Source organism: Suncus etruscus, chromosome 18, assembly GCF_024139225.1.
Source record: "Suncus etruscus isolate mSunEtr1 chromosome 18, mSunEtr1.pri.cur, whole genome shotgun sequence".
Lineage (NCBI taxonomy): Eukaryota > Metazoa > Chordata > Mammalia > Eulipotyphla > Soricidae > Suncus > Suncus etruscus.
Window position 1 is genome coordinate 41,036,381 of NC_064865.1, and position 72,089 is coordinate 41,108,469.

A 72,089-nucleotide genomic window follows, 5' to 3' on the forward strand; every position below is an offset into this window, starting at 1 on the left:
TAAAGAATAGCCATATTATTTTCCAAAATGGCTGAACTAGATGGCATTCCCATAAAGCAGTGAATAAATTTCTTTCTCCCCACATCCACGCCAGCACTGGTTGTTCTTGTTCTTTGTTATGAGTGCCAGTCTCTATGGGGTGAGATAAGATCTCATTTTTGTTTTGATTTCCATCTCCCTGATGATTTGTGATGTGGAACATTTTTTCATGTGCCTTTTGGCCATCTGTATTTCTTTGGGGGAAATGTCTGTTCATTACTTCTCCCCATTTTTTTGATAGGGTTAGATGTTTTTTTCTGGTTAAGTACTGTCAGTACCTTGTATATATTAGATATTAGCCCCTTATATGATGAGTGTTGTGTGAATAGTTTCTCCCATCCCGTGGGTGCCCCCCCCCCTTTTTTTTAACCCTAGTCACTGTTTCCTTTGAAGTGCTGAAGCTCTCAGTTTAATGTAATCCCATTTGTTTATCTCTGCTTCCACTTGTTTGGATAGTGTTTCCTCTTTGAAGACGCCTTTAGTAACAATGTCATAGAGTGCTTTGCCTATGTTTTCTTCTTTTTTTTTTTTACTTAATACTTTTGTTTATTATGAGAACAAAGATGCAAAGAAAGAGGACAAGGTAAAGTTACAGTGAGAAGACAATCACCCATAAACAGAATTCTCAGAAGAAATTCCCTTGCCGACACCTTAATTTTGAACTTTCAGCCAAAAAATATTAAAAAATAAATACCTTATAGCTTCTCTATATATACCTCATATATATATATACATATATATATATATATATATATATACATATATATATATATATATACCTTATAGCTTTGGGTCTGATATCAAGGTCTTTAATCCATTTTGATTTGATCTCTGTGCATGATATTAGATAGAAAAAATAAAAATAAATAAAATTTTGGCATTTTGTTCATCATGTATATTGCATTGACTTTTTGTTGTTAATCATTGCAGGGGGGGCTTGGCCACACTAAGCTGTGCTCAGGGTGTTTTACTCTTGGCTCCATAGTGAAGGATAACTCTTGACAGTGCTTAAGTGGGCCATATGGGATGCCAGAAATCACTTCTGGTGGCACTTAAGGGACCATATGGGACTAGGATTGAACCTAGGTCGACCATGTGAAGACAAGTGCCCTTCCAGTAGTACAGTGCTTCTTAAATAGTGGGGCGTGCTCCCCAGGGGGGGCACGAGGCTCTTAAAGGGGGGCGCGTTTGACCTCGGCAAACACTGTCATAACAAGCTAAGCCCCGTGTTTATGTCTCTGTATGTCTCTGGAACTGAGTTGCTGTGTCCTGCTTCAAACCCCGATTCGAAAAGCTATGCACTGCAAAACGTGCTCATTGTAGCCATTAATCCAGACATCACCTGATTAAAAAATCAGCTCAAATTATTTTATATATTTTTGTTTTGCAGGTTAAAGATTTTTTTTAAATAAAGATACTATTTACAGTTGCACGGGGATGCGAAATATGTTTTCTTCTTCCTAGAGGGGCATGACAGAAAATAACTGAGAAGCTCTGATGTACTATATATCTCTCTGAAGCTGAGCCTGAAATTTCTTTGCTTTGTCAATTTTGATCACTGCGCAGAGGTAGTGAGAAAAGGTAAATTTGGGCTATGCTTGGGTAGGTGAGGGCAAGGGATTGCCCATGCATGCGTTAGCAGCAGAATTCAATCATTATTTTTCATGTAAGAAACTCTCAAAACCAAGTTTACTTTGTCGTACTGAGATTAACAGTTCCTCCAGCAAACTAATGCTGGACATGAAGAAAAGTGGCAGAGCATCCTCATCTGGCTTTTATTAGGGGAAATAACTGTAGTTAAAGCTATTGCAGTATTAGGACCTGAGTGACAGCAAGTTTGCCTTGCACGTGGCTGCCCTAGGTTCAATCCCCAGCATCCCATATGGTCCCCGAACCTGCCAGGAGTGATTTCTGAGCGCAGAGCCAGTAGTAACCCAAGTGCCACTGAGTGTGGCCCCCAAACAAGCAAACAGACTACTGCATGTGCCTGATAGGATCAGGGTGAGTGCCCTTGCTTTGCAGGAGGCCAACCCTGGCTTGGCGGTGTCATCACATCTGGTGACTTGAGCAAAATTGCAGAGCCAGGGATGAGCATCGCTGGGCGTGTCCCAACCCTACACCTTTTCTCCCAAAAGCTGCAATGAAAAAAAAAATAATGATAGGGGCTGGAGAGATAGCATGGAGGTAAGGCATTTACCTTTCATGCAGAAGGTCATCGGTTCGAATCCCGGCATCCCATATGGTCCCTTGTGCCTGCCAGGGGCGGTTTCTGAGCATAGAGCCAGGAGTTACCCCTGAGCGCTGCTGGGTGTGACCCAAACCCCCCCCAATAATAATAATAATAATAATAATAATAATAATAATAATAATAATAATGATAAAAGCTAGAGCAGAGGGGTGTCATTAAACGACTGAGACACCTGTCAAGTCGTCTGCAAATGTCTTTACCAGAAGTTTTTCACCTAAAACTGTCAAGAGAATTCACAGGATGAACTTTTTCTTTATTTTTCTTCATTTTTTTCTTTTTTCCTTTTCTTTTTCTTTTTTCCTCTTTTTTTTCCCTGCCCTACTTTTTCTTTCTTTCTTTTTTTCTTTTGTTTTTTTTTGGACCACACCCGGTGACGCTCAGCTTCCTCCAGGCTCTGCGCTCAGAAATCGCTCCTGGCAGGCAGGGGGACCAAATGGGATGCTGCGATTCGAACCACCGTCCTTCTGCATGCAAGGCAAATGCCCTACCGCCATGCTATCACTCCAGCCCAACACATCACGGCCTTTTAAAAAGCCCTTTAGCTTCTCTGGCGCGGGCTCATTCCCGCCCAGCCCAGAAATTACCTCAAAAGCTTCTCACACACTAAATTAAATGACTTCCAACCTCTCTCTCTCTCTCTTCCTCTCTTACTGGAGCGCGCCCAGAGTTTAAGGGGCGGGGAAGGCGCGGAGGTGGTGCCCGAGGATTAACCAATCAGCAGCGAGCTCCGCTGGTGGCGCTAGTGACGTCACGCCCACTGCGGGTCAGCCTCAGCGCCGCCAACCAATGAAAAGCGCGCGCGGACGGAAGAGGGGGCGGGACCCAGGCAGGCGTCAGGGGCCTGTCGGCAACTTGACAGGACCGAGCATGCGCAGAGGCTCCAGAGAGGCGGGGGAGGCGCGCTCGTGCGCACGCGCAGTCGCAGTCGCAGCAGCAGCAGCAGCAGCCGCCGCCGAGACAGCAGCAGCAGCAGCAACACAGCAAACCGCCGGCGGCCCGCGGGCTGAGGGGGCGGTTCCTCGAGTGTCGGCGGCCTGAGGGCGGGCGGCAGGTGCCGCCACCAGCAGCCGCCTCAGGCTCCCACCCGGGTGTCCTCGCCCTGCTGCGGGGATGAGCCGGACTCCGTCGGCGGGGGCTGCCCATCCCCGCGAGGCTGCCCGGCGTGACCTCGGCCTTCGCGGGTGACCCGGGGGCCTGAGGAGAAGAAGCGCCTGCGGGGAAGCTGCTGAGGAAGGACGAGGGCTGAGGAGGAGAAGGACGCCCTGAGGGAGGGGAAGCTTCTGAGGAGAAGGCCCTGACGAGAAGCCCCTGTGGCCTGAGGAGAAACGAGGCCCTGAGGAGGAGGAGAAGCCCCTGTGGAGGAACAGGGCCAGAGGAGAAGCAGCCCCTGAGGAAGGAGAAGCCTGGGAGGAGCAGGCCTTGAGGGGAGAAGCTCCTGTGGCCTGAGGAGAACAAGGCCCTGAGGAGAAGCCCCTGAGAGGCAGCCCCTGGGGAAGGAGAAGCTTCGGAGGAGAAGCCCCCGTGGTCTGAGGAGGAAGAGACCCTGAGGAGAAGCCCCTGAATAGGAGAAGCCCCTGAGGAGAAGGAGGCCCTGAGGAGGAGGCCTTCAGGGAAAGCCCCTGAGGAAGGAGAAGCTTCTGAGGAGAAGGCCTTGAGGAGAGAAGCTCCTCTGGCCTGAGGAGAACAAGGCCCTGAGGAGAAGCCCCTGAGGAAGGAGAAGCCTCTGAGGAGAAGCCCCTGTGGTCTGAGGAGGAAAAGACCCTGAGAAGAAGCACCCCCTGAGGAAGAAGAAACCCCTGAAGAAGAAGAAGAAAGCCCTGAGGAAAAAGAAGCCCCTGAGGAAGAAGAAACCCCTAAGGAAATAGAAGCCTCTGAGGAAAAAGAAGCCCCTGAGGAGAAGGAGGCCCTGAGAAGGAAAAGCCCCTGAGGAAGGAGAAGCTTCTGAGGAGGAAAAGACCCTGAGAAGAAGCACCCCTGAGGAAGAAGAAACCCCTGAAGAAGAAGAAACCTCTGAGGAAAAAGAAGCCCCTGAGGAAGAAGAAGCCCCTGAGGAAGAAGAAGCCCCTGAGGATAAAGAAGCCTCTGAGGAAAAAGAAGGCCCCGAGGAGAAGAAAGCCCCCGCGGCCCCCTCAGCCCTGAGGCGAGCGCCCTTCGGCCCCCTCCGCCCCGCCGCCCGCCGTCGTCCTCGATGTCTCCCCGGCGGGGCGGGGGCCGCCTGAGACACTCGCCGAGCTGCCCCGCGCCGAGGCCCGTCGGCGGCCGCCACCACCAGCCCCGCAGCAGCCGCGGCCGCGCCCAGCGCCCTCGGCCGCCGCCGGCCGCCCCCGGCCGAGCCCTCGCGCCCCCGTCGCAGCCCGCGGGCGCCGCCCTCGGCGAGGACGGCGGGCGCCCCCCGGGGAAGATGATGAAGGCCGAGGGGGGCGACCACTCCATGATCAACCTGTCGGTGCAGCAGGTTCTCAGCCTTTGGGCCCATGGGACGGTGCTGAGGAGCCTGACGGGTAATTCGTTCATTCATTCATTCATTGACAGACGCACCCGGCTTTTGGGGTTTGGAGTCTGGGGGTGCCGAGCTGCACCCCCAAACACACATCTCCTCATCTTCCTCCTCAATTCCCTCTTTAAGGGTTGGGCTGCCCCGACCCCACCCCAGCCAGCAGCAGCAGCAGCGATTGTCCATTTTGGGGGTACGCCTGTCACCACTCATCCCTGGACCCTCCTGCCTGGGCAACCTCTCTCTCTCTCTCTCTCTCTCTCTCTCTCTCTCTCTCTCTCTCTCTCTCTCTCTCTCTCTCTCTCTCTCTCTCTCTCTCTCTCTCTCTCTCTCTCTCTCTCTCTCTCTCTCACACACACACACACACACACACACATACCCCAGGCTCCCCCAGGTTCCTGCTGATTTCAAGGGGTTCGCTCCTCCCCCCGTTTGCTGGAGTACACGCGCTGAACCGCGTTCCTGCTGTCACCCGAGCACCCCCTTTTTCTTGGCACCCGCCCCCCTTGGCGCGCATGGACTCGCGACTGGCTGTTGGGATCTTTGATTCTGTTGCTGCTCTTCCCCAGCCTCCCCCCACCTCCCTTTTTTGGGGGGACCGTCTCAAGCCCAATGCAGGATTTCAATCTACACCCTGCTCATAGTTAACCTGTTTGTTTGCGCCCTTTATTTTATTTTATTTTTGTAGGGGGTGAATGCTAGTTGGGGATGCCATGCAGAGACCAGTTAAGTGGATTTTAGTGGGTCTTGGAGCGTTAGGTCTTTCTTCTCCGCTCCTGGCCCCAAGCTTGCCTCTGCTGCTTGTGACATTCGATAATTTGGTGTCTGTCTTGTCTTCTCTTCCCTTCCTTGGCCAAGGCTGTCGGGAAGCACCTCCGCTTAACTACAGTAGGACAATTAGCAGCGATGTCTGGGTTCTAAGAGTGGACAGTGCAGTCATGTTTTTAGGGAGTCTGCAGTTTGACTTGGTGAAGAAACTATATGCTTTATGAAACCGGGCATGTGTGTGTATGCTCGGAGTTCTGCATTTTCAAAGTGCCTTCTTAAAAGCCTGTGTCTACAAGTAAAATCCATTGGCCATTTGTAGACTTCCCTTTGCTTTCTTCTAGGAGAGGCAAAAGAAAACTCTCAGGATCTAATTGGTGAAGAGGCATGAGGTGGCTCATTTGATCGCAAGCACCTCAGTGTTTCAGACGTGTGATGACAAACTAGTTCAGACCATACTATTTAAAGACCTCTTTTGACAGATTAAGTACACAAGTGAGAGTATACGTTAACATCTATGTATACAGGTGTAGTCTTAGTAAAACCTGGCAGGATATGTGGAATTTTGGTATCTATAAATAAAGTTTTCAGGGAGTAGTTATGTGCCACAAAAATGATTTTAAAATACTGACGTTTCCTTGATTATGGAAACCAAAATCGATGTTTAGTTTGATTCATGGTATCCATACTTTTTTTGTTTTGTTTTTGGGCCACGCCTGGTGACCCTCACGGCTTACTCCTGGCTATGTGCTCAGAAATCGCTCCTGGCTTTGGGGGACCATATGGGAGCCTCGGATTGAACCTAGGTCCGTCCTGGGTCAGCAGCTTGCAAGGCAAACGCCCTACTACTGTGTTATCACTCTGGCCCGTTATCTACACTTTTAATCTGTGGTTATTTACCTTGGAGCATATTGACTTGACATGATAGCTGCAAGTCAGGAACAAGTTTTTTGTACTGAAAATACTATAGTTACTTTAAAACCTTTTCATATTCAGTGGAAGTTAGAAGACAGACTGCTTTAGCTTCCAATGCTTTGCTTGTACCTAGAGTTCATATTTTCACATACAATAGTTGTATTTATTGAATTGAAATGAAAAGAGGACTGTATAGATGTAACTACCTACTTGTATAGTTTGTATGTGTTAACAACTGACTTTGCTTATTATCTAGAGAAAATTAACATAGGGAGCCATACACTTAATGTAAATTACTCCTTATCCAGATTTTTTTTTTTTTATTTTTGGGCCACACCCGGTAATGCTCAGGGGTTACTCCTGGCTATGTGCTCAGAAGTAGCTCCTGGCTTGGGGGACCATATGGGACACCGGGGGATCGAACCGCGGTCCGTCCAAGGCTAGCGCAGGCAAGGCAGGCACCTTACCTTTAGCGCCACCGCCCGGCCCCAAATTTAACAGTATTTTAAAATACTTAGTTTCAGAGTCCAGTGATAGAGGCTTTTAGTTCCATAAATCAAACATTCAGTTGAGAATGGTGGCTTCAACCCAGGTTAGCTCTGATTATATCTCATAATCTTAACTGGCAATTGCTCATTGGACTTTACTGTTTCATAAAGGATGAGCTGAACATCAATGTCTAAACAAGGAACCTTGGAACCTCTTCTAGGAAATGAGTTTCCTAGGATTCTAAATATACAGAATTATGTATTGCCAGGATAAATAGAGTGAAATAGATTAATAGTCTATTTGCTAAGCAAGTATATGACTTATAAAAAAATGAACAAAATAGTAATGTTCTGTTGTAGTTTGTTGTGACCTTCTTCAGGCTGGTGATTTTAGTAATTTGATGCAAGGGATGCACCCCACAGTGCCTTTAGAACTTGATCTGTTCAAAACAAACAGATAAAACTCCTAAAACAAGACAACACTATTGCATGCCCTCTTTGTAGCTGGCATTTTACTTTCATTGTTTCTCATCTTTACAATAGTCTTAAACAGATTTTTCAGTGATGTTCAGAGAGTTAAACCAAGTTCTTAAATCTTCTAAATTAGTGTTTTCCAAAGTGAGTCTCCCCTCTGCTTGGGAACTGGAAATATCCAGGGGCCATAATATCCTCAGTCATAGTGCAGGGGGAATACAAAGGGGAGCATTTTGCTTTTAAAGAAAGTAGATATAGATGAGGATACGTTTTTTTTTTTTTTTTCTCTGAAAGGCAGAAGATAAGCCAGATAAGTTGGGGCACCTCATGGTAAACAACTGATCTAGGCCCTAAACATAAGTGTTTACCTGTAAAACTATTCTTTTATCTTTTCTACATACTTATGCTACTTCCTCTTTATTCCTTTCAGTTAAAATCAGTTGCTTTATCTTTAAAGCTTTAGGCTTTATCCCTTTTACTTTTTCTTAATATAATTTTAAAGTACACTATCATTTTTTATTTCTCTGTTCTAGACTGAGATTTTTTAATAAGGGGTCATTTTCCAGGCTGCTGAGTGTGCAGAACCATTTAGTTCTGGAACCTAAGTACCTGTCACATAACAGCTGATGAATTTTTAAAAGTATTAACTTAGCAACATCCTAGTCGAGTTATATTACAGCTACATGTGTTTGACTGACTGTTGTTAACTAGGAAATTTGGTGCTAAATACATTTTATAGATAATTGTTCTATCTTTCATTTGTTTTGGGACTATATCCAGGCAATACAATACTCTGGTTGGTGCCAGGGGACCATATGCTAGAGTTGAATACAGTCAGTTACATGTAAGGCAAACATCTGTACTAGTTCTCCAGATAAACTGTTATAACTTTAAAACATATTTGATTTCTGAAGTAAAAGTCATCTCATTATATAGAAGTAGAGTTAAATAACTATGTCTAGCACGTTTCTTTGATAAAACGCCCTCTAGAGATAAAAATGTTTATCAGGTCGTAGGCCTTTTCTTAGGTCTAGAGTTTCTAACAACCCTTTAGGTTCAGTGCTTTTGTGACTGGTTGGGTTCAGGGAAAACTGGGGATGGGATTTTGTAGATTATAGAAGAGCTACTTGCAGGATGGTTCAGAAGTATTACTAAGATTTATACTTAATTCAATTGTAAGAGTATCAGCATATTGCATTTGAATACCTATATCTTGGTAAGGTGTTTTTGTCAATAATCTGAAACTGTATTTTCATTACAAAGTTCTCTCCCTCTTCCATCCCTCCCACAAGTTTATCTGTCATGTTTTCTTTTAGGGGAGGTTTATTTTTTGGGGGGCCACTCTGGGTGATGCTCAGGGGTTACTCCTGGCTCTTCATTTAGAAATTATTCCTGATAGAGCTACGGGACCACATGGGATGCCAGGGATTGAACCTGTTTAGGCCACGGACAAGCATCTTATGTGCTGTACTATCACTTCAGCTCCCTGACATGGTGTCTACACTTTGTTACAGAGCAAAATCACCTCTTAGGGCATAGATTTAGAGCTCCACTGATTATTTAAGGGTTAAGATCCTTGCTAACAGCATAGGAAATAACATTAAATTAGCATTTATTAGTTACAACCCTTAGTTGTAATTAGTTAGGAACACTTAAAATTTTTATTTTGTGACGTTTAAGCTCTATTGCTGTAATATGTAATATATTCATGGCTAGAGCAATAGTACATCAGTTTAGGGCACTTGCCTTGTAAACTTCAGACCCATGATCAGTCTCTGGAATCCTATTTGATTCCCCAAGCCCTACCAGGATTGATCCCTGAGAGCAGAACCAGGAATAAGTATTGAGCATTATTAGTGTGATCTAACCAAAACCCACATATCTATGTATAGAGAGAGGCTATTATGAGAGATTTAATATAGCTAAAGACATTAAATGTCAGTGAAAAGAATTTTTCCCAGTAGCATCTATAATTTATTTTTAAATTTTAACTAGGCTGATACTAGAATTTATCTTCTAAAAATAGTTTTACAAGTGAGTTTACCATGATGGGTGGCCCAGAGGTGAAGTGGTAAGATAATAGAGAAGTGGATTCTAATGGAGAGTGTGTTGTAATGTTATGTGCATGAAGCCCTTTTACTAACAGTATTATAAATCATGATGTCATGAATCAAATAATCAGTCATTAGCTGTAGAGTAGTTTTTATTAATAATAGCATTTTTAGGGATCAGTGAGATAATGCATGGATTAAGCCACTTAACCTCTCTTGCAACTGACACTGGTTCAATCTGGCCCTTAGCATACCAGGAAGTGAGATACCTGAGCACCACTGGATGTCTACCCCCCAACTAAAAGGATGTTTTAAAATTTTATTAAATTTTTAATTAAATTTTTGTATTTAATAAAACACTTAAAATATTTGTGTAAATATATGAGTTCTTGGACATTTATTGTTCCTCAGATAATTTGGTTCTGATAGATTCCTATATACAAATAGTCTTAAGGAGCCATTAGGATCCTTAAACATAAGAATCAAAACAAGTTTAGTCTTTGAATGTTACTAGTTAGCTTTTATACTTTAGTTATGTATTTCTCATGCCTCAGTTTTTTTATCCATAGAATCTAATGCAAACATGTTTCATAATTATGGTAAGAAGAAGCCTATCTAGACATTTTAATGACCTTAGAGAAAGTTTATAGGGACTGGAGTGATAGTACACTAGCTAAAACAGTTGCCTTGCAAACAGTCGATGTAAGTTTGATCTTTAGCATCCCCAAGCCTCTTAAGGAATGTTTGATTCCCAGAGTGCAGAGCCAGGTGTAAAATCTGAACACAGCAGATTTTGGCCAAAAATAGTCTCACTCATCTATGGGGTTTTAAGAAAAATAAAAGTCATTTTTGCAACAATCCTCAGAGACAATGAGAGGAGGGCTGGAGCTTCCAGCTCACTTCATGAAGCTCACCACAAAGAGTGGTGAGTGCAGTTATAGAAATAACTACACTGAGAACTACCATAACCATGTGAATGAATGAGGGAACTGGAAAGCCTGTCTGGAGTACAGGTGGGGGTGGTGTGGGATGGAGGGAGATTTGGGACATTGGTGGTGGGAATGTTGCACTGGTGAAGGGGGGTGTTCTTTACATGACTGAAACCTAATCACAACCATATTTGTAATCAAGATGTTTAAATAAGGATATTAATAGAAAAAAACCCAATGAAAGAAAATGTTTATAGGTTTTACTGTAGTTATAAGCCTTTAGCTAGGCTCATATGGAGTTTCTTTAGTTTTTAAGAATATTAAAGAAGATAATGGAGGAATATACAAAACCTCAAATATAATCACCAAGAATATTCTATCTAGCTAGAGGATTGTAAAGGGACAGGCAACAGATTAGGGAATTTATAGCTTTGAAGCTACCTTCAGAGAAGTATTAATGGAGAACCTTAAAAAGGCAATACAGACTTCTCAGACTTGTTATTTGAGTATGGTGTTCAATCATTATAGTTGCCCTCTAATCCTAGCTTGCTAAGGAATTTTATACATTTGTGATAATTAATGTTTTATTTCAACATCTGTCAGGTGTTTTTCATTTTATATCCATGGAGATTTTTATTAGTCTTAGTTATTAAATCTTAGTTATTTTATTCATTATTTCTTATTATTTATTTTATTACAATCTATTATTAAACTGATGACTATTAATATTATATATAAATTAATATTATAGTAGTTTCAGTGATATATTGTTTTCTAGCATGACCCAATATTCCCCTTTTTAGAATAAAACACTTACTCTTTTATAGACCTATTCAGATTTTCCCCTTAAATTTTTCTTAATTCTTTTCACTCTTAGACATTGGTCTAAAGAGTCTTCCTTATTATTTCTTTTTTTTTTTTTGCTTTTTGGGCCACACCCATTTGACGCTCAGGGGTTACTCCTGGCTATGTGCTCAGAAGTTGCTCCTGGCTTGGGGGACCATATGGGACACTGGGGGATCGAACCGCGGTCCGTCCAAGGCTAGCGCAGGCAAGGCAGGCACCTTACCTCTAGCGCCACCGCCTGGCCCCTCCTTATTATTTCTTATTCCCACAAGTCTTCTAGCAGTTAGTTATCTGCTATTATTTTTAAAATTTTAAAATTATTTTAAAATTATATATTATTAATATGTATTTATTTAATATTTTTAATTTTTTGTTTCATTTTGGGGCCATATCCAGTGACTCTCAGGGGGTTACTTCTGGGTATGCGCTCAGAAATCATTCCTGGCCAGGGAATCAAACCATGGTCCGTCCTAGATCAGCTGCGTGCAAGGCGAATGCCCTACTGCTGTGTCACCACGATGGCCCCTTTTAATTATTTTTCTTTTTAAAGAAAAATTTAATTCATCTTCACTATTGAAAGATATTTCTGAACATGGGTTTCTGATTCAGTGGGTTCCCCTTTATTTTATAAGGAATATTACTTTATTGTATTCTATTTAATTTCTAGTGGAAAATTTACAGGTCTTTGAGCTTTTTATTGTTTATAACATGTGCTTTTATCTTCTGACTACCACTCATATTGTCTCTTCAGTATTCACTCATTCATTATAAGTTATCTAAATATAGGAGGGAGGTTTTTTTTTACAGTTGTTTTTTCTTTTGGGAAATCTTCATTTTTACATTGTATTTTCTGATAGATTTGTGGTTTGAATATTTTTATTCACTATGTTTTTAAGAATTCTCTTTTTTTATTATCTTCCTGGGATTCCAATTATCATTGGAAATACCATTTCAATTTCAATTATTTCATACTTTTTAGATGGTTCTTTCTCTTATTTTTCACTTTTCTATTTCAGCTTGAATTGTTTTCACCATTTATCATTAAGGCCATTCTTCCTTTCACTGTGTCTAGTCTAGTGGTGTGCTCATTGAAAGCGGTTCATTTCTAGTAACACTTGTGTTTGTTCAAGGGTTCTTTTTTTGGTTATCACTTTTTAAAAAAAATTTAGATTTTTCAGTTTATGATGGAACTTCTATTTCTGCCAAAATTCCTCATCTGTTTGTATGTGCTATTCACTTTTTCCACTGGAACTTTTAAACTATTAGAACTAAAATTTTAAATCCCTGTTTGGCTATTATAAAATCTAGCTCATCCATCTCTAAGTGTTGTAATTGATCACTGATTTCTTGACAGTAAGTTTTTTTGTTTTTAATGTGTGTTGCGTAGTTTTTTTGGATATAGTGCTTTGTGTACATATAGCAGTAGAAACTGGATCACAGAATTTTTATGCCTGGAAATTACCTCCTCCTGTTAGACCAGTAGTGTGAAGACTTGATTTACTCAGGAGTAAACTGACTATGCTTTATTGTTGTAGTTGCCTTCTATGTATTATAGAATTCAGATTCCCTTCAGGTTGCTGTTGCTGCTTTATACTTAGGACAGGGACTGGGTGCTTTTGTTAATTTTAGGTCATTTTTACATGATTTCTGTTAAAGTCATTTTTACATGACATCTGTGCCACAGGAGAGTTGTTTTTCTCACAGTATATTATTATCTACCCAGTACGGTGCTTATTACTTGTTTTGGGACTCTTGGGGCATGGAGATTTATCAGCTGCCCTGGTCTAGTTTTAGGCAAGTTTTGTGTACCAGTATCTCATGGAAGTCTCAGCATGTTTGGCTTTCTGAATCATAATAGCTATATTCTCTGGTTTCTATGATTTGCTTTGGCAAGAATTTCTTCTCTCCCTGACCAGATTCTGTTTGGAGAATAGGTTCCTTAGTTCTGTTTCCTTAGTGAATGCCCGCTCCCAGTTCTTTTTATATTTTCCTACTCTTCATTTAGAGCTAAAGATTTCCTGAACCAGGCAAATTATTTGTGTATTGTTGAGCACTGATTGATCACTTTCTAAGTCCTCTAAACCGGTATATAGCACCAATAATTACACTCCAGTCTCCTTGGTAGTAAGTACCAGGTCCATCAAAGTGAGCTTGGAGTGTGTGTACTTCCCTTGGTTCACACCAGGACCCACATTTGACCTTTAATAGTTTGCTAAAATTGTAGTTCATTTTTTTCTTCACCAGTTGGTAGTGCCCATTTATTACATCTTATGTTTTACCCCAGATGACACAATTTATATCTCTTTCCTTCTTGGAATAAATTGCTCTCCTTTGAAATTGAGGTTTGAATTACTTGTACCTTCACCTCACTTAAAGGAGGTGAATTTGTATTTTATTTTTTATTAATTATAATTATAAAACCTGTCACAGGTATCAGGAAGAGATTGTGGTTTCTAGCTCAGAAAGGTGTAAGTCTTTAGCACTAATCCTTAAACTTAGTGAATCCACCTTAATTGACAATTTTTGTAGTTTTCTCATTTACTTAATTATAGTATAAAATTTAAGATGACAACAATTTTAGTAATCATAAATTTTATTTTGAATAAATATTCCTCAAATTATTCTTGTTTTTAAAATCAGTGGCTAAGTCCAGACCTTAATTTTTCGACTCTTGAAATATCTAGCTTCTCTCATCTTCTAATACAAAATTCCTCTATTTACAGTAGTAATCTTTAAAAAGTAACTTTAATCGAAGTAATATTTATTTAGAATCATTCTTCTTACCTCAAGAAGTATTCAGATTTCAGCAGACATCAGTAATCTATAATCTCATCTCTATTTCTTGGATTTTTGCAATTTCATTGTATATAATTCTGTAATTTGTTCATTATATCATAGAACAGTTGTTTTTTATTCTTGGATATGCATGAGAATTACTTCAGAAACTTTGCATAATTCTGATCTTCAATTAAATCAGAATGTCTTGAGTATTTGTCTCTTGGAGGCTCTTCCAAGTGACTTCATTATACTGATATAATTGAGAACAATTAATTCAGATTAGTGTTTACTAAAGTGGGCAAAAGCATTTCGAGGGACATTGGAATGATTCTGAAAGTCCTCAGGTTACAATTAGGGGTGTTTTTGGTTTGTTTTCCAGGGATCTTTTGAGTACTTATTTGAAAGGCAGGGGTAGTTCAAACAAATTTGGGAGTATCTGGTTTAGAGTAATCCATTCACCGAATTCAGTCTTTAGTGTGTTTATTATTTGGTTAAATCTTGTTCATTAAAAAAAAAAACAAAACAAAACTTGAGCTCAATTATATAATGCTCTTGAGATTGTCCTTATTTTTTTCAGGATTTTGTACCCCATATAATCTCCTATATATTGTTTTCTGAAGAACCTGACGTATTGGTTTTTGAAATATAGTTAAATGCCCAACATATCAGCTCTTGATAATATGAAAAAAACATTACTTTAGTTCTTAGTGGCTTTTGGGTTAATGCTGCCCTCTTTCTTCCTGAGGAAAAAATGTAGAAGTCTTGCAGACCAGTAGGTTTTTTCTGAAAGGACCAGTATTCATCATGTGCAGCATTGCAGTGATAACTACAGTAAATATTTTAGGCTCTGCAGGCCCTGGTTTCTGTTGTAACTGTTAGAAAATAACTGTAAACAAATAAATATGGCATATTCTAATAAAACTATGGAAGCTTATAAATATGGCATATTCTAATAAAACTATGGAAGCTTACATAGGATTTCTAGGTAACTTTTATATGTTCTTATATATTTTCTGTATATTTTCCCCAAGATTTCCAAAATTTTAAATCATTTTTTGTTCATAGACAGGATGTCTGTCTGTATGTCTATGGGCATATGCTATGAGCTCATGTGCCATACTTTTTACACATCTTAGATTTGTTGTAATGAAGCACGTTATTTAAGCATATAATGGAACACCCTACCAGCAGTGCTTGGGCACACCAGGGCTACCAGTAGGGGAATTAAAATTATGAACAGTTCCCAAACACAGGCGGAATAGCATCAAATTTCTAACTTCAAGAGTAGAATGTTAAGTAAAACCCTGAGCATCACCAGGTGTGGCCCCAGCACAAAACAAAACCAAAAAAAAAAAAAAAGAATTGATTTTTAAAAAAAGAGTAGAATGTTAACTACTATGTTTTCATTATGTGTTTTTTAACGATGCTACTAATATGGCTAGATATAATCTATAGGGGTTTAAAATACATTTATTGTCTAATAGGATGGATAGGGTTTTTTTGGGGTATGATGTTGGTATTTTTAAATATATAATTTTAACTTAGTGATTTCCATCTATTGTATACCATGGTTATTTGGTAGGGTGTGTGTGTGTGTGTGTGTGTGTGTGTGTGTGTGTGTGTGTGTGTGTGTGTGTGTGTGTGTGTGTTGCTTTCTGAGTAATTCTTATTTATGAGCAATCTGGTTGACCTAGAAGAGCAATTTGTTTGGATAAATTCTATATTGAAAACCTTTTAAAATACAATTAAAAATTAAAGAATATGTTAAAAAATAACTTTACCCATTTTCTGTTTTATGTATTTAACTTTACCCATCATCTGTTTTTAGAAGATAGTCATTGTAGGCTAGGATAAAGCTCAAGTGGTAGAGCACATGTCCAACATTTGTGAGGCTCTCTGAGTTTGCATGTCCTCCATCCCAGCACTACTAGGTTCAGACCTGGTATGCCCAAGTACTACTGGTAGGGTGTTCCAGGTTACCTCCAAATACTACCAGGCCCAGGTAGTTCCTTGACACTACTAGGCAAAATAACACACCACCCTACCCCAACACTACATCATCATTTAACTGGGTCCCAGTGTGGCTGATTGTGACCTCTGTTCAAAAAAAATTTTTTTTTGAAAGCTTAGTCCTTTATTTAAAAAAAAATACAGGATTATACAATACTTGTTTTCACTCAGTCATTTTCTAGATAGCTAGAGGAGTTTGCTTCTCATAATGAGTTTGTGTAAGAACTAAAGACAAAAACGCAGAATATAATTTTTGAGTGACTTGGCAACCTGGACTGATGAGATGCAGATTGAGTACAATGCTATTTTTAGTGTTGTTTGGATACTGGAACATTTCAGAGCTCTCTTCTCTCTCATCTGACTAAAGAACAAACACACTGCAGTCCAGGCAAAACTAGTTTAAAACAAAGATTATGAACTACCTTCAAAAGGGGAAAGTAAAGAAAAAATGTTATGAGATATATTCAGGAAGAAGGGATATCTCCTTCTAGTAAATTAAAGATGGTAGAGGTGACATATCTCAAAGTTTCTGTTGTACTTATGGAGCGGGGGTTTGAGGACTACTCTGTGATATCTGACCCCACTGACCACACTTCAGTGCTGAAGGCCCAAGGGTATGTATGGTGGCTTAGGCCTTTTGGTGTTGAGGATCACCAGGGCATTGCCTATAGTGCTCTGTGGCCTCCAGGTTCACGAGAGCAGTGATACTTCAAGGCCTCTAGTGCTATGGATCAAACCCTGCTTGGGTGCATTTCCTCTATCCCTAGTATTATTTCCTCAGCTCTGTGCATAGCATTTTTTTTTTAAAAGATTTTGGATTTTGTTTAGCACTAGCAAAAATCTATCTTTGATTTTTCTCTTTCATGTTAGTCAATTGTTAGAATTTTGGAGTGGAGTGTAGGTCAGAAGATAAAACCATGACTCAGCTATGTGTCCCTGTTTTCAGAAAAGGTGGTACTGTTCTATTTCTGTCCTCTTCATATTCTATTCATCCTCTGCGGATCTTGGACATCTGTTCTTGCTTTTTTCTTTGGATCCTGTACATTTTTTTTTTTTTTTACTCCAGCTAACCTGGTAGTTTTCCTGTTTGCCAGTAGTCAGCGAAGATTTGCACAGACCTGTTTTGTTATCCACAATAATTAAAATCTTTAGAGATTTTTATACTGATAAGGGCTTTTATAGATTGATTAAGTAATTCAAAATTATAGTAATAACATGGAGCAATTTGTAGATATTTTCATCAGAATTCATTTTTCTATGATAAATAAAAATTTTTATTGTTACTTATTAGAGGGTGTTTGTGTTTGGATCACACCTGGTGGTGTTTAGGAGATGGGGTTAGGGGTGGAGGGCTTAGCCACCCCTGGTTGTATTCATGATTTACTACAGGGTCAGCAGTGTGCAAGACAACTCTCTGTTTATGATGTTCACTTTGAAAAATCATATCTTTTAGAATAGAAATGTCTTATGAGGGGGGCCGGAGAGATAGCATGGAGGTAAGTTTGCCTTTCATGCAAAAGGTCATTGGTTCGAATCCTGGTGTCCCGTATGGTCCCCTGAGCATGCCAGGAGTGATTTCTGAGCATGGAACCAGGAGTAACCCCTGAGCACTGCCGGGTGTGACCCAAAAACCACAAAAAAAATGTCTTAAGAGCAAATTATTCCTTTTATGCCTTCATATGTTTGAAATCACTTGTTGGGGTGAAAACATAAAAATAGCACTGTATCCCTGAAAGCATTAAAGAAAAGAAACATCTAAACAACAAATCTTTTATTTTTTTATCTATTCCCCCCCCCCCACACACAACACATCTTGATTATTTTATATACCAGCATTTGTTCCTCAGAACATTGGGAAACAGCAATCACCATAATAAGACCCTGGAAAGTATTTTCATGTGTTTCTTCCTTGAAATGATTTTAGTTATATGAGTTCATTCTAAGTGTCAGTCCTGAAGAATTTGGCGGAGTAAAATTTTCTATTTTTTAAAAATAGAAAAAATGTTTTATTTAAGTTAAATTTATTTTGAGGTAATTGTAGATTCACATGCTATAAGTTCTATACTCTTTACCTTATTTACTTAATAGGAACATTTTGGAAAATCACAGATAATGTTAAAATCAGGATTGTTATTGATAGAACTCATCACAATTATTCTGATTTTACCAGTATTACATGTAGTTATATATATTTTTTGGGGGGCCACACCCGGTGACGGTCAGGGGTTACTCTTGGTTATGAGCTCAGAAATCGTGCCTGGCATGGGGGAACCATATGGGACGCCGGGGGATCGAACCTAGGTCCGTCCTAGGCTAGTGCAGGCAAGGCAGGCACCTTACCTCTAGCGCCACCACGCCGGCCCCACATGTACTTATTTTTAAAGTTTAATTTTCTTGGGCCCGGAGAGATAGCACAGTGGCGTTTGCCTTGCAAGCAGCTGATCCAGGACCAAAGGTGGTTGGTTCGAATACTGGTGTCTCATATGGTCCCCCTGTGCCTGCCAGGAGCTATTTCTTAACAGACAGCCAGGAGTAACCCCTGAGCATCGCCGGGTGTGGCCCAAAAACCAAAAAAAAAAAAAAAAAAAAAAAAGTTTAATTTTCTTTTTTTTTTTGGTTTTTGGGCCACACCTGGTGACACTCAGTGGTTACTCCTGGCTATGCTCTCAGAAGTCACTCCTGGGTTGGGGAACAACATGGGATAAACTGCTGTCTGTCCTAGGTTAGTGCGTGCAAGGCAAATGCTTTATTGCTTGCATCATCTCTCCAGCCCCTAACTTTAATTTCTAAAGAATTTTATAACTTGTATTCTTCAAAGTACAGAAAAGTCATATTGTCACAAAGATTTTCATTGTTATCCTTTGATAACTACACCTGGCATCTTTGAAGAGGTTATATGTTTATTTGTTGTTGTTTTTTAAAAAAAATTTTTTTTGTTTTTGCTTTTGTTTTTGTGTCAAACCTGGCAGCGCTCAGGGGTTACTTCTGGCTTTATGCTCAGAAATTGCCCCTGGCAGGCACAGGGGACCATAAGGGATGCTGGGATTTGAACCACTGACCTTCTGCATGAAAGGCAAACACCCTACTTCCATGCTATCTCTCCGGCCTCCTATATGTTTGTTTTTATTTTAAAATTTTTTTATTATTGTTAAGTAATAAGGTTAAAATAGTGTTTAAGTTTATAATATTGCTATACAAAATTATAAAACAGCACATCACCATTCTTATGTCACTCATTCATTTTTAAATGCTTACTCATTTATGGTTTTGACTTAAAAGAATTATTTTTAAACTTATATCTATACATTAAAAATCTTATTTAGCCTTTACTATATAAAATAAAATGGCATAGAATTTATTATCAGTAATTTATAGTGAAATTTTCAGTAATTTTGAGTGTATTCTCATAATTATATAATAGATGACCATATATCTTTTTGACAGCTTGGGTATCTCATATAAGTGGAACAAAACACTTTTGTCAGCCCAGAGTGATAGCACAGCAGTAGGGTGTTTGCCTTGCATGCTGACGACCTATGACAGACCTAGGTTCAATTTCCTGGCATCTCATATGGTCCTCCAAGCCTGCCAGGAGCAACTTCTGAGCACAGAGTATTGCAGGGTGTGGCCCCAAAACAAACAAACGAAACACTTTTGTGTGGGACTAATTTTAGCATAGCATCTTCAAAGTTTATCCAAGGTGTGTGTGACAGCATTTTAAAAACAATAACATTCCATTGAAAGTGTATGCCATATTTTGTATATTACTCATTTACCTTTCTTTTTTAAATAAATTGCTTTATTTAAAGATCATGTATTACATAATTGCTCATAATACTTTTTTTTTTGCTCATAATACATTTTTTTCCAAGATCAATCCCACCACCAATGTAGTAATCTATCCACCATTAGCCCCAGATTCTCACCCATGCCCAAGCCTTGGCAGGCACAAAATAATACATTTCATATAGCTTGTTTACAGGTAAGTGGAAATTAAATTGTTCTTTTAAAAGTAAAGCAATAGGTGCCAGAGTGATATAGCACAGCAAGTAGGGCATTTACCTTGCATGATGCCAACTGAAATTTGATTTCCTACATCCCATGTGGTCCCTGAGTCTGTCAGGAGTGATTTTTTCTTTTCTTTTTAAAATATCTTTATTTAAACACCGTGATTACAAACATGACTGTAGTTGAAATTCAGCCACAAAAAGAACTTGACTTACTTCTATAGAACTCTCTGCTTTTGTGAATAATGCTGACATTATTCACAATAATATGTGTAAATACTTCTTCCTCATCCTACTATTCATTGTTTTGTATATATGTCCAGAATTCAAAATGCTGGATCAGACAGTAATTCCATTTTGAGGGGGCATACTCAGAGGCACTTAGATTACTCCTGGTTCTGTGCTCGGGAATTACTTCTGGCAAGCTCGGGAGATCATATGGGATGCTGGGGATTGAATTTAGGTTGGTTGTATGTAAGGCAAACATCCTACCAGCTATATTATTGCTCTGGCCCCTGGTAATTCCATTTTGAAGATACTAACTCATTGTTTCCACAGCAGCATTACAATTCTATATTTCCACCAACATCAATCTGTAATTTAGTGTTGTTTGGATAAATAACTTTTAATTTATCCATTTTTGTTCTATTTTATAGTTTCTACTTTTGCATTTGAAAATGAATACAACAAAATATTGCATATATTTTACACTACAGAATATTTGCATCTCAAGGATGTTCTCAAAATTACTTTTTTTTTAATTTGTATGTTTTTTTTTTTTTCATAATAGTACCTTTATTGAAGCACCATGATTGCAAACATGTTTGTAGTTGAGTTTTCAGTTATAAAAAAATCCCTTCACCAGCATATAAAAGTTACTTTTAAACACTTTCTTTTATTTCCTTTTGGATTTTTTTTTCTTTTGGGGGAGAGGTCACACCTGACACTGCACAGGGCTTGCTTGGCTCTGTGCTCAGGGATTTCTTAGCAGGCCCGGGGATTCCTTATGGAATTAAATGCTGGCTGGCCACATGCAAGACAGCTTCTTATCCACTACACTATCTCGCTAGATCCTGAACATTTTAAAGTTATTTTTTAAAGTTATATTTAAAGTTTCTTAAGTTATAAACATGCCTTAATGAGTTTAAATAAAACGAGGAATTTTATTGCAGGGAATTAGGAGGTTTCTAGTGAAACAAACAATATTTACTCTATGGCAGGTCTAGAAAACAACTGGAAGAAGGGGCGTGGTTGTCTTTGTCTTTGATGAATCTATTTATCTTATGTTTAAAATAGGTTTTCATTGTTGATGAAATGCTTGTGTTGATGATGAAATGACAAAGAATGTATTACTTGGTCCCAATCCACAATTCCCAAGGATATAATTCCCAACTATTGGTTCAGGTTGGATCATTTTCCAGGCTGTTGCCCTTCACCATTATCAAGAAGATGGAGTCAATGCTAGTGTTTAGCTGTATCTGTGGGAGCTATGTGGGTTGACTGGGAGGCATCAAGTCGCCAGAAAGAAAAGTATACAAACTAGAATGATAACGATAGGTGTGCTCATCTGCTGTATCATGTTTCAGTGAACAGTGAAATCACAGAAAGTGTAGTTATGTAAATGTTGATGATCTCATTAATTTGTAGTATATAGAGAAAGAAAACAAAACAATAGACAATATTAAATGAGGACAACGACTTGAACTTTGATTTTAAAACCAAAATTACCAAACAGTTTGTGGGAGAGATGGGGAAGGACAGTAGTAGAAGTCTTGACATTTTGGTATTGATAAAGGTAAAATAAATTCAGACATCAAAGCCGTAAAAGTTAAAACTATTGTAACCGTGTTACCTAAACTACAATGGAAAGAATTAAGGGGACTGGAACAATAGTACAGTGTTTTCCTCACATGTGACCAACCTGGTTCAAAATTAACAATAGTGGAAGGATGATCTTGGGCTTATAGATAATGGCGAAGGTTCAGTACATTAAAGTCATAAATATTAACACTATTGTTAAAACCATAAACGTTAACGCTATTGCAAACATGTTATCTGAACTACAGTAAAATAAAGGTTAATAAAAAGGGATAGTTCTTCAGAAAATAGAAAAATTTTCAGACCAGAAATATCAAATTACTGGAGGCAAAAATTTTTTAATTTTTTAATTCTGATTTTTAGATAAAATTTGTGACTATGGCGCTGGAGTGATAATACAGCGGTAGGGCGTTTGTCTTGAACATGGTTGACCTGGGTTCAATCTCCAGCATCTCATCTGGTCCCCCTAACCTGTCAGGAGCTACTTCTGAGCGCAGAGCCAGGAGTAACCCCTGAGAACCGTCGGGTGTGGTTCCCCACAAATTTGTGAGTTTAACAAGTAACTATAAGTTATTTAAATGAGGTTGAAAAAAATCAACAAATGTAGAAAAAGTACAATAAAAACAAAGATTTATTAAAGAATATTTTTCATATTGATTTCTTTTTTCTGTAATTAGAATTTTGTATTGTTTAAAATAAATACTAAATAAATACTCTTAACACTTTCTTTTGGAATAAAAGAGAGCTGTTAATTTTTCCTCAAAAAAACCTCATTCTTAAGATAAAAAACTATAAAAAAGCAGTATATTTGCTTATAATTTGTTTTTAGAAATGTGTAGATATATTAGGGGTATTTGTAAAAGTGATAAATATGGCTATATATAAAAGGAAATTCGAGTATATTTAAATTCTGAAATAATGCACAAAATTATTATTAAGCATTAGTGGTAATGATAGTTGAAAAAGCAATTTACTATTACCATGTGTCAGATATCGTACAAAACAATTTTATATTATCGCATTCACTTGTACCCGAGACATTGGTGCTCATTATTTGTTAAAATTTTATGAGATGTGTTTTAGTAAAATTATTAAAACTTTGCTTTTTCTTTCAGAGATGTGGTACTGGATATTTCTCTGGGCTCTCTTCTCCTCTTTGTTTGTCCATGGTGCTGCAGGAGTTTTGATGTTTGTAATGCTACAGAGGCATAGACAAGGGAGAGTAATCTCTGTCATTGCAGTCAGCATCGGATTTCTGGCTTCTGTAACTGGAGCAATGATTACTAGTGAGTTGATTTTGTTTTGCTTAAGGACATCATTTTATATGCATTTGTGGTTTTGTTAACTTTGTTCTATTATAAATGTATATTATATATAGGTATTTTTCAGCACTAGGATTTAAAGATCAGTTTATTTATTGAACAGATTGTTTTGTATTTTCTGCTTTATGAAGGTGTGTAAAGTACAGAAACTCATAAAAATAGACAGGGAAAGCAAATCATGGAAAAATTAAATATGTTATCTGCCCAGGGAAAACCAAATATTTGGAACAGAAATAGGACAGTGTAATTTTCATTAAAAGTGAAAATATATTGGGGCCGGAGAGATAGCATGAAGGTAAGGCGTTTGCCTTTCATGCAGAAGGTCATCGGTTCAAATCCCGGCGTCCCATATGGTCCCCCGTGCCTGCCAGGAGCAATTTCTTAGCATGGAGCCAGGAGTAACCCCTGAGCACTGCCGGGTGTGACCCAAAAACCAAAAAAAAAAAAAAAAAAAAAAAAAAAAAGTGAAAATATAGGGCCCGGAGAGATAGCACAGTGGCGTTTGCCTTGCAAGCAGCCGATCCAGGACCAAAGGTGGTTGGTTCGAATCCCGGTGTCTCATATGGTCCACCGTGCCTGCCAGGAGCTATTTCTGAACAGACAGCCAGGAGTAACCCCTGAGCATCGCTGGGTGTGGCCCAAAAACCAAAAAAAAAAAAAAAAAAAAAAAGTGAAAATATACCCCAAGCCTGAGCTCATAGCCAGGAGTAACCCCTGAGCGTTATCGGGTGTGGCCCCCCCCCCCAAAAAAAAAGTGAAAATATAATCTTGAGTTCCTTTATCACTTGACTCAGATTACAGAAGTATAAAGCATCTATACAATATGATAAACATAAAAACTGAAAGGTGTAAGTATAAAATTAAATACAAATTTTCTTATTAAGCACAAATTATGATTATTTAGCTTTCCCCTGTTCTACCTTAATATGGCTTTTAGCTGTTTACAAGTTTGTTAGTATGTTGTCTCAGGTACTTTTCATGCATGTATTTTTCATGAAGTTTCAGGTTCATTCTCAACATTGTGTTTAGTCCCTGGTTAAGTTCAAAGTTTTAGCTATTGTTTCTACTGTGCTTGATGGGCCAGAACTTAAATGTGTCCTGTTGAAACTCTAAGGTGCCACAACTGTTTTCTTAATTCCAATCCTACCAGAAATTGACTGCTTCACTAGACTGTTGATTTTTTACTTTTAAAGGAATAATTGAGGCTTCTATTGCCACTCACTTGCAGTCTTTTTCCACATTTTAGGCCTCACTACTGGCATTGTTTTTCTTTTAAGCCTCTTCAAGAAGGAAAAGAATTTCCCTTTCTAATTCTGTTTCTAGATACAGAGATAAAGAAAAAGACCTTTTTGTCTCTCAAAAGACTCCTATTTTTTCCATAATGCCTTTTTCCCAGAGTGATCAACCTGTCTTGAGAGAAAAACCCTGTTCCATTTCACTATGTATGTCCAGTGTCACAAAATAGTTTTGAGAAATAGAATTTTCTCATTCTTTTTTTCTTTTCTTTTTCTTTTTTTCTTTTCTTTTTCTTTTTTTTTTGGTTTTTGAGTGACACCCAGCAGTGCTCAGGGGCTACTCCTGGCTCTATGATCAGAATTTGACCCCGGCAGGCTCGGGGGACCATATGGGATGCCGGGATTCAAACCACCGTCCTTGCGCATGCAAGGCAAACACCCTACCACTGTGCTATCTCTCCGGCCCCAGTATTTTCTCATTCTTTCTTCACTGACTACTTAGTTTTACCTATGACCTTATGTTAAGGTCTTATTGTTGCTTCTGTTACTGCATCCATGACTTTGTGGTCCTTTATCTTTTGCTATAATATAGTTTTAAATAAGTGTTCTGGTTTAGCTAAAGTATGGGAATCTGCATAGGGGAAAAATAATAATAGTCAGATGGAAGTATAGTATTGCAGTCTGTCCTTGAGACCATGAGAAAAAAGTTTTTTAAAGATTTTTGACAAGTGTAAGTACAGTTAGTTACTTACAGTAAGTATAGTTATACAACTCTAACTATAGAATATATCTAACTATAGAATATATAACTCTATAACTTAATTATAATATATTGTATATATAACTATGTATAGAATATATAACTATATATAGCTTAGAATATATCCTACATATAACAATATAAAATATATCTTATAAATGAAGTGAAAATTAAAGAGCAGGGACCTTTTATATCGTCATCACTATTGTAAACTTAGAGCAGAATGTGTGCTAAAATATATTGGTTGGCTGGTAAATGAGAGAAAGAGGATGACAGGAGGGAAGGAGGGATAAGATATAAAAAAGAGGAGAGAAGGGATTACGGCATTAAGTGTAAAATAAACTTGAGGCTGAGATATGATTTAGAGTAACAGTAATGGGTTAGGAGTTGATAAGAACTATGGCAAAGGGAAAAAAATCTAATATAGTTACTTATTATTCACTATGTCGGCCTACAAAGAGATTAAAAGGGACCAAAAGTGTCTTGGATGTTGTAATTGTGGAACAATGGACGAACAGAGGGTGAAGAAGGAACAACTTACTGAGAAGCCATAATTGATGTCTATATATGTATTGGCATACTCTTCAAAAATTTTAAAGGGAGCAAGAGAGCGACTGGAGTGATTGTACAGTGGGTAGGGTGCTTGCTTTGCACACAACCAAACCAGATCTGGTTCCCAGCACCACCTATGGTCTCTTCCTAAGACCCACCAAGAATGAATGATCCTTGAGCACAGAACTAGGAGTAAGACCTGGACACTGCTAGGTGAACCCCAAAAACCAAATAAAATATATAGATTATGGTAATGTAATTTATTTGTATTTATATGTAACATTGTGATATGTATATATTAATATATATTAATTTTTCAGTTCACTCATATTATGTTTTGCTACTTAGCTTTTTTTCAGAATAGTTTTTAATTTTAGTTACATTTATATTTATTACAAGTATGGGGGGAAAACTAAGATTCTGTCTATTATCACTTGACATCATAAAATTCTAACTTTTAGCAAATCTGAAGGTATAGAATGACATCTTATTATTACTGTAATTTTCAAATTATTACTTTAATTTTTAAAATTTATTTTATTGGTTACCAATGAGTCAAAATCTCTTCGTGTGTGTGTGTATTCCTTTTCTGCAAATTGCTCTTGAAATTGTATGCTTGTTTTTGAGATTTTTGTTTTCCTCTTAAATTACAGGTATTATGTATTATAGAAATTGGTGTCTTGTTTTACTTTTTTATTTTGCAAATAATTTATCTCAGTCTGATAGCAGGTACTTTCATACTTGATATTATGTATTGCGCTGAAGTCCTTAATTGCTTGATAATCAGGCTTGTGGGGCTTATTTTGCTTATGGCTTGTAGCCTTTAAAGTTTATAATTTAAGAAGTTTTCCTGAACACTGAGGTCAAGAGATATTTGAATATATTTTTTTAAGTTAATCTTTTAGGTTATCTTTTACATTAGGTCAAATTTAGTATAGAAGTCAGCAATTTTTTAAAAAATTTTGGGCCACACTGGCAGTGCTTAGAGGGTTATTCTTGGCTCTACTCAGGAATCACTCCTGGTCAGTTTGGTAGGCCATATGGGATGCCAGGGATTGAAACCCGGTCGGCCATGTGCAAGGCAAACACCCTACCTACTGTTCTATTGCTCTGGCCTCAGCAGATATTTTCTTAAAAGGCCATATAATATTTTTGGAGGTGGAGTCGCTCAGGGAGTTCAGAGGCCACTTCCATTAATTCCGAGCTAGCCTAGCCAGCAGTTCAATGTGAAGACTGGAGTATGTGGTGCTGCTCAGTGCCTGTGGTGCCACAGATTTTCTGGGCTACTCTGGCCATACTGGAGCCTCCAGGGTCACAACTAGCAGTGCTTTTAGGGCTATGCCCATGATGCGTGGGGACTGTGTGTACTGTGTCATGCTGGGAATAACATTGGGTTAGCTTAATGCAAGCCCTGTACCTTAACTCCTCTACTAGATCTCTGGCCCTAGACATTAAACTTTGGAGACTAGATGAGCTTTGTCAAAACTATTTAATTCTGCGATTATGGCACAATAATAGCCATATATTTCTACACATAATTGTTTTTAATATCGCTTTTTTAAAAATATTTTTTGGAGGGCCACACCTGATGACGCTCAGGGGTTACTCCTGGCTATCCGCTCAGAAATTGCTCCTCGCTTGGGAGACCATCTGGGATGCTGGGCATCGAACCGGGGTCCATCCTGGATCAGTGGTGTGCAAGGCAAACGCCCTACCACTGCGCTATAGCTTTGGCCCCAATATCACTTTCTTTTTATAAAACTTCATATTCAGTGTGACAATCTTTTACTGGGGCCACAGAGAAAGACTTTGGGGTTAGACAACTTAGTATGCCTGGAGCCTGTAGTTGGTCTTATGCCAGGATGTTTCCTGGGTAAGGTCTCCCTGTTTTTAGGCCAAAGGTTTTTCCTTTCTATTTAGCCCATATTTTGCTGTGCCTATGCAAACCCCTAAACCTCTTCCCCCAAGAAATCCCCCCAAACTGCCACGCATACACTGTTTTTATTATTTATTATATTTTATCTTTTAATTGGGGCTCTGCCTTTATCATAGAACCCTGGGACAGGGGTTACTTTATTTTTTTTTTTTATCACATAGTCCTGCATTTTTCTATAAAACTAAGAGGAAAGGAATAAAGAAAGGCTGGGTGCCAGGGGCCAAGTGGTTTCGAAAGCATTGGCAGGGAAATAAATAAGGACAGAACTAAATATTCCAGCCAAAGTCAATGATAATAGAATCAAGGTACCTAGCCTTTAACAATCTAAACTCAAAGAAACTTGTTATACTGGCAGGTTAGGGGGCAAAGGGTAGTGGGATAAGATGCATTCTAAGTCCATTGGTGGAGGGAGGTTGACACTGGTGGTGGGAAAGGCCCTGACTCATTGTATATCTGAAATTAAACTATGAAGGACTCTGTAGATTACAATTGTTTCAATAAAATAAAATATAAAAACAAAACAAAAAGACTTGGCATTCAGGTCATAGTTTGTCCTTTGGTCTAGACTGTCATGGCATTCATTTAGTATTAGGAAAATTTCTAGTTGTATTTTCTCCTTCAAATATATTAATGAATTAATACCACAGTGTTACCCAAAATAGATGCCATTTATTTATTGGTTTGAAGTGCTAACGTTTTGTATGTCTTCTGTTCTAAATGTATACATTAGTCTGCCTCTGAACTTAATTCTGATTTATTAGTCTTTTTATCCTATTTCGTAAGACTAGTCCCCCTCTTTTCTGTCTCAAAAGTTAACCTAGCTATTTACAAATAAGATCATTTATTATTCTTTCATATACATTTAGAATACTGTTTCTCAGAAACTATTTCTGATATTTGTGATTATGACTTTATGATCTAATATCTTGCTAATACTTAAAATATATTCTCTGTAAATGATTATATGTTTGATGGAGTTAACTCTTAAATTCATTGTATTTTTGTCTTTTTATTATATAAATGGTTGTATTATTGCTATTTATTGGTATAGATTGATATTTGAATGTATGAAAAATTAAAGCAAAAATGAGTCATTGGAAACAGGTAACATGGTGAATACACTGCTGATAAACTAATTAAAAATTAAGATAGAAATTAAAATATATGAGGCCAGATAGTTTGGTAAGTCAACTTTCCTTGTATGTAGCCAATCTAGGTTTTATCTCTGACACCCAATATGGTCTCATTAGTCCCATTTAGGAGTACAAAATGAGTAAGCCCTGAGCACTGCCAGGTGTGACTCAAAATCAAATGAACAAAAAAAAAAAAAAGAAAGAAAAAATAAAACTAAAAAGAGTGAAATAGAGACTCTATATTAACTATAGAACATAGAATTATAAAAACAGCTTTTGTGAGCAGCTATGTATTCCTAAGCATGAAATCTTAAAATTATGATAAATTTAAAAAATGAACAAAATATATTTAAATAATTGAAATGTTTTAAAAGACCTTTCCTCCGAAATGAACTCTACAACCAAATGGGGGTATATAGATGAGTTTTAGTAATTTTTCAAGAAATAGTTCCTATTTTATTTAAATTAATGAAGAAGGTAAAAATAAAACTGTTGAGGCTTATTGCTAGGCCCCTAGCTAAACAATATAAAGCCTATACAGAACAGAAAAATATAGGCTCATTTGCATTATTAATACTGTTTTAGGTTCAGTAAAAAGAATGATCATGATTACATTCCAATAAATTATTTAGAGGCATTGAATTTTGAATTTGATATAATTTTCATGTTTTATGCAATAGTTGAAAAACAATTTCTTTGATTTTTGTTTTTGGGTCACACCCAGCAGCACTCAGGGGTTACTCCTGGCTCTACGCTCAGAAATTGCTCCTGGCAGGCTCGGGGGACCATTTGGGATGCTGGGGTTCAAACCAACGTCCTTCTGCATGCTAGGCAAACGCTTTACCTCTATGCTATCTCTTCAGCCCCAATGTTTTTTTTTTTAATCATTCAAAAATGTAAAATAATTTACTATACAAAATTGGTCTTGGCTAAATTTGATTAGTAGATCTAACTATATAAATCTATACTATCAACATTTAACATTATTAAATCTACTTTATTTAGCCTTTATATATGCTTTTATTCACCGTTTATATATTCCTCATTAGGGACTACATGTTACTATATGTTAACAAACAACTTTGCACTAGTAATTTTTCTTATTGTTAGATCAACTCAGCAGTTGGCTCTCTGATTTTTGATTGATTCTATCATTGCTCAGTGAAATTTCCAAATATATTTTATTTTAAGTTATACTCTGTATGCTTCATTCTCACATACCTTAATTTCCTCTCTAAGATAATTAAGACTAAAATGTGCTTATTGTTCAGCAAAAGCCACCTTAAAAAGAGTACAAACAAAAGCATCAGTTGGGGTAAACATAAGATTAATATGAAAACTATATTTTTCAAAGCCATATGACTCACATAAGTATGAAAGATAATTTGGAATGAAAATGAGCAAAATATTTGAAGTATTTTATAGACTGATTTTATAACCTTAATGATCAGCAATATGTAAAGAATGGTGAACCATATTTAATTAGGTCAATAAATATAAGTTAGTCAGAGTACATCTCATACACCAGATTGACAAATACTTAGAAAAATCATTTACTTTTGAGGTTGATGTGGTAACTGGAATGTAAGTACCACTTTGGAAAATATGTAACAATGTGTGGTCACATTGAAAATGACATTAGATAGGACTATAGAAAACTTTTAAGTACATATTTTAGGTAGATGTTGTTGATTTATTGAAAAGTTTGTCTTCATAATCTACATAAACTTGTAAATACACATTCATGGGCTAGAGTGATAGTTCAACAGGCTGAGCATGTTTTTTATGCTGGAGGCCCCATTTCAATCTCCAGAATTCTGTGGTTCCCTAAGCAGCACTGGGAGTGATCCTTAAGCACCACCAGGTAGTGGCCCAGAATCCTCAAAAATTACATTAATTTGGGGGTTGGGGAGAAAGTACAGCAGGTAGGGCACTTGCCTGGCATCCCATTATCTCTAAGAGCACTGCTAGGAGTATTTCTGAGTAAAAAGCTAGCAGTAAGCCCTGAGCACAAAAATTTTCTTTTTTAAATAAAAATATATTCTCTCATATATCCTTAGTATTTAATAACAGTGTTTTCAGAATCATTTGGTAGCCAACCAAAATTGTTTACCTTGCATGCAGAAGGTCAGTGGTTTGAATCCCGGCATCCCATATGGTTCCCCGAGCCTGCCAGGAGCGATTTCTGAGCATGGAGCCAGAAGTGACCCCTGAGCGCTGCCGGATGTGACCCAAAAACCAAAAAAAAAAAAAAGTCATTTTGATTATTGTATTAAGTTTATACATGTATATGCATGTTGTCTCTATTGCTAGTAATCTTTGTTGTACATATGCAAAAATTAGTTTTCTTATCTATGCTTTATATAAGCAAGCCTTTATGGATGTTTTTCTCCTTTTTTGTCTTGACAGCCCTCTTTTCTTGAAATAATATATTTTGGGGGGCCACACCCCATGACACTCAGGGGTTACTCCTGGCTATGCACTCAGAATTCACTCCTGGTTTAGGGGACCACATGAGACGCTGGGGGATCGAACCGTGGTCCATCCTAGGCAGATAGATGCCTTACCGCTTGTGCCACCGCTCCAGCCCCTTGAAATAATATATTTTAAAGTTTACGTTTATTTTGTTCCTTAGTTTTTATTAACCCACCTGAGATTTATTTGTGAAGTAGGGACCTAGATTTATTTTTTCAAGTGACTATCAGTTATTTCATCAATATTTATTGAAGTAATTCATTTAACATTATTGAACTTTGGAGTTCATATAAGGACTAGATATTATGTGAATAATTTTTCAGGTATTCAATATTATTTGTATGAGACCAGCCAGAGTAACACAGATGGTTAGGTAGAGGAGTTTGAACTTTAATCCACTAGTGTTGTTCCAAAACTCATGCACTTAATCTTATGTATAAGCAGGGAATATTTGAATCAGTGGATTACTTTTTATTTTCCATGCAGCTTGAGATAGTAATTGCTTTAATTTTATACATTTTAGTCCCTTTTTAAAAAGTGAATTCTACAAAATAAGTCAGATTGTGGCTTTTAAAACTGAAGACAGGAACCAGAGCAATATAGCACAGCGGTAGGGCATTTGCCTTGCATGTTGCCAACCCAGGATGGACCCTCGTTTGATTCCCAGCATCCCTTATTGGTACCCTGAGCCTGCCAGGAGCGATTTCTGGGTGCAGAGCCAGGATCCCTGAATGCTGCCAGGTATGACCCAACTCCCCCACAAACAAAACAAAACTCTGAAAAGACAGTTGTGGAAATATAGGGTAAATACAAATATGTTTTCAGACTTATTTTACTATAATTTCTGGCAATTATTTTCTGAATTCCTTTTGCTTATTACGAATATGAAATAATAGATTGATATTGAAATTTATAGCCAGACTGAACTGAAATGTCAGTTTTGTACTTAACTGTATTTCTTTGAGATATCTCAGAATCTTAATTTTCCATCTTTAAAGTGAGTAATAATACTCGTTGCATCCTTAGTCCCTTGCATCAGCTGAAAGGAGCAGTTGGTGAAAATAGCAGGGAAGTAGCTTCTGGGTTCCCAGAGCACACAGCACAGGAAGCCCCAACCCACAAAAAATAGTTTTCAGTCCATCTGATCTTGAAATAGTGTGTTATAAATTAAAATATTTTATCCTTTATGACTTCTGAATTTAATTAAAAATAAATCACATGTTTTATATGTATGTTTTTTATTGATAAAATGAAATATCAGGTGTGCTCTGCTACTCTTGCATATCCTAAATAATGCTTCCAAAAGCAGATGTCAGATTCATCTTCCATTTTTATGTCAAAATATCAGTTCCAACATTACAGTTGTCTACTTAATTACAAAGTTTAACTATTTTATTTTGCAGATTATAAAATAAGTTTCTCTTTTTTTGTAATTATTTTTTACTAGTATAAAATAACCTTTTATGTTGAATTTTTTTATCATTTTTAATTATAAATTATTTATGGTATAGTTGTCTTTTATGTAGTTATCAGTAATGTGCTTTTAAAATGTTAATTTGGCCTGGCCAATTAAATGATCTGTTTAGAGATTATGATAATGAATGTTTATTGATTAAGCTTTGGTATCAGTTAATATTAATGTTTTGAAGTGAAATCTAAAAAACTATGAAGTAGAAATATGTAACTTCACTAATCTCAATGAAGCACAGAAAACTTTAAAATGAAAGGATTGACTTATCTGTGTTGATATAAATGAATTAATAAATTGCAGCCACTCTCTAGTATATAAAATAATTGAATGTGCTATTGTATTTCTCTCTCTCTTTTCTCACCTAGGCGCTGCAGTAGCAGGCATTTACAGAGTAGCAGGAAAGAACATGGCCCCTTTAGAAGCTCTGGTGTGGGGAGTTGGACAGACTGTACTGACATTAATCATCTCCTTTTCGAGGATCCTTGCTACACTTTGAGGTTTCTGTGGAAATGTCATACTTCACACAAGGAAACATGTACAGATTCTCAGAACGCATTGTTAACTTGTGGGAGTGAAATTATACAAGAATGTGGAAGCTGCAAAATGCGCTTTGAAGATATGAGGCAAGATTGCCCTCTGGTGTTCAAGTGATTGCACTACCGCACTGCACCTTACGTGCCTCCATCCCAGGCAAGGCGCATTACGCTCTGTGAAGCTACTAGAAAAAGAGCACCTTGTTTAGCTGTCAATCAGATCAACATTGGTGTTGAATGATCGTTTTTAACAGTGTTGTGTTAAAGTTAGAGGGACGTTTTGAGGAATTAATCTATGTGCCAAACATTTGTTGTTTTTTTAAAAAACATTTATCCTGTGACAATTTGCAAGTGTAGATGCTAGATGAGTGCTGTGAACATATTTGATACAAATTCAGGTAATGTACTAAGAATTTTGTTTTGTAATGCTAAATTCCATATGAGTGCTGAATGCTGAATCATTTAATGTGAGATAAATTATTTGAGTTTATTGTGAGCATTTATGGGATTTAGGGCTTTAGGCATTGTTTAATTTATGCTAAAAATAATGAAAAAACGTAATGAAAAACTAGCTGAACTCTTTTTAAAGACCCAAAGTAGATCTGTAGGGTGCATCCTTTTCACTCATTTAAATAATATGCTTTTGATAGCTTCCCTCCTACATATTCTATTGATAAGAATTCAAACATTTTATGAGTCACACTCATTGACGATAGTTTGTGTGTCATAAAAATAATTTGAAAGTTTCTTATGTATTTTGTAAGAAAAGAAGTCTGAAATGCATGTTGCATTCTTTGGCCCTCCTAAAGAAGGTTTTTGCCATGTGTTTCATGGAGAAGACGTCTTTTTAAATAGTATCTCAGTGGGATTATACTACTTGTTGCATAAAGCTTGATTTTTGACAAAATGTAAACATTCTTTTATTTCTGGAGTATTAACTACTTAAAGAGTGGCCTAAATTAGGCTGTAAAAATAAAAAGCCTCATTTCTAGATAAGTAACAAGTTATATAGTAATAAACCCTCTTACTCTGGATGTATGGTATTGTAATTTTGCTAAGTAAAAATTGGGAGAAATTGTAAATGATAAACTTTAAAATTTGGCAGTGAATCTGAGCAGATCAATACAGTACTAAACATTTGAATGATTCAATTTGTTCAGCTCTATTTGTTCAATGTTATTTAGTTTTATTAGAATTTATAATGACATTATTAATGAAAAAGTTCTAAGTATAAAAATTTTTAAGAGATTTTGATCAGATGTAATTTAAGATTTAATAAGTAAAGGAAACAACCCAGTTGAATTTGTCTCCTGAGATTTTTAAGTACGTGAAATATGTAGTAACTCAATAGAAGAGCCACTCAGAATAATAAGTTAAGGACAATCGAAAAAAAATCTTTTATAACTTGATTTTTGGTAAAAATACATTTTTTATTTAGGTCCCATTCAAATTTAATATCTTTGTTACTATTGACATTGTTTATTCACCAAAGATCAGAATATACTAACTACTTTAAGTAGTGAAGAGTTGGGAGGGTAAAGCCAGTTTTGGGAGTGTAGTAATCCTGTTGCCTGAAACTTATTTTAGAAAGAAAAGTAATTTGCTTTGAAATATTGAAAGTAAATTTAAAAATTGATCCCTTTTATTATGCACATGGCTGAAATAATTTTTTTTGTTTTGTTTTGTTTTTGGGCCACACCCGGCGGTGCTCAGGGGTTACTCCTGGCTGTCTGCTCAGAAATAGCTCCTGGCAGGCACGGGGACCATATGGGACACCGGGATTCGAACCAGCCACCTTTGGTTCTGGATCGGCTGCTTGCAAGGCAAACGCTGCTGTGCTATCTCTCCGGGCCCAGCTGAAATAATTTTAATGTCTTCTTTATATGCCTGATATTTTCCCTCCAAATTGAGCTACTAGTTTTTCAGTTAATTTGATTTCTCTTTTTCTTTTAGACTTGAATTGTGTTCTTCATTTACTTTTGACTATTTTTCAGTAGTATTCATGTTCTTTGAGAGGAACTATCACTAGCATGTGGAAATTGTTTCAGATCTACAAAATGATGCTCATTTTAATATACAGTTATTTTATGATTTAAGAAATTATCATGTTAGTGTAGTGTGGAGTGTTTGGTTTGGAATTCAGAATTAACCATACAGTAATGTGTGAATGTATGGACCAAAGAGATTTATACTCTTGTTTTACTCTAGAATGGAAGTATAATTGGATGATTGATAATTAGTTTGTACAGTATTTTGCAGCTATCTCATTATCACATTGTTTTTACATTGTGTGTGTGTGTGTGTGTGTGTGTGTGTGTGTGTGTACACACGAATAATTTTAGCATAGAGGGAGGTCTTTTTATTTCTGTTTTAAGTTCTTTCCATTGGCATTTCATTTACTGTCACTATTGATATTTTGAAATGCAGCTGAATAGTATGAACTGATGATTTGTCTTAATAGTGGTCTCTGTGCTGATATTTTTTAAAGTTCCATAAGACATGTTTAATGATATATATCATTTTGTCTATATAGAATGTTTAATGATATGTATCATATCTACATCCACAGAAAGCTGCTATGTATAAATATAGTCTAATTGGAAAGGTGTTGTTCAATGAATACTTTCATGTTCAGGTTTGTTCAGTTGAATAATTTTCTAAAGTAGTCAAGGATGTTTGAGTTTTTTTCTTTAATTTGGGGAAATTTTTTGGTTTAATAGAACTAGAGATCTTTATGTTATGATTGAAACTTATTGAGATATTTGGGTCACACCTTAACATTTATATGTGATTTGGCAGTAAATTTTCTTTGTGATAAATGCAAGAAGTGTGATATCCAACTGCAGTTAATACTCCTTTTTAAAACAAATTATTAAGATATTGATGATAAAAATTAGTACCCCAAAGAAGGAATTTTTGTACTCAAGTTAATTATTATTTGATAAAAATTGGAAATATTTATAGGTTGGTATAAATAATCTTTCCTATGGGATGGTTTCATTGATTATCTAGAATAAAGTTCTCAGAGGAAGCTTGTAATTTATCATATTCAGTACTGGTAACTTTATTGTTCTTTATTTAGGTCTTACAAACAGTGTTATTATAGTTTGTTACCCATTTTACTTTCCAAGTATTTGCAGCATACATTTCCATAGTCCTATATGTAAGGGTTATTTTTTACTACTTTAAAGTAGTAAATAAAGAAATAAGGTGTTCTTTATATCATATAGATGTATGATATAAAGATGGGTAATTTAAAATCAAAGAATGTTAAGGTGTTAAGAGAACCTATAGGATTAATGAGTGGGTTGGGGACATCAAGTTAATATGCTGCAACTAATTTGCTTTGCAAATATTTTTGGTGGATCTGCTATGTAAAAAGTGTCGTATCAAATACTTTCTATAGTAGTTACAAAGGTGGCCAGGATGAAACTGTTGCTCAGGAGTTACCAAGAGCTAGGAAGAATATTTTAAATTCTAAGAAGGTTTTAATTAGAGTTTATTTCTGTTTCTAGTAGAGAACATTTAGGGGCTATTCCCAAGATCCTACCGATGTTTCTTGCATGCAAAGCATGTACTCCAGCCCATCGAGTTATCCTCTAACCCCTAAGTATGTAAAAATTTTTCAAACATCGTTGTATTTTGTAACAGAAGGAAGTTTAAAGACAGGAAATGTTGGAGGGATAACAAAAACAAGCATATTTGATGACATACCCTCTATTACGTGAACACAGTACTGTTCTGTTTAGACTTTAGTTATACCATAACTTATATGAGTGTGTGTGCTCTGTGTTTACAAAACAAATGCTCTTTCTTTTAACCCAAAGCATTTTGAAATTATTTTACATCTTTATGTGAGGGGGTAAGTTTGTTCTTTAGAAGGATCTCTGCTAAGTATAGGCATTATAGTGTTTTTAAAGAGTTGCTGAATTATCTAAAAGTGTATCCAATTGTTTGGGGGAAGTAATGCATATTTTATGAAGTATTTTCAGTAAATGTGGAGTTGTGTCAATGAATATTAAGTTAGTGGAAATAATGAAATTTCTTAGTGAATTGACCTAGGAACTGTAATCATCTCATATTGAGTTTAGGTGTCTCATTTTCACTTTCTTTATCTTTATTACATCTTTATTACATCTTTGTTGAACTTACAGATGATCTCTTTATTGATGTTAAGAATTAACTTAATTTCTTCAAAGTCTTCCATACTAATGTCATGTGTCATAGTTTAAGCATATGTACAGATTCTTGATAGTATTAGAAGTGTTGGTTTAGAAGAGATATTCTTAACATCTAGTAGTTATACAGCTATAATCTTTTGAAAATAAATGCTATAGGCAAATCAAGAAAGTATGAATCTCACATCATTTTTAGGTCACATGTGACATATCTATTTCCCTTGATGATGATCTAATTGTACTGTTTTGGGGAAATGTATTTAGTATGTAACTGAAACTGGAAAGCAATGTATCATAAATATATAGGAAGAAAAACTATAGTGCATAATAACCGCAAATATACCTTTTCTTCTAAAATTACATATATTGGTAATTTATTTAAATCACCTTTTTTCAGAACCCTGTATAAATGATTATTGTTGAAAGTGCTACTTAGAATATTTCCTTTAAAGTATTTGACATCACTAAATGTCTTTGGGACATTTTTGTGTTTTTTTAAAAGGAGACACTTGTTTGAATAATTTATTTTTATTTTTATTTTTTTTTTGGTTTTTGGGCCACTCCCGGCATTGCTCAGGGGTTACTCCTGGCTGTCTGCTCAGAAATAGCTCCTGGCAGGCACGGGGGAACCATATGAGACACCGGGATTCGAACCAACCACCTTTGGTCCTAGATCGGCTGCTTGCAAGGCAAATGCCGCTGTGCTATCTCTCCAGGCCCTTGTTTGAATAATTTTAAAAACTTATTTTCTTCCAATACTGGATTAATAAATTGATAGTCTTAATTGTTGACACCTAATATTTGTGATCTCAGAGGCATTTACAATAAAAAATTTTCCTATAATTCTGGCCTTCCTCCCAACAAACATTCATAGGCAAAAACACAGAACAGAGGTGAGCTTAAAATACATTTAAATGAACAACACAAATGGAACTTCCCAGTAGTGTTCTTTCTATTACTTGGTAAAATTCATAAGATTCTACCATAAAGTATTAACTTCTCAGTCTAGTCATTCTAGGACAAGGGAATTACCTTAATGATACTAAGTAAAATGCCTTTACTTAAATACCAAATTAGAGTTTACCTGAGAGGTATAAAAGGACTAACTTTCAAATTATATTAACTCTTAGACCACTGATGAATCATTTAGTAAACCACAGTATAGTTTTTGAAAGCTAAATGATGCCTTAGTGCCTTGGAAGTTAAGATGTTTTTTGCAAAGTGAATTAGCAAGATTCTTGATGGTTAAACTCAGTTTAAGAATGGTGAGAAGGAATTAATGGTCTAACAGAAATCTCATTTCACCTTGACTATGACAGATAACTACTTTCAATATATTTTCATGATCTAGTATGTCTTTCTTTTCTCAAGCAAGTATGAAACGTGGCATATTTTCGTCAAGACAATTATATATGGGATTTTAAAATTAAGTTTTTTTGTAATCTATAGATTCTAGAGTGGACAGCATAAGTTTTCTATTGTCGTACAAGGCAGACACTTTATTTAACACTTAGAAATATGTTTACCATCAGGGATTATTTTTACTATAGAAATGTACTGTGAAGCTTACAGACAGTAAGAATAAATGTCGAAGGAATAAATGCACAAAAACAAAGGCATATATGATGAAGTACCCTACATTATGTGAACTGTTTTCCCCTTCTGTTAAAACTGTAAAACTACACTGTTTGAGTATGTGTACTGCATGTTTACATAATACAGTTAATTTTGAAGGATTATTTATGTTATGTATAATATCTAACAAGTGTAAATATTGTATACTATTGATTTTTAATTTTATATAAGCAATTTTTTTATTTCCTAATTCATGTACAAATATTATTGTGTATATAGCATAATTTCCTGGAGAACACAAATTTTGCAGTGAATTTTAGTTTAATGTGATAAATATCAAGTTACTGTTAGAAATGTTGCTCTTTATTTTAAATTATCTTCACTCATTTTAATCAGGGCAGCAATAAATAGTGCAAATTATTTTTGGTTATAAAAAGTTGGTCTGCAAAGATAAGATCTGGTTTCATTTCACTGCTTTAAGAAAAAGATGCACAATTAATACCATCACTGTCAAATCACAGGACCATTTCTGGGGTCTATATGTGTCTCTCCTCTTTGTAATATACAGGGTGAATTCTTTACTGATACACTCAAAAGATTGTTAAAATGAATCCAGCACTTAAATCTCATTACACAGAATTTATTAGATTAAAATTTGTAATATACACTATTTTAATAAAGTTTCTGTATTTAATTTCATGCACTTATATATAAATAAACCTGTCTTTAAAAGCTTTTGGGGGGTTGGATTTGATTCTTGATGACATCTTTCCAAGTCATTCATTGTACTCAAATGTTTTCTCTTTTGTTAGTTTTTATGAGCCAGCATTGCATACATATTTTGGACTAGTACTAAAAATTAGAATAAAATAAAATAAAATCATCTAAAATTTAAAAGGTAGGGCCAGAGCATTGGTGCAATGGTAGGGCATTTGCCTGCACGCGGCTGACCCAGGATGAACTGTGATTCTATCCCCTGGCGTCCCATATGGTCCCCCAAGCCAGGAGCGATTTCTGAGTGCATAGTCAGAAGTAACCCCTGAGCACCACCGGGTGTGGCCCAAAATTTAAAAAACATTAAGAAGGTAAGTGTAAAAGGCAGAATGTGAATTTTTATTTTTCCCTTAAATCAGTACTAAACTACATAAGTATCTACTTCCAAGAGTTTACTAAAAGCTTTCTCCCCCTTATAACAATATGTGACTACTATATACTGTGCTGTGAATGATCAGGCATTGCATAAGACTAACATAAGTCTGTTATTAAATGTTCACATATCAGATGAAACAGGTTTAGAGAAGTTGAAGAACTTCTTAAAGCCATACAAATAGTAATGCTGAGCTGGGGTTTTCTACCACCTGTGTTTTTCTTTACTATGCTCTGTTGGTTTCAACAGAAACTGGGAACTAAGGTCTTGTTACTGACATAAAGCAGATGCCATTAAGAAAATCATGATTTGTATGGTCAATGTTAAGAATGATTTTGTTTGGGTTTTTTAAAGGGTGATGCTAGGTACCCATCTAAGTTCAGCTGCCTGAGACAGAGCATTTCTTTATAAGCTCTGCTATAATAAAACTACTGTAACTTAAATAGTGCAATGATAATGAAAGTAAAATATATATATTTTTTTGTTTCTGAGTCACACCCGGCAGCGCTCAGGGTTACTTCTGGATCTATGCTCAGAAATCACTCTTGGCAGGCTTGGGGAACCATATAGGATGCCGGGATTCGAGCTGCCATCCTTCTGCATGCAAGGCAAACACCTTACCTCTATGCTATCTCTTCGGCCCCGAAAGTAATATATTTCATATGATTTTTTTCTGGATAAATTTTTAATTAAAATTTATGAAAGGGGGGCCGGGAGAGATAGCACAGTGGCATTTGCCTTGCAAGCAGCCGATCCAGGATCAAAGGTGGTTGGTTCGAATCCCGGTGTCCCATATGGTCCCCTGTGCCTGCCAGGAGCTATTTCTGAGCAGACAGCCAGGAGTAACCCCTGAGCACCGCCGGCTGTGGCCCAAAAACTAAAAAAAAATTTATGAAATGGGGGCCAGAGTGATAACACAGCAGTAGGGTGTTTACTTTGCATGCAGCTGACTCATTACCAGGTGGGTTTGAGCCCCGGCAGAGCTCCAGAGCCAGGAGTAAGCCCTGAGTGCCTCTGGTTGTGGCCCAGAAACCAAAATAATAATAATAATAATAATAATAATAATAATAATAATAATAAATAAATGAAAGAAGGAAGGAAGGACGGAAGGAAGGAAAGAAGGAAGGAAGGAAGGAAAGAGAAAGAAGGAATGAAAGAAAGAAATGCATTTTCTTTGGGGCCACATCTGATAGTGCTCAGGACTTACTTCGGCTCTGCTAAGGTGCTAAGGGTTTGCTCCTAGCAGTGCTGAGGGGACCATATGAGATGCCAGGGACTAAACCTGGACCTGCCCTTGCAAGGCAAATGCCTTACCTCCTGTAATATTACTCCAACCCCAGAGTTTTACATTGGTGATGGGAATGTTGCACTGGTAAAGGGGATGTTCTTTACATGACTGAAACCCAACCACGATGATGTTTGTAATCAAGGTGTTTAATTAAAAACAAATTCTTGACATTAAAAATATTTTCTGGGAAGCACAGAACGGCATGGCTCCATGCTGTAGGCTTTTTGGCCAAGCTTAGGGCAAGACATGGCCTTCAGCTGCCCCCCACAGCCTTCTCTCTCCTTCCTCTCGGATCCCAGAGTTATCCCTGGCTGCCTGCCCTGGGTGCCAGCAAGGTGGGTGCCAGGGAGGAGTTTAAAGGGGACCCAAGCCTTCCCCAGCCCCCACTCTGCACTAGAGGGGTGGATTGGGGGAGGGGACTCTCTCCATTCTCAAATCACATGGGGGCAAAAGCCCTCATGCTTAAAGTTTATATAGATTAATAGGATATCATGTTGTTTAACCCACTTTGCATTATACAATATAAATAGGATATAATGGGGGTTCATCTATGTTTACAATATACAGAATGTCTATGTTGTATACTTTCCCTCCCCCATTGGCTCATCACCTTACAGGTTCATTTCTAGTCCTTAACTCTCACTCCCACTGTCTATTACCCCACATGTAACCATTTTTACCCTCAGCTCTCCGTTCCTCATGGGGCAGATTATTATCCTCACTCAAGCTAGCTGCCAGCCAGATCCCAAAATGAAAAAATAGACTCTCAGCCTGAGAAGAAACCAATACTCTGTTCCTATTAATCTGTTATCAGCGGACTCCTATCCTCCACCTCCCTTCACTGGGTACCTGTGCTTGCTACCATAATCAGTTTCTGAGAAACCCCCACTCAAAGACATTTCCTGATGCGGGACTGCTGAGAGTCGTTTGCAGACTCCAGATGGCCAAATCACAGACCAAAGAGGTGTCCCGGAATCAACCCCCCCCCCCGACTATTTTTAAAACATAAAAGAGACATGTGTATCTCCTTTGTATATCTTAGATGTATTTCCTTAACATCTATAACTCTTTTTGAATATCCTCATATAGTGACGATTTTGCTCACTGTTTTTTTGTTTGTTTTTCCCCCTTTGGGATCTGTTTAATATGCAGTGCTGGTAGAAGAGTCTTTCTGTTTAGAAATCATGTTAGAACCAAGTTAAGGGGAATGTTGGACTTATTCCCTTGGTCCCCAGATGCACTAACAATACCTTGTGGCATTGTTCCTCTTTTGCGTAGACACATTAAATGGGAAAATATTACATATGCAAACAAGTTTTTATCTAATAGAGACAGGAACACAAATTTTGTAATAAAGTTAGACCTTATACCCTGAACATTGGCATAATGATTTGGCTGAGGCCTCAGAAATATGTGCATTTCCCATACACCCCTGAACCATGGATACCATCTATGGAAACAACCATAATTGTCTACCAGGATGCAAACCTCTACCAGGGAAGACCCTACCACTGCTCTGGCATTGACTTACTCCAAAGAGTGCTCTCAACACCCAGATGACTTAGCAACAACCTGCTTGCAGGGCAGGTCTCTCTGCATCTAATAGTGAGGTGAAAGTAGAGGATGCTCCACATTAGCCTGACTTTGATGAAGGAAATGCACAGAATCCAGAATCTTTAAATACAGGAACCTGACACCAACAACAGCTAAAATGTGAAAAAGTTTCACCGGGACCACGGAGAATGACTCAGGGGTTGGGCAGATTGGTATGCCTGGAGCCCAGAGTCGGTCTTATGCCAGAAAGTTTCAGGGGTGAGGCCTTTTAATCAGGTCAAGGATGTTTTCTTTCGTTTTCCCCATATTTTGCTGGGCCTATGCAAACAACAGCGATTGACACTCTCACACCATTACTACTGTATTTTTTTAAAACACTTTATCCTTTTAGAAAGAAACAAACAAAACCAGCTTACTAAATTTAAAGAAAAAAGTAACTAGTAGAATGCCTGTCTCAAACACAGGCAGGGGATGGGAAGGAGGGAGGGGGCATTGGAGGTGGGAATGTTGCACTAGTGAAGGGGGGTGTTCTGTTTATGACTGAAACCCAACTACAATCATGTTTGTAATCATGGTGCTTAAATTATTTATATAAAATATTTTCCTTTGAAAAAATATTCTTGCTCTCCTTGGGTTTCTTTTTCTTTCTTATTTTTAATGGGATTCAAGAACAGAGGGCAAGATAGTTTAGAAGAAAGATCTCAGTTCTTAGGCTGTTTTATGAGTTCTAGTTCAACTTGTAGGAGGGAGAATATCTTAGATTTACTACTTGCATCATGCATGTTTTGAATTTTAACCCTTGTCAATTTAAAAAAGAATAAACAAAGATATTTAAGGAGTAGAATAAGAACTCAAATTCTAATGCAGTATCTTAAAAAATAATATAATGCACTAAACTATACTAACTTTCCACTATTACTAAATATTTTTCTTGAGTTTTACAAATAGTTGGGGATTAATTACAACATGAAATTATATTGAGTTAATTTCTTGCAAAGCAAGTGTTTCATCACTAGATGGTGCAATGGCTCAGTTTTATTTTTTTCTCATAACTTTTTATCTATTAGCCCAATTAAGTCATTCTGTAGTTTTGCTCATTTCTATGAGCTATATGTTATAAATTTAAGATAAATGTGATGAAATAAAATATAATAAAAATAAAGTTTTTACATATCGCCAACAAATTTAACTACAAAAAAATGCTTAGTGGTGCTTATAAGTTGTTTGTAAGCCAGAAAATTATGGTAAGTTTGGACTTAACCATAACTCAATGGTTTTCTTTAACAATCTATATTTTAGTGACATTTTAAAACAGTTTTTTAGATTGCTAGCCTGAATATGCATCATTACATAGTTGGCCTCGTGAGACCTGGTTTTAAATTCATGCTCCTCCAGCATTCAAACTTAGTCTAGTTATTTGACTTTGACATCTTCAATTTCTTGTCAATAACTGTAGATAGTATCTCACGTTGCTTCCAGAGTATGTTTAAAAAATATTCAGTGTCCAGAATTTTTGTATGTACAAAAGGTGCAAAAGCTTGCAGCAAGTTTTGTTATAAACTCATGTCTTTCAAGAACTGATTCTGTACAATGCATTCTTAGAGTTCATTTTATAGTTTAACTCTTTCATTGAATCTTCTGCTTTGGCAACAAAGTTGGCAGAGGGAATTAAGAAACATACTTTGGTAGAAAAAACCCTGGTTATAAAACAGAATGGATATATTTTCTCCACCAGTAAATTTCTTTCACTCCCTGAATGAAATATGTACAAGACAAGAAAGCCAAATAGCCAACATAAATTAACTCCCCAAGACAAGATGGGATTTAGTCAACAGCCACATCAGATTGAGTTGCAGATGGTTTCTCTGCTTTGTTTATAGTTCTGCAAGGAGAGAGTCTGTGGTTCAGAATCAAAGTGCTGGTAGTTTCTATTCCACAGTGTGTGACCCTATACACATAAGTCTTGAAATTTCTGAGGGCATAACCAGGAGTAACCCCTGAACGTCATCGGGTGTGGCCCCCAAACAAAACAAATTTATTAAAAATAATTACCCATAATTTTTTTAAATCAAAGTGTCTTAAACACAGATTATTCAGGATACCTGAGCAGCTCTTTGAGAAAATGTCAGTAATTGGAGTAGATATAAGAATATTAAAAGTAATAAGAGTAGATTTGGCCACAATCTAGTCTCAGGTAATACTTAGAAACCTGAAGAAAGATCTCTTTGGAAATTGATCATTTTTTGGGTTATCAATGACCAACTTTGACACAATTTTTTTCTTAAGACTTAAAGGACACAGAAAGGCCTAAATATATTCTCAATAAAACCTCTTGTGGGTATTAACCATTCTCTTAGGATTATCTTATGTTGATTATCTCTAGTTATAATAATTATGTGCCAGTATCCCTAGAATGTTTTAATCAATAGAATTGCCACTATGTTAGATTAGGTTTTTAGCAGACTATAATTTCAGAAACTTGTTTTACCTTAACTGATTTGCTGCACCTTGACAGTTGTCTGAGAAGGGAAGGTGGTTATATCAAAGCAAAACATTTTGTTTTCCTGGGCATTTTGAATCTTAAAAAGCTGAAGAAGAAAAAGTGATTTTGGTATCAATGAAATATAGTAATTAGTGTTTTGGACATCTATAGACTAGGCCCTGTAGTGTGTTAGCAACAGGTTTGTTGGTTATCATGGAAAACTGAACAGCATGCTGATAAACTTCAATCTGGATTGAGTGAAAATATCCACCCATGACCTCTGTAATTTGTTAGTGGTGTTTGAGAGGGCAATGGAGAAACTATCTAAAGCATAGACCAAATTTAGATTATAGTAGTGCCCATAAAAGAAGATCAGCTCTATATTATGTCTGACCCTCCACAAAGGAAGAGACAAGAGAGATAAATTAGCAAATAACTCAGTAATATATGACATTAAAATTCAGACTTCAGACAAATATCGCATATTTTTAAAACATTTCAATCTAAACGTCTCTGGAGGTATGTGGACCTGGCCTAATGTCAAAGGTTTTCTTTACATACAAAGGGGACAGAAATAAGAGATCAAGTAAACACCCCCCTTCTATGAAGCATTCCCAAGTATTAAATTAAAGAAAATTTAAGTAGGTTTACCAATAAAATAGTCCCTTTCTCAAAAACAAAATGACAAGCTAAAAATAACATTTTTCTTAAGTATCTATTCAGTATTTTTAATATTAGAAAATACCAGATGTCAACTTGAGAAATATATCAAATCATTTTATAGAATTTGGTTTTATAATTTTACCTCAAAATGTGAGTATGATGACTTATACTAATCCTATTTAGACTCATTCTTTTGCAAAACACAAAATTATAACAAAATAACCAGTGATAATTTTGGTAAAAATAGGTTTCATCTTTTCAGGTTTTTCCAATCTAGCTTTTTGTTTGTTTAAACCACAAGGAAATATGACCCTAAAAGTAAATAGGATTGATTTGATGTGTTCTGAAGATCAGTAATTGGAGAGGCTCTTGAGAAAAATAATTCTCTGAACAATATCAGGGACACTCATGATTTCACATGCAATAATATTTAAAGACAGAAAAAGTTCAAAACTATTTGGTTTTGTTAAATTGTCATGTGTTGTCTGAAAAACAGATTTATAATGAGAAATACCAATAGCAGATTCTGTGACATTCTGGGAAGCCTTTCCAATCATATTTAAACAATTTTATTATGTGTTTCATCCCAAAGATGTTTAGTCCATGATAATAAACCAAAAGTTTGTTTAATTTGGGGAGGTTGACTTGCCACTTGTTTCAAAAACTATGACAGTCGGGGAATTCAGCCTTACAACTAACTCTCTATATTTCACTTTACTCACCATCAAAGTGTTAGTATCATCTTACTACCACAATGATCTATCCATCCTCCATGCTATCTTTCTGGCCCCAAATTTTAGTTGTTATTTAGTTGTGGATGGAATCTTCGAATCATTTAACATAAACTCTGAACCCATTTACATTTGCACCAACAATGTTCAAAGTTTTTTTCCCATATGCTCACCAATACTTGTTTCCAATATTTTTTTGCACAGGATTTTCTCACAATTGTAATATTTCCTGATAGATTTTATTTGCATTTTCCCAATAAAATATATAAACTTCTGTTTGGTTCTGTGACTCATCTATAAGCATAACTTTTGAGATGTGTTTAATCAGGTCTTTTAGCCGGTTTTTAAATTGAGTTAATTGTCTTTTGTTGTTGACTTGTGGGAATTTTTTTATGTGTATTGAATATCAAGTCTTTGTTATATTTCTGATGTGCAGATGTCTTCTTTTAAAAATTACTTTTGCTTTTGTGGCAGTTAATTTTCCTTTTTAATTTGATGTAGTCCCATTGGTTTGTTTTAGCCTTTGTTTTCTTTGCTCTTGGAATTGAGTCTCTGGGGTTGCAAGCCAGGAGTGAATGAATCATCTATATTTTCTTCCATGTACTTTTTGATTTCACATATAATATTCAAGTTTTTAAATACACTTTGAGTTCATTTTTGTTCTTATTCCCTCTGAGAAGAAAGAATCTGGGAACCGGATGGTTCTATGCTTGATTTAGTGATCTTTTGTGTTGACTCCCAATGTAGCTATTGATTATTTATTTTCAAGTCTTTTGGGGGACTGAGGTAATTTTTATTTTTTTTGTTTTTTGTTTTTTATTTTTGGGTCACACTCGGCAGCGCTCAGGGGTTACTCCTGGCTCTACGCTCAGAAATCGCTCCTGGCAAACTTGGGGGACCATATGGGATGCCGGGATTCGAACCACTGTCCTTCAGCATCTAAGGCAAACACCCTACCACTGTGCTATCTCTCCAGCCCCGATTTTTATATAGCACATTTCTCCTTTTCATTTTCTGCCTGGAAACTCAAATCTTGCTAAAAATTAAAAGTTGTATTTTTAATAACTTCAGCCTGCATTTGCAATAAAATATCAGGTCTTTCAAGTCAGCTTGAGACACAAGCAGGATTTTTAGAATATTTTCCTGACTTCATAAAGAGATCTTTAGATGCTTTTGGTTGTAGGCAGTAAGTACTAAATCAAAACTGTCTAGATTACTTCATTTATGGAGACATTTTCTTAGTGTAAATTATGGAATTTTACATAAATGATCCCTGAGATACATGACATTTTTCTTTATTTCATTAAAAAAATTAAATAGGGCCTAGAGAAAAAGGTACAATGGCCAGGGATTTGCTTTGCACATGACCAACCCAGGTTCAATCCTGGCACTGTTTATGGTCCCAGAGTTTTGCTATTCAACTGATGATACTTGATACAGACCCAGAATTATATAAAGCCCGAGCACAGCTGAATATGGCACCAAAGCAAAATCAAATAGCTCAATGATATTCTAACTTTTCAGATATAGACCTATTTTATGAATTACAGTCTAAGTAATATAGCAATGTTCTGAAAGTGCTTACAGTGGCTATCTATATAAAAGAGCATCTTTTTCCTCAGGTAAACACTTGTCAATTCTCAGAGACACAAAGAGGAGGGAGGAATAAAGCAAGAGAGAGAGAGAGAGAGAGCAAATGTTCACCAAAGTGTTAATTGCTGGTTCATAGGTTCATATAGGTAAAGAGAAAATGAATGTAGACATGTTTCTGTAATTTTAATTTTTTATAAAAAAAGTATGTTTATATTCTAGAACCACAAAGAAAGACTCCATCATAAGCTCCATTCCTTGAGCTGCACAGTCACCAAGATCTCTAGATACAGAGGTCTGATTTTACCATCTAAGATGAAGCAGAAGTCTTCCATACACCACAAAAGCACCGAGGGGAGAGTAAATGATCATGCAAGGAGTCTACAGTTAATCCCATGACAGTATACTTCAAAGGTGGAAAACCCTGTAACTCCTAGACCAAGGGAATTCCCTCTATAATATCCCCAATACTTAATATGTCTATGCAGGGAGGAAAAGAAAAAAAAACACAAAATAATCATCTTTCCACACATTTATTTATTGATTGATAGATTTTTTGACGTCTTTATTTTGGTGTAGATATTGAAGTTGATATCTCCAATTTTATTTTATTTTATTTTATTTTATATTTTCTTTCTCTTTCTTTTTGCACTCTGGCAAGATTTGATTTCAGAACGAAGACTATTGTATGGTGCTTGTCTTTATTGCTGTAGTGCTCACTGGATATTTAATTTGATATTTCTTTCTGTATTGTTGTTCTTTCTGTATTTCTGTATTCTGTATTGTTGTGTTTCAATTACCTTTTTATTTTATTTTTTTTTTTTTTTGTGCACCGTTCCTGGAGGTACTGCAATACCAGGTCGATGCGTGGAATGGACGGAGCAAGCTCCTATTCCAGTTCCTAGTGCCAAAAATCCATTTAATATATTGTCGTCGGATAGACGACGTATCAGATATTAAACTGATAAGAACAGATACTACACTTGATCTTAGCCAAAAGGCCGAGAAGCGATTCAATTACCTTTTTTATGTCCTCTCTCAAACTGAGGTTGAAAGCCTCTAGAAGGTCTCCACCCATTTTCAACGTCTTTGACTTCCTTTTTTTTTTTTTTTTCTTATTTTGTACCCTATTACATTGCTTTTTTTCCCTTCAAACAAAACCACATAACTCGATTTATCTAGCTCTGCCTCTTAAATAGAGGGTTAAACAAGGGAGGGTACCAGGACCAAACAGATATATGACCACTAATAGTAAGTTAGACAAAGAAGGGACCACCTACTCCAGCAGCCCGGGGATGATGGTGGGGTATATGAGTTGCAGAAAGGGAACTGGGATGGGGGAGGACAAATTTGGTGTTGGGTATTCCCCTGATTCAATGTTAATATGTACCTAAAATACTACTGAGAAAGATATGTAACCCATTATGATCACAACAAAAATTGAAAAAAAGTATGTTTATAATTATTTAGTTTGATTATATATACTTATGCATATAGATATCCTGATACAATACTGAAAACTGTGAGGAAAGTATTGTGCTGACTGGATATTCCTTGTGGAAAATGATTCTGAGATAAATAGGTTAAAAATGAACAGAACTCATCTCTGGGCATTTCCATTTTCTACTGTTTTCTAAGGTCTTTCAAATCATATTTCTTTTTTCTTTTTTTTTTTTTTTTTTTTTTGGTTTTTGGGCCACACCCGGTGGTGCTCAGGGGTTACTCCTGGCTGTCTGCTCAGAAATAGCTCATGGCAGGCACGGGGGGGGGGGGGCATATGGGACACCGGGATTCAAACCAACCAAATTTGGTCCTGGATCGGCTGCCTGCAAGGGAAACACCGCTGTGCTATCTCTCCGGGCCCAAATCATATTTCTTAATTAGAAAAGAAATTCCCTTAGGAACTACTTTTGCCCTGAAAAATATAAACCATCAATGACCTTTAAACAAAAATGTCAGGCTGCTTTTTATATTTAAATGGAAACGTTTTAAATGGACAGGGTGGAACCACACAACTCTTCTTTAGGAAAGAGGAACTCATGAACCTTTAAATAAATGTGTAAAGAAGTTGACATGTAAAGGCAAGATTAGTTCAGTCACAGTTGTGATCTGGGCAAGTGTCTCACTCCTATCAGTACCCAGGACTGTCAGGGATCCATGATCTGAGGTTGTAGAGACAGTTTGACTCTCTTCAGTGTCTTGAGGTACAACCTGGTTTTCCATCAGGTAAAATGATGTCAAGTTAAAAAAAAAAAAAAGAATGCAGTTAGGAAAATCATGAGAGTAAAGAAGGTAAGAGCAATTTTATTCAAGGTAAGTCTATCACAATACATAAAAGGATAACTCAACTCCTAATCTATAAGAAAGTGGAAATTTAGAGTCACAGAGCAGAGGAGAGATCCAGTGGAAGAAAACTTTCTAGAATTTTAGGGGTCAAGGAAAATTCTGGCAAAACAATCTAAAAGGATTCTTGCTGAAGGCACACCGAGGTGATCAGATGTCATCCAAATGGATAGTAGAGAATGAACAACCATGTTAGGCATTGAACATGACAATATACAGACAGGGAAGATCTGATTAAAGGGCCTTTTCGGAAAGGTAGAGAACACAGAGACAAACATGGAAGTCTAAATGTTATCAAAATTAAGTTTTTGGGTTCACATTTAGGCCTAAAGCTAAAGGTGAGATCAGAAATCACAAAGGCATGACTAACGTTTGGACAAAGAAATTTTGTCAAAAGAACTAATGTACAGAGGTAATAACTTAAAAGGGGTTGACTAACATGAACAAGCAATTTAATGCTATTAGATTGATTTATTCTATAAATGAAACTTTGAAGTCAACAAAACTTTCTTTCTGGCTAAACTACTTTTTGTTTGTGGTTGGTCCTCAACTCATCATGTTTAGGGTTTACTCCAGCACTGTGCTTAGGTATCCTATTGGCAGTGCTCCAGCGGTGCTCAGGGTACTATATGCAATGCTGGGGATAGAAATGGGGCATCCATGAACAAGGCAAGTGCTTTAAAGCTCTGTATTGTTGCCTCTACTCCTGACTAAATTTTTCTTTTTAAATACTTTTTTTTTGTTTTCTTTTGTTATGAGCCACATTTGGCAGTGCTCAGGGCTTAATCTGACTTTGTACTCAAGGGTCACTCCTGGCAGTGCTCAGGGGACCATAGAGGGTTCCAAGCATCAAAATGAGATCTTCCACTTGCAAGGCAAGGCCTGTACCCCTACTATTCCACTGACTAAACTTTTTCAATCAGGCTACCCTAAGCTCTCTTAAAATTAGACCCTTTGGGGGCCGGAGAGATAGCATGGAGGTAAAGCATTTGCCTTTCATGCATAAGGATGGTGGTTCAAATCCCAGCATCCCATATGGTCCCCTGTGCCTGCCAGGGGCAATTTCTGAGCATAGAGCCAGGAGTAACCCCTGAGTGGTGCCAGGTGTGACCCAAAAACCAAAAAAGAAAAAATATTAGACCCTTTGGCTTACCCAACCCAGTCTTATCAATGATCACAAGCTAACTTGGTATGGTATTGTGATTTATAAGAAATATATATATATGGTCATTGAGATGATTTATAAGAAATATATATATATATATGGTCATTGAGATGACCAAAATGCATATGTGATATACATTTTTTATTCATTCACAACTCGTTATCTGTAACTTTCATATGTCTACTAAGAATTGGGAGTAATAAAGGTCTTTTGTGATGTGATTTGGTGACATTTGGGAAGCACCATGACAGGAACTGACTTTCAAGACAACCAACTTTTTATTTTATTTATTTATTTTATTTTATTAAAAGGTTGAAATTTTAGTCCTACTCTTAAGTGTCCAGATGAAGGGACTAAAGATTGATTTAATTACCAATGATTAATGATTTAGTGAATCATACCTAAGGAATAAAAACTCCAAAAGAAAGAAACTCACAAAAGAAGGTACTTTTGGGTAGATGAATTATTGGACATTTGGGGAGAGTGGCACTCCTAGAAAGAACATGAAAATGTCTAATTATTTTCTCTATAATTGGCCCTTTTTCTAATCCTCCTCCAATGCCTTGTTTCTGAATAATATCCTTCGCAATAAATCAACGATATAATGAGTAAGTGGTTTGCTCATGTCTGTGAACTACTAGTTCACTTCTAGTGAACTAATCAGACATGTGGAGTTCATGGGAACCTCCAGGTTGTAGAGGTTTTATCTGAGCACAGGCAACATCTTGGGCATGCTTGGCAGTTGAAGTAGAGTGTATTCTTGGGAGATTAACCTTTACACTTTGAAGTCTGGTGTTCCCTCCCAGCAAACAGGGACTGAGTTGAGTTGCATTATGAAATGTTCTGCTGATGTTCAAGAATATTTTGTTTGGGCAAAGCTTACTTAGAAATTAATTGCAAGAACCCCACTAAGTCCTCCTATCAGAATAATAAATTTCCTACTCTTGAAAATTACTCTTAATAATTTTCTATACACTGACCTTCTTGACCTGACTCCTAGCTAGACATTTCTACCTGTCCTAACTATTTTTAGAATTGAGCCTGAGTTTTTTCCCTATTGAATAACACTGAGTAAAGTCTCCCATACCTTTTAAAAAGTGTCCAAATAAATAAATTCCTTAAAATGATTAGATTCCAAGTCACCTTTTTTTTTTATTTAAACACCTTGATTACATACATGATTGTGTTTGGGTTTCAGTCATGTAAAGAACACCACCCATCACCAGTGCAACATTCCCATCACCAATGTCCCAAATATCCCTCCTCCCCACCTGACCCCCGCCTGTACTCTAAACAGGCTCTCCATTTCCCTCATACATTCTCATTATTAGGACAGTTCAGAATGTAGTTATTTCTCTAACTAAACTCATCACTTTGTGGTGAGCTTCCTGAGGTGAGCTGGAACTTCCAGCTCTTTTCTCTTTTGTGTCTGAAAATTATTATTGCAAGAATGTCTTTCATTTTTCTTAAAACCCATGGATGAGTGAGACCATTCTGCGTTTTTCTCTCTCTCTCTCTCTGACTTATTTCACTCAGCATAATAGATTCTGTGTACATCCATGTATAGGAAAATTTCATGACTTCATCTCTCCTGACAGTTGCATAATATTCCATTGTGTATATGTACCACAGTTTCTTTAGCAATTCGTCTGTTGAAGGGTATCTTGGTTGTTTCCAGAGTCTTGCTATGGTAAATAGTGCTGCAATGAATATAGGTGTAAGGAAGGGGTTTTTGTATTGTATTTTCAAGTCACCTTTTTTTTTAATCAAAATAATGACTGAAAGTATTTAAGGATCTAAGAGGGGAAGCAAGTGTGATAGAAAGGCTTGTAAAACTTAACAGTGGGATATGAGGAGTCAGAGAGATAGTACAGAGGGTAGGGCTCTTGCCTTGTACATGGCTGACCCCAAGATTCAATCTTTGACATTCTATATGGTCCCTTGAGGAACAGTAGAGATTCCTGAGTGTAGAACCATGAGTAATTCTGAGCATCACCAGGTGTGATCCCAAAACTTAAAAAAACAAAACACTTCACCCTCAGTCCTTAATCTATTAGGCAACAAGATCGACCTCCTACCACAACGAACCAGTACCCAGCACCCAAGAGAAGGGACACCCAGTCAAACCCACACCTCGTCCCGGGCAAGAAATGACAGCCAACTCCCCTGCGGACTAATGCTGTGAGGCCCTCCCTACCAACTCCCCCTAACGTGGACTGTTTCTTGAAACTGGACCTAGGTCCAAAAGTATCCCCAATGCAAGAACTCTTTCAAGACCTCCTTGCCGCAAACTTTTACCAACCTGAAGAAGGTCAGGGGGTGTGATAGGAAGATGCCTGGGAACCCATACATCACAAGAAAAACCCAAAAGACAATGGGAAAAACTGTACTTCCAACATAGGCATAGGACCTGTAATACACCACCTCATTACCTGCTCTCCCCCAAATGTAAGGTAGTCTTTTGCACCACTTTGATCCTTTAAAAACTTCGCTAACTCATTTTACTTCTTTTTTTTTCTTTTCTTAAATTTATTTATTTATTTTTTTAAATGTTGGTCCTACATATACATTTGCGAGCACATACATTTTTATTTCTTTTTTTTCTTTTTTTTTTTTTTATCATTTTTGGGTATGTGACCTGTGTCTGTTATCCCCTCTGTCCAGCCCCAACTACACCGACAATATAATGTGGCACCACTTCCCCCTGCAAAGACACACTAAATAAAGGGGAAATCTTACATATAAAAAAAAAAGAGCTCTTATCTACTAGAGATGGGAACTCATAGTTGTTTACAATACAGGGATATCTCCTACCTTGAAAATATGTCATGTGGAATCAACTTAGACCTCAGGTGATTAGATACCATTCATCCAGCCTTGAACCCTGGATCCCAGACATAGAATTGGCACAGCTCTTCACATCAGCTGCAGGAAACAATCTCCATCTGGGACAGCCTTAATACTGCGGGGTCAACAACAAGGGCCAGCCCTAACATGATATCCTGACATTGAGGAAAATGTGAACAACTTGACCTGAGAGCAGATTAGCATACCTTACCAGCTAACGACAAGACAAAACCAGAAGACTCGGCACCCTTTGGTAGGTCCAAAAGCCAAGATCGTGATTTACAGATGACTGGCTACTAGAACCACGACCAGACAGTATACATCTTGGGACCAATAAAAAAGCCCTAATTTAGGGTTTGAACTATGACCTGCACAATAAGCATGATCCCCAGTCCCAAAGGTCCGGCAGAGACAACTGTAACGGAAAGGGGCTTCTGGAAGCACAAAGAAAGACGCTATCCTAGATGCCTTCCTAGGTTCAGTGCAAAGACCAAGATCACCAACCACAGAAGATAGATTAAAATGGCACTGAGGTAACAGAACCTCTAGATTCACAAAGACTGACTTCATCATAAGTCCCACCTCAGGATCTGTACAGATACTGGGACTGCTAAACACAGAGCTCTGACGGTATCACCCTGGACAGAGCAGAAGTCTTCCACACACCAAAAAAAAAAAAAAAAAAAAAAAACACAACCTGGAGAGTAATGATCCTGAGCAAAGACTAGAGCTGATTCCATGACAGTATACTCCAAGGACGGAGAAACCCCATATTTAATAGGGCAAGTGAATTCCTTTTCGAATGACCCCAATATTTACTGTGCCAGGGCAGGAGGGAAAAAAAAATACAAAAAACACAAAACCTTGGTTATGTATATATATATATATCTATATAGATATAGATATAGATATATAGATATATATATATATCTATATATATCTTACCTTCATTTATTATTGTTATTATTATTTTTATTTACCTAGCTATTTTGGTCGATTTCTCTGTTTGGATGTGATTATTTAAATTGTTGTCCCCAATTATACTTATTTTTTTTCTCTTCTTTTCTTCCTTTCTTTTCTTTCGTTATGTGCTATGCCATGTTTCTTATTTCAAGACCATGGCGTGTTTTTTGTTTGTTTGTTTTTGTTTTTAGTTTGTTTTGGTTTATTTTTTATCTGTTTTTTTGTGGTGCTTATCGATATAGCTGGAGTCCTCACTGGATATTTGACACTTTTTTTGGTACTGGTGGAGTGTTTCACCTTCTTTTTCTCCTTCATTTCCCAAATCGATGATGAGAGCCTCTAGAAGGATTCTGCCCATTTTCGGGGTATTAGACTCTTACCCCAGTTTATTTATTTTCTCTTTTTCCGGCAAAACCACGCAACTTGAACTAGCTAGTCCTGCCTACAGTTAGAGGGGGAAATAAGGGAGGCATCAAGACCAAACTGGTGCAAGACTACTAAGTAGTTGGTTAGATACAGAGGGGACCACATATTCTAGCCGCCCTGGGGGTGAGGGAAGAGGAAATGGGAGGTAGGACAAAAACGGAGGTGTAGGGAGGACAATTTGGTGATGGGAATCCCCCCTGATTTTATGTAAATATGTACCTAAAATGTTATTGTCAACAATATGTAAGACACTATGATCAAAATAAAAATTATATTAAAAAAAACAAAAGAAAATTATAAATGTTTAAAGTGGGATATATGTGAAATATAGAAGATGGAATAATTGATCTTGTGCAGGTAAACTTTGGGCTGTCTATTAAAAATAAGTAGATAACAGGAGTGGAGGGAGGACAACATTGGTGGTGGGAATGCCCTTCATTTATTGTCACCATGTACCGTAAATAATTCTGTGTAATGCACTTCAGTCACAATAAAAATTAAAAAAAATAAGTAGACTTTTCTTGGGTGTATAGATAGAGGAAAGACCATTTTAAGAAGAGAGTTTTGAATAGGGATCTTTTAAGTATCAGGCTTCAAATGAATAATTATGCTACAAATTCCAGGTACTATTTTGTCAGTGTGACACAAAGATACTGTATTCACAGTACAGAGGCTTCACCCAAGGAAAACTTGATTTCAGAAATGTATGTGAAGCAATGCCCCACCTTTCCTATTGTTTGGGGATTTATTTAAAAGAAACCTTGGCTTTAAATGTCAAAAAATATCTTTATTTTAAAATAAACCTTTTGTAGTTCTGAAAGTTACCGATAAGAACAACAGGGATGAAATAGAGAAGGAAGAAGAGAAAACCTGGGATCTGTGCCTGGAAAAATGACTCGTGTGGGTGGAAAACATGTTTAAGTTGCTTCTTCTAGGCAAGACTTGAAGCAAAGAAATCATGCAGTCAAGTGCATAATCTGAGCACAATATTTTTAGCTATTGACCTTTCAGTAAGGGTAGATCTCCCTTAAAAGGAAGAATTACCAAAAGAATATTATGTTGTTAATAATTTGATAAGAGACAAGATGGGTTATAAGTCAGAGGTCAGAATAGATACATTTGTGATAAAAGTGTTTTGGGACCAGCAGCTCTCTTTTAAGATGGATGATGCCACAACTTTGTTCTCAAGTCTGGCATAACCATATACCTTGCCTGTTGTAATGTGTCTGTAGAACCATTTCTTGATTCTCGAAATGTTTTTATAGAGCTCCTTTCCCCTCCTCCACACCCCTTCTTCCCATCTTTCTTCTCCATTTCATTCTTTTTCAATATTCTCTTCAAAAAACAGCAACATTAAGAGGCAATTTAGTACAGCTTAAGAATCTAGAACATCTCTCTTCTCTTTATTTGTGTATAGAAAAGCCATGGAGGGCCCGGAGAGATAGCACAGTGGCGTTTGCCTTGCAAGCAGCCGATCCAGGACCAAAGGTGGTTGGTTCGAATCCCGGTGTCCCATATGGTCCCCTGTGCCTGCCAGGAGCTATTTCTGAGCAGACATCCAGGAGTAACCCCTGAGCACGGCTGGGTGTGGCCCAAAAACCAAAAAAAAAAAAAAAAAAGAAAAGCCATGGAAGCTGACCACAAGTAGTGGAGCAGTTCACTTTGGGAAGAGAAGGGACCACTAAGACATTAATAATTGGAACTGATAATGCTGGACAAGAACTGGGTGCTGAACAGAGGTAAAGTGATAGGCACAGTACCCCATTCATTAACAATAGTGCAAATCACAGTGTCTAAAAGAAAAAATTAGAGGGAGAAAAAAAGTGAGAGAGAGATATTAAAATGCCTCTTCCAGAGGCAGACAGGGGGAAGGGAGGAAGAGGGAGAAATTGGGGACATTGGTGGCAGGAAATGTACACAGGTGAAGAGTGTACATTGTAAAATTGAAACTTTCTATTCTTTTATTTCTATTAAGTAGTTGTATATTTAATATAATGTTTGTCAGCTATTATGCTATAAAATCTAAACAATTACAATGAAGTGTGGCATAAGCCATGTTGGATTATTATGGAAGAGGCCAGTGGGGACATATATAAGAACGGGTGTGGGGAAGCTGCAGCTTGAAGTATGTCATAACTGTGTGTGTGACGTATCATTCAAAGAGTCCCTCAACTTTTCCATCATCTCAGACTTCTCATGCAATCACTTGCTTTTTCTTCCTTCCTCTCCTTTCTTTCAAGGAACTCCTTCCTCTCCCAAGATAATGCACTTTGATTCTGCTCTTTGAGTTCCTCGAAGCGTGTTCAGGGAATGCTGAAATAGTGAATGCATTTTCACTTGGTAACATTGATCTCATGCTTGTCACATACAAGAAGATTGACCATCATTAAGCCACATTAAAGTAAAATGCTTTAAAATTCTGGTGATGAAGATATTGTTAATCCAAATAGGGGAGACCTGTTTGGTACAAAATATTAGTATATACTTAAATTTTTTAAAAATGCTCCACATCACTAATCATCAGGGAGGTGCAAATCAAAACAATGATGAAATACCACCTCACACCACAGAGAATGGCACACATCACAAAGAATGAGAATAAACAGTGTTGGTAGGGATGTGGAGAGAAAAGAACTCTTATCCACTGCTGGTGGGAATGCCGTCTAGTTCAACCTTTATGGAAAGCGATATGGAGATTCCTCCAAAAACTGGAAATACGATCCAGCTATACCACTCCTAGGAATATACCCTAGAACACAAAAATACAATACAAAAATCCCTTCCTTATACCTATATTCATTGCAGCACTATTTACCATAGCAAGACTCTGGAAACAACCAAGATGCCCTTCAACAGACGAATTGCTAAAGAAACTGTGGTACATATACACAATGGAATATTATGCAGCTGTCAGGACAGATGAAATCATGAAATTTTCCTATACATGGATGTACACGGAATCTATTATGCTGAGTGAAATAAGTCAGAGAGAGAGAGAGAGAAAAACGCAGAATGGTCTCACTCATCTATGGGTTTTAAGAAAAATGAAAGACATTCTTGCAATAATAATTTTCAGACACAAAAGAGAAAAGAGCTGGAAGATCCAGCTCACCTCAGGAAGCTCACCACAAAGAGTGATGAGTTTAGTTAGAGAAATAACTACATTCTGAACTGTCCTAATAATGAGAATGTATGAGGGAAATGGAAAGCCTGTCTAGAGTACAGACGGGGGTTGGGTGGGGAGGAGGGAGATTCGGGACATTGGTGATGGGAATGTTGCACTGGTGATGGGTGGTGTTCTTTACATGACTGAAACCCAAACACAATCATGTATGTAATCAAGGTGTTTAAATAAAATATATAAAAAAAGATTTGGCCTTTAAGATACAAATTAAAAATTCCTTGAATTTTTTGGAGGGGTTTAGAATACTGGAGGGGATTATAAAAGCTATAAACCCAAAGAAAAGTTAGGGAAGTTTGACACTACAGTTTATCCTGAAAATTAAGTGAAATTTTGCAACATGTTAAGTTAGAAACATGCCAGTTAGGCTTGTCATGTGGTATATTGTGGATAATAGAAAACGGACAGGACAGGGATATTTGACAAGTCATGAATTTTTAAACTTTGAGTCTCTTTAAAGTCTCTGAGGAACTTTGTTTTAGTAGATGCTGATGCAGGAATGAACTTCGTGTCTTCTTATAGATGCCTGTAAACATACATTGAAATGTCTGGGCCCAACTCTAAGTGGGATCGTCACTCCATTTTTGTTACCCTGACACAAATGACTCTATTACAGAATCATTTCTTGTCACAGATATATTCAAATAAACTATAACAGAGGGCAGAGTGTTTACTGATAATAATGTGTAATTACAAACCTGCCTAAACTTCTGTGAGAGCACAAAGAGGGAAGTTATGGCAAAGGTTTGGCAAAGAGGGAAGGAGGCAAAGGTACGGGGTGGAGGAAGAAGAAAAGTTGCTCTCATTTTAATTTTATGGTCAGACTATTAAGTGGATTCTCATTTAATAAACAATAACTACTACTAACTAGAGGAATAAAAACTACTTGTAAACAGAATAGTACGACAAGGGGAATGGACTTGGCTCTACATTATAGAAATGTAAAATGCCAGAGAGGAGAAAAATGGAGGCGACAGTCAGAAGAGGCTATTTGGAGGTAATATATGTTCAAGGATTTTTGGACTCAGTTGAAGAGTAGATATGAAGTGTCTGTGTATATCTAAACCATGAGAGCCAACATTACTGGAAACACAGGACCCAAATAAAAATATTTCAACTTAAAGATCGTTAGGAAGAGGGCCAGAACAATAGCACAGAGTGTAGGGCATTTGCCTTGCACATGGCCAACCTGGAACTGACCTGGGTTCCATCCCCAGCATCCCAGATGGTCCCCCAAAACCTGCCAGGAGTTTTTTCTTTTCTTTTCTTTTCTTTTCTTTTCTTTTCTTTTCTTTTCTTTTCTTTTCTTTTCTTTTCTTTTCTTTTCTTTTCTTTTCTTTTCTTTCTTTCTTTTCTTTTCTTTTCTTTTCTTTTCTTTTCTTTTCTTTCTTTTTTCTTTTTTTTTGGTTTTTGGGTCACACACAGAAGTGCTCAGGGGTTATTCCTGACTCTACACTCAGAAATCGCTCCTGGCAGGCTCGGGGGACCATATGGGATGTTGGGATTCCAACCACCGTCCTGCATGCAAGGCAAATGCCTTACCTCCATGCTGTCTCCAGCCTCGCCAAGAGTTATTTCTGAGCACAGAGCCAGGTGTAACCCCTAAGTGCTGCCATGTGTGGCCCCAAAACAACAACAACAACAAAAAAAGATTGTCAGGGAGACAGGTCAAGAGGATAGGAGGGATTCTGAAGGTGGAAGGGTGTGAACTCTAATCGTGGGATTAGAGTTGGAATGTTGTATGTCTGAACCACAATACAATAACCCCACAACTCCCACTGGGTAACTCCTTTCCCTGTCTCATGACCATTCCCTCAGAACCTCTGAGTTATTATGAGTTTGAAGGACCCAGGAAATAGGATTTCCAAGCAGGAGAGATATCTAAGATAGCAATTTATTAGTGTGGCATGAATAATAACCAATATAAATGGATGTCCTGGGAACAGTGGAGCTTGTGCCCAACAACTATTGCCCACCACTTTCAGGGGTGCAGCAGAAAGGGAGATTCAAAACATCAAAGAAGTTAAGAGCTAGGGGAAAGTTTGAGGTGGGAAAATGTGTTGCAACTAATTTTAGATATGGTTCTTTTCTTCTTCTTTTTTTATTTATTTAATTTATTTGGAGAAGATGGGCTACACCTAATGGTGCTCAGGGCTTACTCCTTACTCTGCGCTCAGGGATCACTTGTGACAGGGCTTGCGGCACCATTTTGGATACCGGAAATTAAACTAGGGTCATCTATGTACCAGGCAAACACATTGCCTACTGTACTATTTCTCCAGTTCAAGTTCTTTTCTTTTTAAGGGAAACTTTGAATTTATTTTAGTGAGTGTATGTTCTTTTTTCTCAACACAAAAATAATCTACGAGTGGCTGGAGAGATAGCACGGAGGTTGGACGTTTGCCTTGTGTGCAGAAGAACAGTGGTTTGAATCCCGGCATCCCATATAGTCCCCAGAGCCTGCCAGCAGCGATTTCAAAGTGTAAAGCCAGGAGTAACCCCTAAGCATTGCCGGTGTGACCCAAAAAACAAACAAAAATCTACTAATTAAAAAAATAAGGATTTCAAAAGGAAACAAGTCACTTCACACCTATTAGTAGGACATGTACTGCTAAAAAATAAACAGAAAATTGAAACTTGTTGTAGAATATGGAGAAGCAGGAACACTTGGGTATATTGATTGGAATGTAAATGGTATAGTTTATGGGAAGACCAATATTATGTTTCCTTTAAAAATGTAAATGAATCACCATTTTTTTTAAAAGCAATTCAATTTCTGGACTTATACCAAAGGTAATTAAAATGAGTTGAGGTGCAAATAAGAGTATACCTGTATTTATCTACTTAGCCTGAATGGAATTTGAATTTCTTCTATTCACAATAAATAAGATGCAGAAGAAACCCGGTTTTTCATCAAGTATGAATGGACTTGTTCAAGGATTCTTATTAGGACTCAAATACTTATCTTATGTATAACCACTCATCTAGCGTAACACTGAGATGATTAAAATCCAAATCTGAATTTCCAAATTCCCTAGATACTACCCATGTAGGTAGAGAATTGTCTGGAATTCATGTAGGGTCAGTCTTTAGGATCATACCCCAGAGAGCTAAATTGAGTACTTAACAGCTAATTAGGATCACAAGTTGGTAAGCAAAAAGTAACAAAAATAGGAATTTATTTTGGGGCCCAAGTGATAGCACTGAGAGAAGAGCATTTGCCTTGCACACAGCCGATAGATTTCCTGTTATATCCTGACATCCCATAGGGTCCCCTGTGCCTGCCAGGAGCAATTTTTTAGCACAGAGCCAGGAGTAGCCCCTGAGTACCACTGAGTGTGGCCCAAAATAAAAAATAAAAATAAAGTAAATAGAAAAATTTATGATCTCAGGACTTGGAAGAAATGATGGTGCAGAGGTTAGGGATCAAAGCTCAGTTTGATCCCTGTCACCAAATAGTACCCTGGGACCTCTTGTGTGGCCCACAATAGCTGAAGCCCACAGAATCCCACAGCCCTTACATTGAGCCATCTGGCTTGGTTGGCAGAGCATCACTAGGAATGGCCCTGGACACCCTGACCACCACTTGGGAGCTCTCCCCACCAATAAAAGAGAAGGTACAGGAGGAATACAAGAGAACATGCCTTGTATTTTGAATTTTTTGGGGGGTGGGAGATATACAGCTGTGCTCAGGGCTTATTCCATACTCAACTCAGGGATCACTCCTGGGAAGCTCAGAGGTCCATATTTGGTGCTGGGGATCAAACTCAAGTCAGCTGCACACAAGGCAAATGCCTTATTTACTATACTATCTCTTGGTCCCTAAAATCATGCCTTTAATACTCCTGATGCTGGCTTTGTTCTAGGCACCATAGGATACATCCTGGAGCATGCTTCAAGCACTGCAGATTGGCCTGGGAATCTTTGGGATCAGATAGCACTGAACCCTCATGTCTTTGCAATGAGTAACTGGCCCAGTTAACCAACTTTATGGGGAGTAGTCTCTGGGCTCCCTGAGCACAACTTAGGAGCCTTTCCCCCTCCTCTAGTACAAATATTAAAATAAAACAGAATTAAACTAAGTAGAGGTAATGAGCAGGCTGTAAGTGTCATAAGTGGATACTCTGGAGGAGTGCAGGTTGTCTATATGAATGTAGGGAGATTCTTTTTATTTTTGTTTTTTGTTTTTTTATGGCCACACCCATTTGATGCTCAGGGGTTACTCCTGGCTACACGCTCAGAATTCGCTCCTGGCTTGGGGGACCATATGAGATATCGGGGAATCGAACCACGGTCCTTCCTTGGCTAGCGCTTGCAAGGCAGACACCTTACCTCTAACGCCACCTCACCAGCCCCATGGGAGATTCTTTAATAATATAGTGAATGCTTCAACTTCAGGACAACTTCAACTTCACATGATTGAAATAGATATTTTCCTTCTAAGTAGCCACAGAGATAAAATTTTTTCTGGCAGATGAAACCTCCAAGAGCAATTATCTGGGGATACTCCATGAGGTGAAAAGCTTCAGAGAGACACTGCCCCAGAGATGGGGAAGGACAGCACAAAGAGGGGTGCCAACCCTGGATGCTGAGATTCTTACTAGGTTTGACTCCTGTGCCCCTCCACCCTCAGAGAGAGCTTTGCCGAAAGGAGATAATGCCTGTCAACACATTGTGACTCCCGAGGCATTCCTAAGCCTCAAGTTTCATGCTTATCTTTCCCTCCCTCACACCTCACTAGCCCTAGTCCAGTGCTTCTCAATTATTTTCTGTCATGACCCCCTAGGAAGAAGAAAACAATTTTTTGTGTCCCCCCCCATGCGACTGTAAATAGTATCTTTATTTAAAAAAATCTTTAACCTGCAAAATTATATAAAATAATTTGAGCTGATGTTTTAATCAGAGGTGATGTCTGGATTAATGGCGACAATGAGCACATTTTGCAATGCATAGCTTTTCAAAGCGGGATTTGAAGCAGGACACAGCAACTCTTAGCTCCAGAGACATAAACACGGGGCTTAGCTTGTTATGACAGTGTTTGCTGACGTCAAACGTGCCCCCTTTACAGAGCCTCGTGCCCCTCCTGGGGTGTGCGCCCCACTATTTGAGAAGCACTGCCCTAGTCTATGCTTCTTCTGTGTTGTGTTATCCTGCAGGTATTCAAATTCCTCTTGTCCTAAATAAGCATTGTTGAAATGGAATAAAGTGTCTCTGCCTGGGACCTGTTTTTTCCTGGTCATCAGCCAGGTGGATCAACCCACGTCACGGGGTGTGTGTATGGATGTTGACTTTTGTCAGCTGATAGTGTTGGCACAACACCTCGAATTGTGTTTTAACATTCAAGTGATGTAAGTTAGCTGGGAAAGTGGGAAAGAGGAAAAGAGGGAAAGGAGGCAAGGGATGAAAGAGCTGACTCAGAGTCAGTGCCTTGGTATTTTACTTGATCTTTTTCATGTTTAGAGAATGATGTAAGGCAGGAGTTGTAGAATCGCTTCAGTTATCCAGCAAGTTATTGCAGTTATCTGCAAGTCCTACCAGGCTGCAGTTAGCTGCAGAGTTGCAAGGCTGCAGAGGCCCAAGGTTGTCAAGGTTACATAGCTGCTTGACTGCAGGACTGCAAGGGCCCAAGACTGCCAGACCCAGGTGCTGAAAGGCTTGCAGGGGCTTGTGGGCCCAGCACTTGGGTAAGGCTTTGTGTTTCTCTCTCTCTCTCTCTCTCTCTCTCTCTCTCTCTCTCTCTCTCTCTCTCTCTTTCTTTCTTTCTTCTTTCTTTTCTTTCTTTCTTTCTTCTTTCTTTCTTTCTTTCTTTCTTTCTTTCTTTCTTTCTTTTTTCCTTCTTTCTTTCTTTCTTTCTTTCTCTCTCTCTCTTTCTTCTTTCTTTCTTCTTTCTTTCTTTCTTTCTCTCTTTCTTTCTTTCTCTCTCTTTTTCTTTCTTTCTTTCTTTCTTTCTTTCTTTCTTTCTTTCTTTCTTTCTTTCTTCTTTCTTTTTCTTTCTTTCTTTCTTTCTTTCTTTCTTTCCTTCCTTCCTTCCTTCCTTCCTTCCTTCCTTCCTTCCTTCCTTTCTTTCTTTCTTTCTTTCTTTCGTTTATTTTTCTTTCTTTCTTTCTTTTCTCTTTCTTTCTTTCTTTCTTTCTTTCTTTCTTTCTTTCTTTCTTCCTTCTCTTTCTTTCTTCTTTTTTCTTTCTTTTCTTCCTTCTTTCTCTCTTCTTCCTTCCTTCTCTTTCTTTCTCCTTTTTTCCTTCTTTCTCTCTTCTTCCTTTCTCTCTTTCTCTCGCTCTTTCTTTCTTTCTTCTTTCTTTCTTTCTTTCTTTCTTTCTTTCTTTCTTTCTTTTTCTTTCTTCTTTCTTTCTTTCTTTCTTTCTTTCTTTCTTTCTTTCTTTCTTTCTTTCTTTCTTTCTTTCTTTCTTTCTTTCTTTCTTTCTTTCTTTCTTTCTTTCTTTCTTTCTTTTTCTTTTCCTCCTAATTCTTAGGGCTTATTCTGTAGTCAGGGATTCCTCCTGGTGATTCGTGGAGAACTATATGGGGTTGCCAGGATCAAATTCAGGTCAGATATTGTAATATCTCTCTAGCCCCTAAAATAGTATTTTTTAGTCAGTTCCCAGAAACTTTCATTTAAAACAACCTGGAGTGGGTAGCATAACTGCAAAAGATACCAAAGAGCCATCAGAAGCCACACAGCGAATTTCTTGATCAATGAAGTACAGATATGTATGCTTTATCACCTGAGAAACTCAGGAAGACCCTTTTAGTCATTTAGCCTGGCTTCCCCAATTGGGGCAGGAGCTGGGTGCCTATTGGGGGAAGGAAAAGAGTTTCCAAAAGTTCTGGGAAATGAAGAAAGCTAGACTGAAGTGCCACTTCTCCCACTTCCTTTATTTCCCACACTCTTAAATACTGACAACACTATTTGTTCTCACACAAAGGAAAAAATAGCTGAGTTGCTATGTGCCTGACACAGTATCTAACCTCGGCCTGGCTCATTTACTGGAATGCCTAGAGCTATACATTTCCCTGTACATGTTCATTTCTGGGATGAATACTTTGGATAAACACAAACAGCCAGTGAGGCTTTAGTGTGGCTGAGTTTTTCTTTGGCTTTACAGTTCTGCAGAGATAAATATACAGAGAGGTAGATGTTATAAAGGAGAAAGGATGCCGGGTCAGCACTTGGGCTCTGAAGAAAACAAAAGTTTATCATGTGCAGAAGCTGAAAATAGAATCTGAAGTGATCAAAACTAGAAAAACAGTGGAGGTCTTCCAGGGAACAGTTGACAAAGAAATCCCGAATATCCTAGGAAAATAAGTTTTGGATAGAATTGGGGAAAAGCAAAATTTGAAAAATCCGTGTTAAGTGATGTCATGCCACAGACATGATACAACGCCGCCTTCATGTTTTAAGCTCTGAACAAAGCACCCTGGATTTGAATGAAGACCTTATTCAAGAGAGGTCCTCAGTTTAAGGCAGCCCACCACAGGTATAATTGAAAGGAGCTGACTCAATAATTCAAAGAAATTTAGCTGCTATGAAATGCACATTTGTAAGACAAGAGGTGGTGCATCAATTTCACATTGACAACCTTCCAGTCATAAAAAGTCATCAGGTTATAATATATGGCACCAAGAAAGTAGTACAGAAGAGCAAGACTTGAAAGTTGCAAAGGAGAAATCAACAAAACATGGTGAAGATATTAATTTGACTTTTATGGGGATCATCTTGCTTTACATACGCATATACATTGAACCATTACAGTGTACACCTGAAACCACTATACTCATTATTTATCGATCATATCTTATTAAAAATGTTAAAACTTTGTTTAAACAGCAGATGCTATCCCCCTCTTTCTCCACTTTTTTGGCAAGCTTGACAGAATTCAATGAACCAAATCAAGGTTGCTGCTAGCTCTTATCTTGGACAGTATCTATCTTTTCCAGAGCAAACAGCTAATGAAAACCACACTGAAGAAAGGTCATTTCTCATTTTAGACTCGATTTTAACAGAATTCATCTTTAGGTCAACCAACTTTTTCCAAATTCAGCTTCCTCCCTTCACTGTTTACCCTTCTTTAATTAGAATGCATTTTGTTTAAGGGCCATAAGGTGGTTTCAGATCTAATGGGTCACTTGTCTTCCGCTAGCAGAGAAGACCTACTGAAGTGATTTGAATGGTTAGCTGCGAGCACAGCAAGTTAGATGAAAAAAATTAAGGAAAAGAAACTGCCCTTTAAGAAACCTCACTTTTTGAATAGAGTAATAAGTAAAATTTTATGTCTATCTGATAGTCTTTTGGTTCACTTGCTCGCTTCTGAAGAAAAAAAAAAGCTCTCAGCTAGGGTTTCCATTTCAGAATCTCAGTACAGAAAAAGATGTTTTAAATTTTAAGTCTCAGTTATTAACCTCCATTTTTAATGCGGAAAAAAAATCTCAGCAGAAGTGGAGTTACCTCATCATGAAAGCTAGAAAAGACCCTCATTGCAGCTCCAAAAAATGCTTTTTTCTGACTATAAATGCATTTATATTGACTTGTGGTTGGTGAGGATGGTGAGCTACAATTTAATTAGAAGTTGACTTCAATATTGACAAGAGTACTATCTCAGCAATATAAAATATACACCATGTTCTACTCATCCAACAATATCCTCTGAATTGATCTCACATAGCCATACCCACATACTTATGAAGGTATGTTGTATTAATTATTAATTATAAATCCTAGTTGTGGATGGTGGTGAGGCCTTTCTCAGCTTGGCCAGGTGCCTGCAGCCCCTTTACCGAGCAGGTCTGTAAATGCAGGGTGATGTTGAAGAAATGATCCACAGCAGTCAGATAAACTTTCAGGAGAAATCCAGCTTTATTACAAGGCCCTAATTGCCATTTGCTTTTTTTCACATGGCCTCTAAGCTAAGCGGCCTTTCTCCTGCTCCACTGGATCCATGCTAGCTGTGCATCCTCTCCCTTCTCCTCAGGCAAAACTTAATTACCAACCACAGACCCCTCCTAGCTGTGGGAGGGTCTCACCATTCAGGTGAGATTATCATTTGGGGGAGGGTAACAAAGGTACATCTCAATTAGAAAAGTTTTTCAGCCTATATCTATATACCAAGGGTAGCGAACACGCCGGCCAAAATGAATGCGGCTCTTTGCCTCTTATCATCATTTTGTATACTGTGGATCTTTGCCAAGTTTGGATTTTGTTCTGCTGCTTCTGAGGAGGGACCTCTGAGGAGAGATCTCCGAGCGCGAATGTATCATCCCGTCTCCCATCCCTCGGAAACAACTGCACGGGCCAGCGAGAGGGGGGACCCGTGTGGCACATGTTGGGTCCCATCTTGACGTTAGTTCTTAGTGTGGAGGACGCAGCACACTCTCACTATCACTGCAGGATTTTGGCCCTCATTCAAAACGGCAAAATGCAATATGTGTTTAATAGATTATTGTTAAGATTATATGCTTTTGTGTGAGTGTTTGTCTGTTTTGGCAGGTCACTGCGTGGTGTGGCTCTCTGACTCTCACAGTTTAAAATTTTGGCTCTTTGTGTCGAACTTGTTCACCACCCCAGCTATATACATATATAAGTGAACAATACACTATGGAAATGTGATACTTCATAAGTTAAGGGACATAAGTTATGGGATTTCATAAACTGGATAGAAGTTAATAGCACCAACACCATTTGACTTATTCTTAAGAAGTCACTCTAACTTGCCTCCAGTTCATGAACCTTGTGACTTCTCTCAATCCTCCATCCTTGCATTGCAGTTTATGAAATATGCTGCAAAATGAGTTATGTTAACTATAGAAATAGTATATAAACATCGCCAGGAAGAAGCTTACTGTGAAACTGCAGAAACTGGCAGAAACCAGTGCAAGTAAACAAAGTCAATCCAGATATCTGTCTCCAGCTTCTATAGGTTGCTGGGCTTGCTTTTTGTCTAGTGTCACAGCATTCTGAACTTGGTTCAAGGGGTACAGACTCTTCTGGAACCATGCTCAGAGTATTTTTCTGAGCAGTCGGTTCATCAGGAGGCTCCATGTGGAGTGATTCCTCTTCTGGGAGAAACAACTGAGTAAATAACAAAATCTTAGAATAAAAGGGCATGAGAAGATTATAGTCTTCTCATGAAATCAGTGCTTTTAAGGAGGTTATGTGGACACTGCTACTTCTAGTTCCCTGGATTTAAAGGTCATTGAGAGGGGACACATCTAAGGAACCCCACGGTTTCATGTAGTATAACTGTTTGTTCTATACCCCTAACTATTTTCATCAATTCTTAATTGTGTGTATATGAGATTGGGTCATCTCCACCCATGACCAACCTCTTGAGCTCTACTGACCAGCAATGTTTTGGTGCCAGGTAACTGTCTGATGCTTTTGAATTGTGGAAATAGGCAGATGCTTTCATTATTAATTCAAAAGTTAATCTCAGTGTCTGCTATGTGTCAAGCACTACAGTGTGTACTTATAGGTACTTATATAGTGTGTATTTATATAAAATAAATATTGATGTTGCCTTGAATGCTTACATTAGAATGCAGGATGGGGAAGTGGAAGCAATAAGTAAATTAGCAATAAATTAGCAATTAGCAATAAGCCAATTGTGTGGCACCATAGACAGTCTCAATACATAGAACTATAAAATAGGTAGGAGTGATCTGTTGTACAGATGGAGTGGGAAGGGAAGATGGTAACAGAATTTTCAAGTGCAGCTTTACAGATTGAGTGAGAAAAGAAAACCAGACAAATGAGAGTTTTTAAATTCCTTCTGATGAAGAATTAGTCTTGCCAGTAAACAAGTGCTGGGATGGCGATACATATATCACTATATGTAGAATAATATTCCATAGTCTTCTGATATTTTTCTTTATACATATACATATAGAATATTACATATACATATAGAATATATACATATGTACTCTTGTTTAATATGGAATATTATTTAATTATATATTCTTTGCATATAACTAGGTATATAATGATATTGAAAAACATGTATTTTTAGAAGCTTTGACATTGCAAGTCAAATAGATACACAGGACATTTTAAATTCCACAGATAGTTTTTTGGTTTATCCAAGAAGAACTTCTTTTTTTTTTTTGGTTTTTGGGTCACACCCGGCAGCACTCAGGGCTTACTCCTGGCTCTACGCTCAGAAATCACCCCTGGCAAGGCTTGGGGGACTGTATGGGATGCCAGGATTCAAACCATCAACCTCCTGCATGCAAGGCTAATGCCTTACCTCCATGCTATTTCTCCGGCCACAGGAAGAACTTTTTAACAAGACTAATTAGCATCTCTTGATAACAGAATCCATAGACTCTCTCCCACATCTTGACCCTGCCCTGCTGTTCAGGTTCAAAGTCACTTTCACTTTGGTCTCCAGCCAGAAGCCAACAACAAAACTCTAGAGGGCGAAGAGACCTAATCTCAATGGAAGAGCAAAAATCTGGGGTGGGAGTACAAAGCAAAGTTCCTCCTGACACATCCTATACACTTTATTCCTGCTCTGAAACTCAAGACAGAACTCCAGTTTCTGGTTTCTTTGAAAGTACTTAGTTCACAAATAAGCAAAGAGAGGAGAAGGAATGTCCAGTCATTGTTTGAGGATTTTCTGGAATTTGGGCATTGTTATTTTCGTTGTTTAGAGAAGGCTTTGGTTGCCTGTTTATCATACAGTACAGACTCATGAATAACTTCCTGGGGGACTGGCCCACATTCTTGGTCCCAATGGCGTCTCTTGCCCAGCAAGGCTTATTCAGGGCGTCTTCCCAGCATCCTGTTTGAAAATGACCTTCTTTTCTTCACTCACTAAGTTCCAAGAGTCCTTATTCAATTGACCTTCTACACAGGAAGGCCCACAGTGGCGCCTGGCAAGAGAAAACAGTCTTGGTTTCTAGGAAGTTACACACACATACACATACACTCTGGAAGTCTCTTTCAAAAAAATACCAAATGTTTATGCTTCTTCATAGGCCTGGCAGAAAACCAACAACGTAGGGAAAAGACAGGCAGGTGCAGGGAACACAGTGGGGAAACCGTAGAACATAATAAGCATGTTTATGAAACAGAGCGTACTTAGGTGACTAGATGTGTCCACAGCCACTATGACAAAGCATGTGTCCATGGGCAGCAGCTGGCATTAGTGACAGTGCCCAAATTTGTATCCCTAGGCAGAAAATAGTGCCACTGCTCAAGTACCTGTGGATATCCATGGGGCTTTTAAGCTTAAATAACACTCAGAGTCAGAAAACCACTCACCACTTAAGAGAGAGAAAGCCATATAATTTATTTTAACTTCTGCGGGTGGGGGATGCTATTGTTAACTTTGTTATAAAACTGTTAGACTTTTTGTTTGTTTCTTTTATCAGAGACACTAGTTAGAGCAGGGAGCCTCTAGAAATGGGTATATTCTATATATTTTAGGTCTTAAATAAACCTGCTTGAAGATAATAAAGAACCTTAAGGAGCCCTCTCATCCTGGAGCAATGAGGCTTTTGTAAATTATGTCACATACAAGCTATGGAGGAGGACTCTGATGACACTTGAGTTCAAAGCCTTGCCCTTGGTCATCTTGTTTTATAAGTCAGAGTTGTACAGTGGTCTCACTTCAGGGTGCACAGTGTATTCTTATTTTTTTTTTTGACTCTGGTAATGAGTTATCACTCAGGGAAGAGAA

The 72,089-nt window shown here is 37.5% G+C and overlaps 1 protein-coding gene and 1 non-coding gene across 2 annotated transcripts; one reads left to right on the forward strand and one right to left on the reverse strand.

Moving 5' to 3' along the window:
- Positions 1-4,647: 4,647 nt before the first annotated feature.
- Positions 4,648-34,425, forward strand: TMEM170B (transmembrane protein 170B). The gene is made up of 3 exons (XM_049765293.1): positions 4,648-4,788; positions 22,978-23,148; positions 33,112-34,425. Exons 1-3 carry the CDS (start codon positions 4,689-4,691, stop codon positions 33,240-33,242), a joined length of 402 nt encoding a protein of 133 aa, XP_049621250.1. The 5' UTR covers positions 4,648-4,688; the 3' UTR covers positions 33,243-34,425.
- Positions 34,426-49,309: 14,884 nt separating this feature from the next.
- LOC125996962 (U2 spliceosomal RNA) lies at positions 49,310-49,500 on the reverse strand. Its single transcript, XR_007491607.1, has one exon. It is a non-coding gene; the product is annotated as a U2 spliceosomal RNA (small nuclear RNA).
- Between the last annotated feature and the right edge of the window lie 22,589 nt (positions 49,501-72,089).

Excerpts from the sequence above, each read along its gene's own strand:
- TMEM170B (XM_049765293.1), top strand. The coding sequence starts at position 4,689 with ATGATGAAGGCCGAGGGGGGCGACCACTCCATGATCAACCTGTCGGTG. Across the intron at positions 4,789-22,977 it reads GGTGCTGAGGAGCCTGACGG|AGATGTGGTACTGGATATTT; the intron begins GTAATTCGTTCA and ends TTTTTCTTTCAG. Across the intron at positions 23,149-33,111 it reads AACTGGAGCAATGATTACTA|GCGCTGCAGTAGCAGGCATT; the intron begins GTGAGTTGATTT and ends TTTCTCACCTAG.